This window comes from Schistocerca gregaria, chromosome 6 (assembly GCF_023897955.1).
Source record: "Schistocerca gregaria isolate iqSchGreg1 chromosome 6, iqSchGreg1.2, whole genome shotgun sequence".
NCBI classification, from domain to species: domain Eukaryota; kingdom Metazoa; phylum Arthropoda; class Insecta; order Orthoptera; family Acrididae; genus Schistocerca; species Schistocerca gregaria.
This window is the reverse complement of record NC_064925.1, coordinates 593,706,601-593,778,689: the sequence shown is the minus strand read 5'-3', so window position 1 is coordinate 593,778,689 and position 72,089 is coordinate 593,706,601.

Here is a 72,089-nt window from a genome sequence, read left to right as displayed (position 1 = left end):
CTCCGAAACGCTTGTACTTATCGTCTGCAAAGCTATGTCGCGTGCTGCGGTATCCGGAGACACTGCACTCACCATAGTAGAACACAGTTCAAGCTTCTAAGTTGATGTAATAGCCAGTAAGAAGTAGTACAATTCAAGTTTTAGGTATCGATTATTGACTTTTTAGCTGGCTTTGGTGCCTTGGACATGAGCTAGGACCTTAAGATTCTGCATGAAAGGAGGACTAGCAGCCGAGTTGCAGGGGAGAATGTGAAAAGTGTTCATATGTAGTAAAAACCTTAGAAATCCGTCCATTTTCGTCATTTGATATCGAATCGACTTAAAGCCAGATCGTCAAATTGGCCGCTCTTCTTTCTGAAACGGGTGTACTTATCGTCTGCAAAGCTATGTCGCGTGCTGCGGTATGTGGAGACACTAAAATTACCATAGTAGAACACACATGAAGCATCTAAGTTGATGTAATAGCCAGTAAGAAGTAATCCAATTCAAGTTATAGGTATCGATTATTGACTTTTTAGCTGGCTTTGGTGCCTTGGACATGAGCTAGGACCTTAAGATTCTGCATGAAAGGAGGACTAGCAGCCGAGTTGCAGGGGAGAATGTGAAAAGTGTTCATATGTAGTAAAAACCTGAGAAATCCGTCCGTTTTCGTCATTTGTTATCGAATCGACTTAAAGCCAGATCGTCACATTGAACGCTCTTCTCTCTGAAACGCTTGTACTTATCGTCTGCAAAGCTATGTCGCGTGCTGCGGTATGCGGAGACACTAAAATCACCATAGTAGAACACAGATGAAGCCTTTAAGTTGATGTAATAGCCAGTAAGAAGTAGTAGAATTCAAGTTTTAGGTATCGATTATTGACTTTTTAGCTGGCTTTGGTGCCTTGGACATGAGCTAGGACCTTAACATTCTGCATGAAAGGAGGACTAGCAGCCGAGTTGCACGGGAGAATGTTAAAAGTGTTCATATGTAGTAAAAACCTTAGAAATCCGTCCGTTTTCGTCATTTGTTACCGAAGCGACTTAAAGCCAGATCGTCACATTGGCCGCTCTTCTCTCTGAAACGCTTGTACTTATCGTCTGCAAAGCAATGTCGCGTGCTGCGGTATCCGGAGACACTGCACTCACCATAGTAGAACACAGTTCAAGCTTCTAAGTTGATGTAATAGCCAGTAAGAAGTAGTAAAATTCAAGTTTTAAGTATCGATTATTGACTTTTTAGCTGGCTTTGGTGCCTTGGACATGAGCTAGGACCTTAAGATTCTGCATGAAAGGAGGACTAGCAGCCGAGTTGCAGGGGAGAATGTGAAAAGTGTTCATATGTAGTAAAAACCTGAGAAATCCTTCCGTTTTCGTCATTTGTTATCGAATCGACTTAAAGCCAGATCGTCACATTGGCCGCTCTTCTCTCTGAAACGCTTGTACTTATCGTCTGCAAAGCTATGTCGCGTGCTGCGGTATTCTGAGACACTAAAATCACCATAGTAGAACACAGATGAAGCTTTTAAGTTGATGTAATAGCCAGTAAGAAGTAGTACAATTCATGTTTTAGGTATCGATTATTGACTTTTTAGCTCGCTTTGGTGCCTTGGACATTAGCTGGGTCCTTAAGATTCTGCATGAAAGGAGGCCTAGCAGCCGAGTTGCACGGGAGAATGTTAAAAGTGTTCATATGTAGTAAAAACCTTAGAAATCCGTCCGTTTTCGTCATTTGTTATCGAATCGACTTAAAGCCAGATCGTCACATTGGCCGCTCTTCTCTCTGAAACGCTTGTGCTTATCGTCTGCAAAGCAATGTCGCGTGCTGCGGTATGCGGAGACACTAAAATCACCATAGTAGAACACAGATAAAGCTTTTAAGTTGATGTAAGAGCCAGTAAGAAGTAGTACAATTCATGTTTTAGGTATTGATTATTGACTTTTTAGCTGGCTTTGGTGCCTTGGACATGAGCTAGGACCTTAAGATTCTGCATGAAAGGAGGACTAGCAGCCGAGTAGCACGGGAGAATGTGAAAAGTGTTCATATGTAGTAAAGACCTGAGAAATCCGTCCGTTTTCGTCATTTGTTATCGAATCGACTTAAAGCCAGATCGTCACATTGGCCGCTCTTCTCTCTGAAACGCTTGTACTTATCGTCTGCAAAGCTATGTCGCGTGCTGCGGTATCCGGAGACACTGCACTCACCATAGTAGAACACAGTTCAAGCTTCTAAGTTGATGTAATAGCCAGTAAGAAGTAGTACAATTCAAGTTTTAGGTATCGATTATTGACTTTTTAGCTGGCTTTGGTGCCTTGGACATGAGCTAGGACCTTAAGATTCTGCATGAAAGGAGGACTAGCAGCCGAGTTGCAGGGGAGAATGTGAAAAGTGTTCATATGTAGTAAAAACCTGAGAAATCCGTCCGTTTTCGTCATTTGTTATCGAATCGACTTAAAGCCAGATCGTCACATTGGCCGCTCTGCTCTCGGAAACGGTTGTACTTATCGTCTGCAAAGCTATGTCTCGTGTTGCCGTAGGCGGAAACAGGAAAAGCACCATAGTAGAACACAGATGAAGCTTCTAAGTTGATGTAATAGCCAGTAAGAAGTAGTCCAATTCAAGTTTTAGGTATCGATTATTGACTTTTTAGCTGGCTTTGGTGCCTTGGACATGAGCTAGGACCCTAAGATTCTGCATGAAAGGAGGACTAGCAGCCGAGTTGCAGGGGAGAATGTGAAAAGTGTTCATATGTAGTAAAAACCCGAGAAATCCGTCCGTTTTGGTCATTTGTTATCGAATCGACTTAAAGACAGATCGTCACATTGGCCGCTCTTCTCTCTGAAACGGTTGTACTTATCGTCTGCAAAGCTATGTCGCTTGCCCTAAGTATGCGGAGACACTAAAAGCATCATAGTAGAACACAGAAGAAGCTAATAAGTTGATGTAATAGCCAGTAAGAAGTAGTACAATTCAAGTTTTAGTTGTCGATTATTCACTTTTTAGCCGAATTTTGTGGCTTGGACCTGACCTAGGAACTTACGATTTTGCATGAAAAGAGGACTAGCAGCCGCGTTGCACGGGAGAATGTGAAATGTGTTCATATGTAGTAAAAACCTGAGAAATCCGTCCGTTTTCGTCATTTGTTATCGAATCGACTTAAAGCCAGATGGTCACATTGGCCGCTCTTCTCTCTGAAACGGTTGTACTTATCGTCTGCAAAGCTATGTCGCGTGCTGCGGTATGTGGAGACACTAAAATCACCATAGTAGAACACAGATGAAGCTTCTAAGTTGATGTAATAGCCAGTAAGAAGTAGTACAATTCAAGTGTTAGGTATCGATTATTGACTTTTTAGCTGGCTTTGTTGCCTTGGACATGAGCTAGGACCTTAAATTTCTGCATGAAAGGAGGACTAGCAGCCGCGTTGCACGGGAGAATGTGAAAAGTGTTCATATGTAGTAAAAACCTTAGAAATCCTTCCGTTTTCGTCATTTGTTATCGAATCGACTTAAAGCCAGATCGTCACATTGGCCGCTCTTCTCTCTGAAACGCTTGTACTTATCGTCTGCAAAGCTATGTCGCGTGCTGCGGTATGTGGAGACACTAAAATCACCATAGTAGAACACAGATGAAGCTTTTAAGTTGATGTAAGAGCCAGTAAGAAGTAGTACAATTCATGTTTAAGTATCGATTATTGACTTTTTAGCTGGCTTTGGTGCCTTGGACATGAGCTAGGACCTTAAGATTCTGCATGAAAGGAGGACTAGCAGCCGAGTAGCACTGGAGAATGTGAAAAGTGTTCATATGTAGTAAAAACCTGAGAAATCCGTCCGTTTTCGTCATTTGTTATCGAATCGACTTAAAGCCAGATCGTCACATTGGCCGCTCTTCTCTCTGAAACGCTTGTACTTATCGTCTGCAAAGCTATGTCGCGTGCTGCGGTATGCTGAGACACTAAAATCACCATAGTAGAACACAGATGAAGCTTTTAAGATGATGTAATAGCCAGTAAGAAGTAGTACAATTTATGTTTTAGGTATCGATTATTGACTTTTTAGCTGGCTTTGGTGCCTTGGACATGAGCTAGGACCTTAACATTCTGCATGAAAGGAGGACTAGCAGCCGAGTTGCACGGGAGAATGTAAAAAGTGTTCATATGTAGTAAAAACCTTAGAAATCCGTCCATTTTCGTCATTTGTTATCGAATCGACTTAAAGCCAGATCGTCACATTGGCCGCTCTTCTCTCGGAAACGGTTGTACTTATCGTCTGCAAAGCTATGTCTCGTGTTGCCGTAGGCGGAAACAGGAAAAGCACCATAGTAGAACACAGATGAAGCTTCTAAGTTGATGTAATAGCCAGTAAGAAGTAGTCCAATTCAAGTTTTAGGTATCGATTATTGACTTTTTAGCTGGCTTTGGTGCCTTGGACATGAGCTAGGACCCTAAGATTCTGCATGAAAGGAGGACTAGCAGCCGAGTTGCAGGGGAGAATGTGAAAAGTGTTCATATGTAGTAAAAACCCGAGAAATCCGTCCGTTTTGGTCATTTGTTATCGAATCGACTTAAAGACAGATCGTCACATTGGCCGCTCTTCTCTCTGAAACGGTTGTACTTATCGTCTGCAAAGCTATGTCGCTTGCCCTAAGTATGCGGAGACACTAAAAGCACCATAGTAGAACACAGAAGAAGCTAATAAGTTGATGTAATAGCCAGTAAGAAGTAGTACAATTCAAGTTTTAGTTGTCGATTATTCACTTTTTAGCCGAATTTTGTGGCTTGGACCTGACCTAGGAACTTACGATTTTGCATGAAAAGAGGACTAGCAGCCGCGTTGCACGGGAGAATGTGAAATGTGTTCATATGTAGTAAAAACCTGAGAAATCCGTCCGTTTTCGTCATTTGTTATCGAATCGACTTAAAGCCAGATGGTCACATTGGCCGCTCTTCTCTCTGAAACGGTTGTACTTATCGTCTGCAAAGCTATGTCGCGTGCTGCGGTATGTGGAGACACTAAAATCACCATAGTAGAACACAGATGAAGCTTCTAAGTTGATGTAATAGCCAGTAAGAAGTAGTACAATTCAAGTGTTAGGTATCGATTATTGACTTTTTAGCTGGCTTTGTTGCCTTGGACATGAGCTAGGACCTTAAATTTCTGCATGAAAGGAGGACTAGCAGCCGCGTTGCACGGGAGAATGTGAAAAGTGTTCATATGTAGTAAAAACCTTAGAAATCCTTCCGTTTTCGTCATTTGTTATCGAATCGACTTAGAGCCAGATCGTCACATTGGCCGCTCTTCTCTCTGAAACGCTTGTACTTATCGTCTGCAAAGCTATGTCGCGTGCTGCGGTATGTGGAGACACTAAAATCACCATAGTAGAACACAGATGAAGCTTTTAAGTTGATGTAAGAGCCAGTAAGAAGTAGTACAATTCATGTTTAGGTATCGATTATTGACTTTTTAGCTGGCTTTGGTGCCTTGGACATGAGCTAGGACCTTAAGATTCTGCATGAAAGGAGGACTAGCAGCCGAGTAGCACGGGAGAATGTGAAAAGTGTTCATATGTAGTAAAAACCTGAGAAATCCGTCCGTTTTCGTCATTTGTTATCGAATCGACTTAAAGCCAGATCGTCACATTGGCCGCTCTTCTCTCTGAAACGCTTGTACTTATCGTCTGCAAAGCTATGTCGCGTGCTGCGGTATCCGGAGACACTGCACTCACCATAGTAGAACACAGTTCAAGCTTCTAAGTTGATGTAATAGCCAGTAAGAAGTAGTACAATTCAAGTTTTAGGTATCGATTATTGACTTTTTAGCTGGCTTTGGTGCCTTGGAAATGAGCTAGGACCTTAAGATTCTGCATGAAAGGAGGACTAGCAGCCGAGTTGCAGGGGAGAATGTGAAAAGTGTTCATATGTAGTAAAAACCTGAGAAATCCGTCCGTTTTCGTCATTTGTTATCGAATCGACTTAAAGCCAGATCGTCACATTGGCCGCTCTGCTCTCGGAAACGGTTGTACTTATCGTCTGCAAAGCTATGTCGCGTGTTGCCGTAGGCGGAAACAGGAAAAGCACCATAGTAGAACACAGATGAAGCTTCTAAGTTGATGTAATAGCCAGTAAGAAGTAGTCCAATTCAAGTTTTAGGTATCGATTGTTGACTTTTTAGCTGGCTTTGGTGCCTTGGACATGAGCTAGGACCTTAAGATTCTGCATGAAAGGAGGACTAGCAGCCGAGTTGCAGGGGAGAATGTGAAAAGTGTTCATATGTAGTAAAAAACCGAGAAATCCGTCCGTTTTGGTCATTTGTTATCGAATCGACTTAAAGCCAGATCGTCACATTGGCCGCTCTTCTCTCTGAAACGGTTGTACTTATCGTCTGCAAAGCTATGTCGCTTGCCCTATGTATGCGGAGACACTAAAAGCACCATAGTAGAACACAGAAGAAGCTAATAAGTTGATGTAATAGCCAGTAAGAAGTAGTACAATTCAAGTTTTAGTTGTCGATTAATCACTTTTTAGCCGACTTTTGTGGCTTGGACCTGACCTAGGTACTTACGATTTTGCATGAAAATTGGACTAGCAGCCGCGTTGCACGGGAGAATGTGAAATGTGTTCATATGTAGTAAAAACCCGAGAAATCCGTCCGTTTTCGTCATTTGTTATCGAATCGACTTAAAGCCAGATGGTCACATTGGCCGCTCTTCTCTCTGAAACGGTTGTACTTATCGTCTGCAAAGCTATGTCGCGTGCTGCGGTATGTGGAGACACTAAAATCACCATAGTAGAACACAGATGAAGCTTCTAAGTTGATGTAATAGCCAGTAAGAAGTAGTACAATTCAAGTTTTAGGTATCGATTATTGACTTTTTAGCTGGCTTTGTTGCCTTGGACATGAGCTAAGACCTTAACATTCTGCATGAAAGGAGGACTAGCAGCCGAGTTGCACGGGAGAATGTGAAAAGTGTTCATATGTAGTAAAAACCTAAGAAATCCGTCCATTTTCGTCATTTGTTATCGAATCGACTTAAAGCCAGATCGTCACATTGGCCGCTCTTCTCTCCGAAACGCTTGTACTTATCGTCTGCAAAGCAATGTCGCGTGCTGCGGTATGTGGAGACACTAAAAGCACCATAGTAGAACACAGATGTAGCTTCTAAGTTGATGTAAGAGCCAGTAAGAAGTAGTACAATTCATGTTTAGGTATCGATTATTGACTTTTTAGCTGGCTTTGGTGCCTTGGACATGAGCTAGGACCTTAAGATTCTGCGTGAAAGGAGGACTAGCAGCCGAGTAGCACGGGAGAATGTGAAAAGTGTTCATATGTAGTAAAAACCTGAGAAATCCGTCCGTTTTCGTCATTTGTTATTGAATCGACTTAAAGCCAGATCGTCACATTGGCCGCTCTGCTCTTGGAAACGGTTGTACTTATCGTCTGCAAAGCTATGTCGCGTGTTGCCGTAGGCGGAAACAGGAAAAGCACCATAGTAGAACACAGATGAAGCTTCTAAGTTGATGTAATAGCCAGTAAGAAGTAGTCCAATTCAAGTTTTAGGTATCGATTATTGACTTTTTAGCTGGCTTTGGTGCCTTGGACATGAGCTAGGACCTTAAGATTCTGCATGAAAGGAGGACTAGCAGCCGAGTTGCAGGGGAGAATGTGAAAAGTGTTCATATGTAGTAAAAACCCGAGAAATCCGTCCGTTTTGGTCATTTGTTATCGAATCGACTTAAAGCCAGATCGTCACATTGGCCGCTCTTCTCTCTGAAACGGTTGTACTTATCGTCTGCAAAGCTATGTCGCTTGCCCTATTTATGCGGAGACACTAAAAGCACCATAGTAGAACACAGAAGAAGCTAATAAGTTGATGTAATAGCCAGTAAGAAATAGTACAATTCAAGTTTTAGTTGTCGATTAATCACTTTTTAGCCGACTTTTGTGGCTTGGACCTGACCTAGGAACTTACGATTTTGCATGAAAATTGGACTAGCAGCCGCGTTGCACGGGAGAATGTGAAATGTGTTCATATGTAGTAAAAACCTGAGAAATCCGTCCGTTTTCGTCATTTGTTATCGAATCGACTTAAAGCCAGATGGTCACATTGGCCGCTCTTCTCTCTGAAACGGTTGTACTTATCGTCTGCAAAGCTATGTCGCGTGCTGCGGTATGTGGAGACACTAAAATCACCATAGTAGAACACAGATGAAGCTTCTAAGTTGATGTAATAGCCAGTAAGAAGTAGTACAATTCAAGTTTTAGGTATCGATTATTGACTTTTTAGCTGGCTTTGTTGCCTTGGACATGAGCTAGGACCTTAAATTTCTGCATGAAAGGAGGACTAGCAGCCGCGTTGCACGGGAGAATGTGAAAAGTGTTCATATGTAGTAAAAACCTTAGAAATCCTTCCGTTTTCGTCATTTGTTATCGAATCGACTTAAAGCCAGATCGTCACATTGGCCGCTCTTCTCTCTGAAACGCTTGTACTTATCGTCTGCAAAGCTATGTCGCGTGCTGCGGTATGCGGAGACACTAAAATCAAAATAGTAGAACACAGAAGAAGCTTTTAAGTTGATGTAATAGCCAGTAAGAAGTAGTACAATTCATGTTTTAGGTATCGATTATTGACTTTTTAGCTGGCTTTGTTGCCTTGGACATGAGCTAAGACCTTAACATTCTGCATGAAAGGAGGACTAGCAGCCGAGTTGCACGGGAGAATGTGAAAAGTGTTCATATGTAGTAAAAACCTAAGAAATCCGTCCATTTTCGTCATTTGTTATCGAATCGACTTAAAGCCAGATCGTCACATTGGCCGCTCTTCTCTCCGAAACGCTTGTACTTATCGTCTGCAAAGCTATGTCGCGTGCTGCGGTATCCGGAGACACTGCACTCACCATAGTAGAACACAGTTCAAGCTTCTAAGTTGATGTAATAGCCAGTAAGAAGTAGTACAATTCTAGTTTTAGGTATCGATTATTGACTTTTTAGCTGGCTTTGGTGCCTTGGACATGAGCTAGGACCTTAAGATTCTGCATGAAAGGAGGACTAGCAGCCGAGTTGCAGGGAAGAATGTGAAAAATGCTCATATGTAGTAAAAACCAGAGAAATCCGTCCATTTTCGTCATTTGTTATCGAATCGACTTAAAGCCAGATCGTCACATTGGCCGTTCTGCTCTCGGAAACGCTTGTACTTATCGTCTGCAAAGCTATGTCGCGTGTTGCCGTAGGCGGAAACAGGAAAAGCATCATAGTAGAACACAGATGAAGCTTCTAAGTTGATGTAATAGCCAGTAAGAAGTAGTCCATTTCAAGTTTTAGGTATCGATTATTGACTTTTTAGCTGGCTTTGGTGCCTTGGACATGAGCTAGGACCTTAACATTCTTCATGAAAGGAGGACTAGCTGCCGCGTTGCACGGGAGAATGTGAAAAGTGTTCATATGTAGTAAAAACCTTAGAAATCCGTCCATTTTCGTCATTTGTTATCGAATCGACTTAAAGCCAGATCGTCACATTGGCCGCTCTTCTCTCTGAAACGGGTGTACTTATCGTCTGCAAAGCTATGTCGCGTGCTGCGGTATGTGGAGACACTAAAATTACCATAGTAGAACACACATGAAGCATCTAAGTTGATGTAATAGCCAGTAAGAAGTAATCCAATTCAAGTTTTAGGTATCGATTATTGACTTTTTAGCTGGCTTTGGTGCCTTGGACATGAGCTAGGACCTTAAGATTCTGCATGAAAGGAGGACTAGCAGCCGAGTTGCAGGGGAGAATGTTAAAAGTGTTCATATGTAGTAAAAACCTGAGAAATCCGTCCGTTTTCGTCATTTGTTATCGAATCGACTTAAAGCCAGATCGTCACATTGAACGCTCTTCTCTCTGAAACGCTTGTACTTATCGTCTGCAAAGCTATGTCGCGTGCTGCGGTATGCGGAGACACTAAAATCACCATAGTAGAACACAGATGAAGCCTTTAAGTTGATGTAATAGCCAGTAAGAAGTAGTAGAATTCAAGTTTTAGGTATCGATTATTGACTTTTTAGCTGGCTTTGGTGCCTTGGGCATGAGCTAGGACTTTAACATTCTGCATGAAAGGAGGACTAGCAGCCGAGTTGCACGGGAGAATGTTAAAAGTGTTCATATGTAGTAAAAACCTTAGAAATCCGTCCATTTTCGTCATTTGTTATCGAAGCGACTTAAAGCCAGATCGTCACATTGGCCGCTCTTCTCTCTGAAACGCTTGTACTTATCGTCTGCAAAGCTATGTCGCGTGCTGCGGTATCCGGAGACACTGCACTCACCATAGTAGAACACAGTTCAAGCTTCTAAGTTGATGTAATAGCCAGTAAGAAGTAGTACAATTCAAGTTTTAGGTATCGATTATTGACTTTTTAGCTGGCTTTGGTGCCTTGGACATGAGCTAGGACCTTAAGATTCTGCATGAAAGGAGGACTAGCAGCCGAGTTGCAGGGGAGAATGTGAAAAGTGTTCATATGTAGTAAAAACCTGAGAAATCCGTCCGTTTTCGTCATTTGTTATCGAATCGACTTAAAGCCAGATCGTCACATTGGCCGCTCTTCTCTCTGAAACGCTTGTACTTATCGTCTGCAAAGCTATGTCGCGTGCTGCGGTATGCTGAGACACTAAAATCACCATAGTAGAACACAGATGAAGCTTTTAAGTTGATGTAATAGCCAGTAAGAAGTAGTACAATTCATGTTTTAGGTATCGATTATTGACTTTTTAGCTCGCTTTGGTGCCTTGGACATTAGCTGGGACCTTAAGATTCTGCTTGAAAGGAGGACTAGCAGCCGAGTTGCACGGGAGAATGTTAAAAGTGTTCATATGTAGTAAAAACCTGAGAAATCCGTCCGTTTTCGTCATTTGTTATCGAATCGACTTAAAGCCAGATCGTCACATTGGCCGCTCTGCTCTCGGAAACGGTTGTACTTATCGTCTGCAAAGCTATGTCGCGTGTTGCCGTAGGCGGAAACAGGAAAAGCACCATAGTAGAACACAGATGAAGCTTCTAAGTTGATGTAATAGCCAGTAAGAAGTAGTCCAATTCAAGTTTTAGGTATCGATTATTGACTTTTTAGCTGGCTTTGGTGCCTTGGACATGAGCTAGGACCTTAAGATTCTGCATGAAAGGAGGACTAGCAGCCGAGTTGCACGGGAGAATGTGAAAAGTGTTCATATGTAAAAAAATACCTGAGAAATCCGTCCGTTTTCGTCATTTGTTATCGAATCGACTTAAAGCCAGATCGTCACATTGGTCGCTCTTCTCTCTGAAACGTTTGTACTTAACGTCTGAAAAGCTATGTCGCATGCTGCGGTATGCTGAGACACTACAAGCAGCATAGTAGAACACAGATGAAGCTTCTAAGTTGATGTAATAGCCAGTAAGAAGTAGTACAATTCAAGTTTTGGGTATCGATTATTGACTTTTTAGCTAGCTTTGGTGCCTTGGACATGAGCTAGGACCTTAAGATTCAGCATGAAAGGAGGACTAGTAGCCGAGTAGCACGGGAGAATGTGAAAAGTGTTCATATGTAGTAAAAACCTGAGAAATACGTCCGTTTTCGTCATTTGTTATCGAATCGACTTAAAGCCAGATCGTCACTTTGGCCACTCTTCTCTCTGAAACGCTTGTATTTATCGTCTGCAAAGCTATGTCGCATGCTGCGGTATGCGGAAAACTAAAACCACCGTAGTAGAACACACATGAAGCTTCTAAGTTGATGTAATAGCCAGTAAGAAGTAGTACAATTCAAGTTTTAGGTATCGATTATTGACTTTTTAGCTGGCTTTGGTGCCTTGGACATGAGCTACGGCCTTAAGATTCTGCATGAAAGGAGGACTAGCAGCCGAGTTGCACGGGAGAATGTGAAAAGTGTTCATATGTAAAAAAATACTTGAGAAATCCGTCCGTTTTCGTCATTTGTTATCGAATCGACTTAAAGCCAGATCGTCACATTGGTCGCTCTTCTCTCTGAAAAGGTTGTACTTATCGTCTACAAAGCTACGTCGCGTGCTGCGGTATGCGGAGACACTAAAATCACCATAGTAGAACACAGATGTGGCTTCTAAGCTGATTTAATAGCCAGTAAGAAGTAGTACAATTCAAGTTTTAGGTATCGATTATTGACTTTTTAGCTAGCTTTGGTGCCTTGGACATGAGCTAGGACCTTACGATTCTGCATGAAAGGAGGACTAGCAGCCGAGTAGCACGGGAGAATGTGAAAAGTGTTCATATGTAGTAAAAACCTGAGAAATTCTTCCGTTTTCGTCATTTGTTATCGAATCGACTTAAAGCCAGATCGTCACATTAGCAGCTCTTCTCTCTGAAACGGTTGTACTTATCGATTGCAAAGCTATGTCGCGTGTTGCGGTATGTGGAGACACTAAAAGCACCATAGTAGAACACAGATGAAGCTTCTAAGTTGACGTAATAGCCAGGAAGAAGTAGTACAATTCAAGTTTTAGGTATCGATTATTGACTTTTTAGCTGGCTTTGGTGCCTTGGACACGAGCTAGGACCTTAACATTTTGCATGAAAGGAGGACTAGCAGCCGATTTGCATGGGAGAATGTGAAAAGTGTTCATATGTAGTAAAAACCAGAGAAATCCGTCCACTTTCGTCATTTGTTATCGAATCGACTTAAAGCCAGATCGTCACAATGGCCGCTCTTCTCTCTGAAAAAGTTGTACTTATCGTCTGCAAAGCTATGTCGCGTGCTGCGGTATGCGGAGACACTAAAAGCACCATAGTAGAACACAGATGAAGCTTCTAAGTTGATGTAATAGCCAGTAAGAAGTAGTACAATTAAAGTTTAGCTATCAGTTAATGACTTTTTACCCTTCTTTGGTGCCTTGGACACGAGCTAGGAAATTAAGATTTTGCATGAAGGAGGACTAGCAGCCGAGTTGCACGGGAGAATGTGAAAAGTGTTCATATGTAGTAAAAACCCGAGAAATCCGTCCGTTTTCGTCATTTGTTATGGAATCGACTTAAAGCCAGATCGTCACATTGGCCGCTCTTCTCTCTGAAACGGTTGTACTTATCGTCTACAGAGCTATGTCGCGTGCTGCGGTATGCGGAGACACTAAAAGCACCATAGTAGAACACAGATGATGCTTCGAAGTTGATGTAATAGCCAGTAAGAAGTAGTCCAATTCAAGATTTAGTTATCGATTATTGACTTTTTAGCTGGCTTTGGTGCCTTGGACATGAGCTAGGACTTTAAGATTCTGCATAAAAGGAGGACTAGCAGCCGAGTTGCACGGGAGAATGTGAAAAGTGTTCATATGTAAAAAAATACCTGAGAAATCCGTCCGTTTTCGTCATTTGTTATCGAATCGACTTAAAGCCAGATCGTCACATTGGCCGCTCTTCTCTCTGAAACGTTTGTACTTATCGTCTACAGAGCTATGTCGCGTGCTGCGGTATGCGGAGACACTAAAAGCACCATAGTAGAACACGGATGATGCTTCTAAGTTGATGTAATAGCCAGTAAGAAGTAGTACAATTCAAGTTTTAGGTATCGATTATTGACTTCTTAGCTGGCTTTGGTGCCTTGGACATGAGCTAGGACCTTACGATTCTGCATGAAAGGAGGACTAGCAGCCGAGTAGCACGGGAGAATGTGAAAAGTGTTCATATGTAGTAAAAACCTGAGAAATTCGTCCGTTTTCGTCATTTGTTATCGAATCGACATAAAGCCAGATCGTCACATTGGCCGCTCTTCTCTCTGAAACGCTTGTACTTATCGTCTGCAAAGCTATGTCGCGTGCTGCGGTATGCGGAGACACTAAAATCACCAGAGTAGAACACAGATGAAGCTTCTAAGTTGACGTAATAGCCAGGAAGAAGTAGTACAATTCAAGTTTTAGGTATCGATTATTGAGTTTTTAGCTGGCTTTGGTGCCTTGGACACGAGCTAGGACCTTAACATTTTGCGTGAAAGGAGGACTAGCAGCCGATTTGCATGGGAGAATGTGAAAAGTGTTCATATGTAGTAAACACCTGAGAAATCCGTCCACTTTCGTCATTTGTTATCGAATCGACTTAAAGCCAGATCGTCACATTGGCCGCTCTTCTCTCTGAAAAAGTTGTACTTATCGTCTGCAAAGCTATGTCGCGTGCTGCGGTTTGCGGAGACACTAAAAGCACCATAGTAGAACACAGATGAAGCTTCTATGTTGATGTAATAGCCAGTAAGAAGTAGTACAATTAAAGTTTTAGGTATCAGTTAATGACTTTTTACCCTTCTTTGGTGCCTTGCACACGAGCTAGGAAATTAAGATTTTGCATGAAGGAGGACTAGCAGCCGAGTTGCACGGGAGAATGTGAAAAGTGTTCATATGTAGTAAAAACCCGAGAAATCCGTCCGTTTTCGTCATTTGTTATCGAATAGACTTAAAGCCAGATCGTCACATTGGCCGCTCTTCTCTCTGAAACGGTTGTACTTATCGTCTACAGAGCTATGTCGCGTGCTGCGGTATGCGGAGACACTAAAAGCACCATAGTAGAACACAGAGGATGCTTCTAAGTTGATGTAATAGCCAGTAAGAAGTAGTCCAATTCAAGATTTAGGTATCGATTATTGACCTTTTAGCTGGCTTTGGTGCCTTGGACATGAGCTAGGACTTTATGATTCTGCATAAAAGGAGGACTAGCAGCCCAGTTGCACGGGAGAATGTGAAAAGTGTTCATATGTATTAAAAACCTGAGAAATCCGTCAGTTTTCGTCATTTGTTATCGAATCGACTTAAAGCCAGATAGCCACATTGGCCGCTCTTCTCTCTGAAACGGTTGTACTTATCGTCTGCAAAACTATGTCGCGTGCTGCGGTATGCGGAGACACTAAAATCACCATAGTAGAACACAGATGAAGCTTCTAAGTTGATGTAATAGCCAGTGAGAAGTAGTCCATTTCAAGCTTTAGGTATCGATTATTGACTTTTTAGCTGGCTTTGGTGCCTTGGACATGAGCTAGGACCTTACGATTCTGCATGAAAGGAGGACTGGCAGCCGAGTTGCAGGGGAGAATGTGAAAAGTGTTCATATGTAGTAAAAACCTGAGAAATCCGTCCGTTTTCGTCATTTGTTATCGAATCGACTTAAAGCCAGATCGTCACATTGCCCGCTGTGCTCTCGGAAACGGTTGTACTTATCGTCTGCAAAGCTATCTCGCGTGTTGCCGTAGGCGGAAACAGGAAAAGCACCGTAGTAGAACACAGATGAAGCTTCTAAGTTGATGTAATAGCCAGTAAGAAGTAGTCCAATTCAAGTTTTAGGTATCGATTATTGACTTTTTAGCTGGCTTTGGTGCCTTGGACATGAGCTAGGACCTTACGATTCTGCATGAAAGGAGGACCAGCTGCCGCGTTGCACGGGAGAATGTGAAAAGTGTTCATATGTAGTAAAAACCTTAGAAATCCGTCCATTTTCGTCATTTGTTATGGAATCGACTTAAAGCCAGATCGTCACATTGGCCGCTCTTCTCTCTGAAACGGTTGTACTTATCGTCTGCAATGCTATGTCGCGTGCTTCGGTAAGCGGAGACACTAAAATCACCATAGTAGAACACAGATGAAGCATCTAAGTTGATGTAATAGCCAGTAAGAAGTAATCCAATTCAAGTTTTAGGTATCGATTATTGACTTTTTAGCTGGCTTTGGTGCCTTGGACATGAGCTAGGACCTTAAGATTCTGCATGAAAGGAGGACTAGCAGCCGAGTTGCACGGGAGAATGTGAAAAGTGTTCATATGTAGTAAAATCCTGAGAAATCAGTCCGTTTTCGTCATTTGTTATCGAATCGACTTAAAGCCAGATCGTCACATTGGCCGCTCTTCTCTCAGAAACGGTTGTACTTATCGTCTGCAAAGCTATGTCGCGTGCTGCGGCATGTGGAGACACTAAAAGCACCATAGTAGAACACAGATGAAGCTTCTAAGTTGATGTAATTGCCAGTAAGAAGTAGTACAATTCAAGTTTTTGGTATCGATTATTGACTTTTTAGCTGGCTTTGGTGCCTTGGACATGAGCTAGGACCTTAAATTTCTGCATGAAAGGAGGACTAGCAGCCGCGTTGCACGGGAGAATGTGAAAAGTGTTCATATGTGGTAAAAACCTTAGAAATCCTTCCGTTTTCGTCATTTGTTATCGAATCGACATAAAGCCAGATCGTCACATTGGCCGCTCTTCTCTCTGAAACGCTTGTACTTATCGTCTGCAAAGCTATGTCGCGTGCTGCGGTATGCGGAGACACTAAAATCACCATAGTAGAACACAGATGAAGCTTTTAAGTTGATGTAATAGCCAGTAAGAAGTAGTAGAATTCAAGTTTTAGGTATCGATTATTGACTTTTTAGCTGGCTTTGGTGCCTTGGACATGAGCTAGGACCTTAACATTCTGCATGAAAGGAGGACTAGCAGCCGAGTTGCACGGGAGAATGTTACAAGTGTTCATATGTAGTAAAAACCTTAGAAATCCGTCCGTTTTCGTCATTTGTTATCGAAGCGACTTAAAGCCAGATCGTCACATTGGCCGCTCTTCTCTCCTAAACGCTTGTACTTATCGTCTGCAAAGCATTGTCGCGTGTTGCCGTAGGCGGAAACAGGAAAAGCATCATAGTAGAACACAGATGAAGCTTCTAAGTTGATGTAATAGCCAGTAAGAAGTAGTCCATTTCAAGTTTTGGTATCGATTATTGACTTTTTAGCTGGCTTTGGTGCCTTGGACATGAGCTAGGACCTTACGATTCTGCATGAAAGGAGGACTGGAAGCCGAGTTGCAGGGGAGAATGTGAAAAGTGTTCATATGTAGTAAAAACCTGAGAAATCCGTCCGTTTTCGTCATTTGTTATCGAATCGACTTAAAGCCAGATCGTCACATTGCCCGCTGTGCTCTCGGAAACGGTTGTACTTATCGTCTGCAAAGCTGCGTCGCGTGTTGCCGTAGGCGGAAACAGGAAAAGCACCGTAGTAGAACACAGATGAAGCTTCTAAGTTGATGTAATAGCCAGTAAGAAGTAGTCCAATTCAAGTTTTAGGTATCGATTATTGACTTTTTAGCTGGCTTTGGTGCCTTGGACATGAGCTAGGACCTTAAGATTCTGCATGAAAGGAGGACTAGCAGCCGAGTTGCACGGGAGAATGTTACAAGTGTTCATATGTAGTAAAATCCTGAGAAATCAGTCCGTTTTCGTCATTTGTTATCGAATCGACTTAAAGCCAGATCGTCACATTGGCCGCTCTTCCCTCAGAAACGGTTGTACTTATCGTCTGCAAAGCTATGTCGCGTGCTGCGGCATGTGGAGACACTAAAAGCACCATAGTAGAACACAGATGAAGCTTCTAAGTTGATGTAATTGCCAGTAAGAAGTAGTACAATTCAAGTTTTAGGTATCGATTATTGACTTTTTAGCTGGCTTTGGTGTCTTGGACATGAGCTAGGACCTTAAATTTCTGCATGAAAGGAGGACTAGCAGCCGCGATGCACGGGAGAATGTGAAAAGTGTTCATATGTAGTAAAAACCTTAGAAATCCTTCCGTTTTCGTCATTTGTTATAGAATCGACTTAAAGCCAGATCGTCACATTGGCCGCTCTTCTCTCTGAAACGCTTGTACTTATCGTCTGCAAAGCTATGTCGCGTGCTGCGGTATGCGGAGACACTAAAATCACCATAGTAGAACACAGATGAAGCTTCTAAGTTGATGTAATTGCCAGTAAGAAGTAGTACAATTCAAGTTTTAGGTATCGATTATTGACTTTTTAGCTGGCTTTGGTGTCTTGGACATGAGCTAGGACCTTAATATTCTGCATGAAAGGAGGACTAGCAGCCGAGTTGCACGGGAGAATGTTACAAGTGTTCATATGTAGTAAAAACCTTAGACATCCGTCCGTTTTCGTCATTTGTTATCGAAGCGACTTAAAGCCAGATCGTCACATTGGCCGCTCTTCTCTCTGAAACGCTTGTACTTATCGTCTGCAAAGCTATGTCGCGTGCTGCGGTATGCTGAGACACTAAAAGCACCATAGTAGAACGCAGATGAAGCTTCTAAGTTGATGTAATAGCCAGTAAGAAGTAGTACAATTCAAGTTTTAGGTATCGATTATTGACTTTTTAGCTGGTTTTGGTGCCTTGGACATGAGCTAGGACCTTAAGAATCTGCATGAAAGGAGGACTTGGAGCCGAGTTGCAGGGTAAAATGTGAAAAGTGTTCATATGTAGTAAAAACCCGAGAAACCCGTCCGTTTTGGTCATTTGTTATCGAATCGAGTTAAAGCCAGATCGTCACATTGGCCGCTCTTCTCTCTGAAACGCTTGTACTTATCGTCTGCAAAGCTATGTCGCGTGCTGCGGTATGTGGAGACACTAAAAGCACCATAGTAGAACACAGATGAAGCTTCTAAGTTGATGTAATAGCCAGTAAGAAGTAGTGGAATTCAAGTTTTAGGTATCGATTATTGACTTTTTAGCTGGCTTTGGTGCCTTGGACATGAGCTAGCACCTTAAGATTCTGCATGAAAGGAGGACTAGCAGCCGAGTTGCACGGGAGAATGTTACAAGTGTTCATATGTAGTAAAAACCTGAGAAATCCGTCCGTTTTCGTCATTTGTTATCGAATCGACTTAAAGCCAGATCGTCACATTGGCCGCTCTTCTCTCTGAAACGGTTGTACTTATCGTCTGCAAAGCTATGTCGCGTGCTGCGGTATGCGGAACACTAAAAGCACCATAGTAGAACACAGATGAAGCTTCAAAGTTGATGTAATAGCCAGTAAGAAGTAGTACAATTCAAGTTTTAGGTATGGATTATTGACTTTTTAGCTGGCTTTGGTGCCTTGGACATGAGCTAGGACCTTAACACTCTGCATGAAAGGAGGACTAGCAGCCGAGTTGCACGGGAGAATGTGAAAAGTGTTCATATGTAGTAAAAACCTTAGAAATCTGTCCGTTTTCGTCATTTGTTATCGAATCGACTTAAAGCCAGATCGTCACATTGGCCGCTCTTCTCTCTGAAACGGTTGTACTTATCGTCTGCAAAGCTATGTCGCGTGCTGCGGTATGTGGAGACACTAAAAGCACCATAGTAGAACACAGATGAAGCATCTAAGTTGATGTAATAGCCAGTAAGAAGTAGTAGCATTCAAGTTTTAGGTATCGATTATTGACTTTTTAGCTGGCTTTGGTGCCTTGGACATGAGCTAGGACCCTAATATTCTGCATGAAAGGAGGACTAGCAATCGAGTGGCACGGGAGAATGTGAAAAGTGTTCATATGTAGTAAAAACCTGAGAAATCCGTCCGTTTTCGTCATTTGTTATCGAATCGACTTAAAGCCAGATCGTCACATTGGCCGCTCTTCTCTCTGAAACGCTTGTACTTATCGTCTGCAAAGCTATGTCGCGTGCTGCGGTATGCTGAGACACTAAAATCACCATAGTAGAACACAGATGAAGCTTTTAAGATGATGTAATAGCCAGTAAGAAGTAGTACAATTTATGTTTTAGGTATCGATTATTGACTTTTTAGCTGGCTTTGGTGCCTTGGACATGAGCTAGGACCTTAACATTCTGCATGAAAGGAGGACTAGCAGCCGAGTTGCACGGGAGAATGTAAAAAGTGTTCATATGTAGTAAAAACCTTAGAAATCCGTCCATTTTCGTCATTTGTTATCGAATCGACTCAAAGCCAGATCGTCACATTGGCCGCTCTTCTCTCCGAAACGCTTGTACTTATCGTCTGCAAAGCTATGTCGCGTGCTGCGGTATCCGGAGACACTGCACTCACCATAGTAGAACACAGTTCAAGCATCTAAGTTGATGTAATAGCCAGTAAGAAGTAGTACAATTCAAGTTTTAGGTATCGATTATTGACTTTTTAGCTGGCTTTGTTGCCTTGGACATGAGCTAGGACCTTAACATTCTGCATGAAAGGAGGACTAGCAGCCGAGTTGCACGGGAGAATGTGAAAAGTGTTCATATGTAGTAAAAACTTTAGAAATCCGTCCATTTTCGTCATATGTTATCGAATCGACTTAAAGCCAGATCGTCACATGGGCCGCTCTTCTCTCCGAAACGCTTGTACTTATCGTCTGCAAAGCTATGTCGCGTGCTGCGGTATCCGGAGACACTGCACTCACCATAGTAGAACACAGTTCAAGCATCTAAGTTGATGTAATAGCCAGTAAGAAGTAGTACAATTCAAGTTTTAGGTATCGATTATTGACTTTTTAGCTGGCTTTGGTGCCTTGGACATGAGCTAGGACCTTAAGATTCTGCATGAAAGGAGGACTAGCAGCTGAGTTGCAGGGAAGAATGTGAAAAATGTTCATATGTAGTAAAAACCAGAGAAATCCGTCCATTTTCGTCATTTGTTATCGAATCGACTTAAAGCCAGATCGTCACATTGGCCGTTCTGCTCTCGGAAACGCTTGTACTTATCGTCTGCAAAGCTATGTCGCGTGTTGCCGTAGGCGGAAAAAGGAAAAGCATCATAGTAGAACACAGATGAAGCTTCTAAGTTGATGTAATAGCCAGTAAGAAGTAGTCCATTTCAAGTTTTAGGTATCGATTATTGACTTTTTAGCTGGCTTTGGTGCCTTGGACATGAGCTAGGACCTTACGATTCTGCATGAAAGGAGGACTGGCAGCCGAGTTGCAGGGGAGAATGTGAAAAGTGTTCATATGTAGTAAAAACCTGAGAAATCCGTCCGTTTTCGTCACTTGTTATCGAATCGACTTAAAGCCAGATCGTCACATTTCCCGCTGTGCTCTCGGAAACGGTTGTACGTATCGTCTGCAAAGCTATGTCGCGTGTTGCCTTGGCGGAAACAGGAAAAGCACCGTAGTAGAACACAGATGAAGCTTCTAAGTTGATGTAATAGCCAGTAAGAAGTAGTCCAATTCAAGTTTTAGGTATCGATTATTGACTTTTTAGCTGGCTTTGGTGCCTTGGACATGAGCTAGGACCTTAACATTCTGCATGAAAGGAGGACTAGCTGCCGCGTTGCACGGGAGAATGTGAAAAGTGTTCATATGTAGTAAAAACCTTAGAAATCCGTCCATTTTCGTCATTTGTTATGGAATCGACTTAAAGCCAGATCGTCACATTGGCCGCCCTTCTCTCTGAAACGGTTGTACTTATCGTCTGCAATGCTATGTCGCGTGCTGCGGTAAGCGGAGACACTAAAATCACCATAGTAGAACACAGATGAAGCATCTAAGTTGATGTAATAGCCAGTAAGAACTAATCCAATTCAAGTTTTAGGTATCGATTATTGACTTTTTAGCTGGCTTTGGTGCCTTGGACATGAGCTAGGACCTTAAGATTCTGCATGAAAGGAGGACTAGCAGCCGAGTTGCAGGGGAGAATGTGAAAAGTGTTCATATGTAGTAAAATCCTGAGAAATCAGTCCGTTTTCGTCATTTGTTATCGAATCGACTTAAAGCCAGATCGTCACATTGGCCGCTCTTCTCTCTGAAACGGTTGTACTTATCGTCTGCAAAGCTATATCGCGTGCTGCGGTATGTGGAAACACTAAAAGCACCATAGTAGAACACAGATGAAGCTTCTAAGTTGATGTAATTGCCAGTAAGAAGTAGTACAATTCAAGTTTTAGGTATCGATTATTGACTTTTTAGCTGGCTTTGGTGCCTTGGACATGAGCTAGGACCTTAAATTTCTGCATGAAAGGAGGACTAGCAGCCGCGTTGCACGGGAGAATGTGAAAAGTGTTCATATGTAGTAAAAACCGTAGAAATCCTTCCGTTTTCGTCATTTGTTATCGAATCGACTTAAAGCCAGATCGTCACATTGGCCGCTCTTTTCTCTGAAACGCTTGTACTTATCGTCTGCAAAGCTATGTCGCGTGCTGCGGTATGCGGAGACACTAAAATCACCATAGTAGAACACAGATGAAGCTTTTAAGTTGATGTAATAGCCAGTAAGAAGTAGTACAATTCATGTTTTAGGTATCGATTATTGACTTTTTAGCTGGCTTTGGTGCCTTGGACTTGAGCTAGGACCTTAACATTCTGCATGAAAGGAGGACTAGCAGCCGAGTAACACGGGAGAATGTGAAATGTGTTCATATGTAGTAAAAACCTTAGAAATCCGTCCGTTTTCGTCATTTGTTATCGAAGCGACTTAAAGCCAGATCGTCACATTGGCCGCTCTTCTCTCTGAAACGCTTGTACTTATCGTCTGCAAAGCTATGTCGCGTGCTGCGGTATCCGGAGACACTGCACTCACCATAATAGAACACAGTTCAAGCTTCTAAGTTGATGTAATAGCCAGTAAGAAGTAGTACAATTCAAGTTTTAGGTATCGATTATTGACTTTTTAGCTGGCTTTGGTGCCTTGGACATGAGCTAGGACCTTAAGATTCTGCATGAAAGGAGGACTAGCAGCCGAGTTGCAGGGGAGAATGTGAAAAGTGTTCATATGTAGTAAAAACCCGAGAAACCCGTCCGCTTTGGTCATTTGTTATCGAATCGACTTAAAGCCAGATCGTCACATTGGCCGCTCTTTTTTCTGAAACGCTTGTACTTATCGTCTGCATAGCTATGTCGCGTGCTGCGGTATGTGGAGACACTAAAAGCACCATAGTAGAACACAGATGAAGCTTCTAAGTTGATGTAATAGCCAGTAAGAAGTAGTACAATTCAAGTTTTAGGTATCGATTATTGACTTTTTAGCTGGCTTTGTTGCCTTGGACATGAGCTAGGACCTTAACATTCTGCATGAAAGGTGGACTAGCAGCCGAGTTGCACGGGAGAATGTGAAAAGTGTTCATATGTAGTAAAAACCTTAGAAATCCGTCCATTTTCTTCTTTTGTTATCGAATCGACTTAAAGCCAGATCGTCACATTGGCCGCTCTTCTCTCCGAAACGCTTGTACTTATCGTCTGCAAAGCTATGTCGCGTGCTGCGGTATCCGGAGACACTGCACTCACCATAGTAGAACACAGTTCAAGCATCTAAGTTGATGTAATAGCCAGTAAGAAGTAGTACAATTCAAGTTTTAGGTATCGATTATTGACTTTTTAGCTGGCTTTGGTGCCTTGGACATGAGCTAGGTCCTTAAGATTCTGCATGAAAGGAGGACTAGCAGCCGAGTTGCAGGGAAGAATGTGAAAAATGTTCATATGTAGTAAAAACCAGAGAAATCCGTCCATTTTCGTCATTTGTTATCGAATCGACTTAAAGCCAGATCGTCACATTGGCCGTTCTGCTCTCGGAAACGCTTGTACTTATCGTCTGCAAAGCTATGTCGCGTGTTGCCATAGGCGGAAACAGGAAAAGCATCATAGCAGAACACAGATGAAGCTTCTAAGTTGATGTAATAGCCAGTAAGAAGTAGTCCATTTCAAGTTTTAGGTATCGATTATTGACTTTTTAGCTGGCTTTGGTGCCTTGGACATGAGCTAGGACCTTACGATTCTGCATGAAAGGAGGACTTGCAGCCGAGTTGCAGGGGAGAATGTGAAAAGTGTTCATATGTAGTAAAAACCTGAGAAATCCGTCCGTTTTCGTCATTTGTTATCGAATCGACTTAAAGCCAGATCGTCACATTGCCCGCTGTGCTCTCGGAAACGGTTGTACTTATCGTCTGCAAAGCTATGTCGCGTGCTGCGGTATGTGGAGACACTAAAATCACCATAGTAGAACACAGATGAAGCTTCTAAGTTGATGTAATAGCCAGTAAGAAGTAGTGGAATTCAAGTTTTAGGTATCGATTATTGACTTTTTAGCTGGCTTTGGTGCCTTGGACATGAGCTAGCACCTTAAGATTCTGCATGAAAGGAGGACTAGCAGCCGAGTTGCACGGGAGAATGTGAAAAGTGTTCATATGTAGTAAAAACCTGAGAAATCCGTCCGTTTTCGTCATTTGTTATCGAATCGACTTAAAGCCAGATCGTCACATTGGCCGCTCTTCTCTCTGAAACGCTTGTACTTATCGTCTGCAAAGCTATGTCGCGTGCTGCGGTATCCGGAGACACTGCACTCACCATAGTAGAACACAGTTCAAGCTTCTAAGTTGATGTAATAGCCAGTAAGAAGTAGTACAATTCAAGTTTTAGGTATCGATTATTGACTTTTTAGCTGGCTTTGGTGCCTTGGACATGAGCTAGGACCTTAAGATTCTGCATGAAAGGAGTACTAGCAGCCGAGTTGCACGGGAGAATGTTACAAGTGTTCATATGTAGTAAAAACCTGAGAAATCCGTCCGTTTTCGTCATTTGTTATCGAATCGACTTAAAGCCAGATCGTCACATTGGCCGCTCTGCTCTCGGAAACGGTTGTACTTATCGTCTGCAAAGCTATGTCGAGTGTTGCCGTAGGCGGAAACAGGAAAAGCACCATAGTAGAACACAGATGAAGCTTCTATGTTGATGTAATAGCCAGTAAGAAGTAGTCCAATTCAAGTTTTAGTTATCGATTATTGACTTTTTAGCTGGCTTTGGTACCTTGGACATGAGCTAGGACCTTAAGATCCTGCATGAAAGGAGGACTCGCAGCCGAGTTGCAGGGGAGAATGTGAAAAGTGTTCATATGTAGTAAAAACCTGAGAAATCCGTCCGTTTTCGTCATTTGTTATCGAATCGACTTAAAGCCAGATCGTCACATTGGCCGCCCTTCTCTCTGAAACGGTTGTACTTATCGTCTGCAAAGCTATGTCGCGTGCTGCGGTATGCGGAGACACTAAAATCACCATAGTAGAACACAGATCAAGCTTCTAAGTTGATGTAATAGCCAGCAAGAAGTAGTACAATTCTAGTTTTAGGTATCGATTATTGACTTTTTAGCTGGCTTTGGTGCCTTGGACATGAGCTAGGACCTTAAGATTCTGCTTGGAAGGAGGACTAGCAGCCGAGTTGCAGGGGAGAATGTGAAAAATGTTCATATGTAGTAAAAACCAGACAAATCCGTCCGTTTTCGTCATTTGGTATCGAATCGACTTAAAGCCAGATCGTCACATTGGCCGTTCTGCTCTCGGAAACGCTTGTACTTATCGTCTGCAAAGCTATGTCGCGTGTTGCCGTAGGCGGAAACAGGAAAAGCACCGTAGTAGAACACAGATGAAGCTTCTAAGTTGATGTAATAGCCAGTAAGAAGTAGTCCAATTCAAGTTTTAGGTATCGATTATTGACTTTTTAGCTGGCTTTGGTGCCTTGGACATGAGCTAGGACCTTATCATTCTGCATGAAAGGAGGACTAGCTGCCGCGTTGCACGGGAGAATGTGAAAAGTGTTCATATGTAGTAAAAACCTTAGAAATCCGTCCAATTTCGTCATTTCTTATCGAATCGACTTAAAGCCAGATCGTCACATTGGCCGCTCATCTCTCTGAAACGGTTGTACTTATCGTCTGCAATGCTATGTCGCGTGCTGCGGTAAGCGGAGACACTAAAATCACCATAGTAGAACACAGATGAAGCATCAAAGTTGATGTAATAGCCAGTAAGAAGTAATCCAATTCAAGTTTTAAGGTATCGATTATTGACTTTTTAGCTGGCTTTGGTGCCTTGGACTTGAGCTAGGACCTTAACATTCTGCATGAAAGGAGGACTAGCAGCCGAGTTGCACGGGAGAATGTGAAATGTGTTCATATGTAGTAAAAACCTTAGAAATCCGTCCGTTTTCGTCATTTGTTATCGAAGCGACTTAAAGCCAGATCGTCACATTGGCCGCTCTTCTCTCTGAAACGCTTGTACTTATCGTCTGCAAAGCTATGTCGCGTGCTGCGTTATCCGGAGACACTGCACTCACCATAGTAGAACACAGTTCAAGCTTCTAAGTTGATGTAATAGCCAGTAAGAAGTAGTACAATTCAAGTTTTAGGTATCGATTATTGACTTTTTAGCTGGCTTTGGTGCCTTGGACATGAGCTAGGACCTTAAGATTCTGCATGAAAGGAGGACTAGCAGCCGAGTTGCAGGGGAGAATGTGAAAAGTGTTCATATGTAGTAAAAACCCGAGAAACCCGTCCGTTTTGGTCATTTGTTATCGAATCGACTTAAAGCCAGATCGTCACATTGGCCGCTCTTCTCTCTGTAACGCTTGTACTTATCGTCTGCAAAGCTATGTCGCGTGCTGCGGTATGTGGAGACACTAAAATCACCATAGTAGAACACAGATGAAGCTTCTAAGTTGATGTAATAGCCAGTAAGAAGTAGTGGAATTCAAGTTTTAGGTATCGATTATTGACTTTTTAGCTGGCTTTGGTGCCTTGGACATGAGCTAGCACCTTAAGATTCTGCATGAAAGGAGGACTAGCAGCCGAGTTGCACGGGAGAATGTGAAAAGTGTTCATATGTAGTAAAAACCTGAGAAATCCGTCCGTTTTCGTCATTTGTTATCGAATCGACTTAAAGCCAGATCGTCACATTGGCCGCACTTCTCTCTGAAACGCTTGTACTTATCGTCTGCAAAGCTACGTCGCGTGCTGCGGTATGCGGAGACACTGAAATCGGCATAGTAGAACACAGATGAAGCTTTTAATTTGATGTAATAGCCAGTAAGAAGTAGTACAATTCATGTTTTAGGTATCGATTATTGACTTTTTAGCTGGCTTTGGTGCCTTGGACATGAGCTAGGACCTTAACATTCTGCATGAAAGGAGGACTAGCAGCCGAGTTGCACGGGAGAATGTTAAAAGTGTTCATATGTAGTAAAAACCTTAGAAATCCGTCCGTTTTCGTCATTTGTTATCGAAGCGACTTAAAGCCAGATCGTCACATTGGCCGCTCTTCTCTCTGAAACGCTTGTACTTATCGTCTGCAAAGCTATGTCGCGTGCTGCGGTATCCGGAGACACCGCACTCACCATAGTAGAACACAGTTCAAGCTTCTAAGTTGATGTAATAGCCAGTAAGAAGTAGTACAATTCAAGTTTTAGGTATCGATTATTGACTTTTTAGCTGGCTTTGGTGCCTTGGACATGAGCTAGGACCTTAAGATTCTGCATGAAAGGAGGACTAGCAGCCGAGTTGCAGGGGAGAATGTGAAAAGTGTTCATATGTAGTAAAAACCCGAGAAACCCGTCCGTTTTGGTCATTTGTAATCGAATCGACTTAAAGCCAGATCGTCACCTTGGCCGCTCTTCTCTCTGAAACGCTTGTACTTATCGTCTGCAAAGCTATGTCGCGTGCTGCGGTATGTGGGGACACTAAAAGCACCATAGTAGAACACAGATGAAGCTTCTAAGTTGATGTAATAGCCAGTAAGAAGTAGTGGAATTCAAGTTTTAGGTATCGATTATTGACTTTTTAGCTGGCTTTGGTGCCTTGGACATGAGCTAGCACCTTAAGATTCTGCATGAAAGGAGGACTAGCAGCCGAGTTGCACGGGAGAATGTGAAAGTGTTCATATGTAGTAAAAACCTGAGAAATCCGTCCGTTTTCGTCATTTGATATCGAATCGACTTAAAGCCAGATTGTCACATTGGCCGCTCTTCTCTCTGAAACTGTTGTACTTATCGTCTGCAAAGCTATGTCGCGTGCTGCGGTATGTGGAGACACTAAAATCACCATAGTAGAACACAGATGAAGCTTCTAAGTTGATGTAATAGCAAGTAAGAAGTAGTACAATTCAAGTTTTAGGTATCGATTATTGACTTTTTAGCCGGCTTTGTTGCCTTGGACATGAGCTAGGACCTTAAATTTCTGCATGAAAGGAGGACTAGCAGCCGCGTTGCACGGGAGAATGTGAAAAGTGTTCATATGTAGTAAAAACCTTAGAAATCCTTCCGTTTTCGTCATTTGTTATCGAATCGACATAAAGCCAGATCGTCACATTGGCCGCTCTTCTCTCTGAAACGCTTGTACTTATCGTCTGCAAAGCTATGTCGCGTGCTGCGGTATGTGGAGACACTAAAATCACCATAGTAGAACACAGATGAAGCCTTTAAGTTGATGTAATAGCCAGTAAGAAGTAGTACAATTCATGTTTTAGGTATCGATTATTGACTTTTTAGCTGGCTTTGGTGCCTTGGACATGAGCTAGGACCTTAAGATTCTGCATGAAAGGAGGACTAGCAGCCGAGTTGCACGGGAGAATGTTAAAAGTGTTCATATGTAGTAAAAACCTTAGAAATCCGTCCGTTTTCGTCATTTGTTATCGAATCGACTTAAAGCCAGATCGTCGCATTGGCCGCTCTTCTCTCTGAAACGCTTGTACTTATCGTCTGCAAAGCTATGTCGCGTGCTGCGGTATGTGGAGACACTAAAAGCACCATACTAGAACACAGATGAAGCTTCTAAGTTGATGTAATAGCCAGTAAGAAGTAGTACAATTCAAGTTTTAGGTATCGATTATTGATTTTTTAGCTGGCTTTGTTGCCTTGGACATGAGCTAGGACCTTAACATTCTGCATGAAAGGAGGACTAGCAGCCGAGTTGCACGGGAGAATGTGAAAAGTGTTCATATGTAGTAAAAACCTTAGAAATCCGTCCATTTTCGTCATTTGTTATCGAATCGACTTAAAGCCAGATCGTCACATTGGCCGCACTTCTCTCCGAAACGCTTGTACTTATCGTCTGCAAAGCTATGTCGCGTGCTGCGGTATCCAGAGACACTGCACTCACCATAGTAGAACACAGTTCAAGCTTCTAAGTTGATGTAATAGCCAGTAAGAAGTAGTACAATTCAAGTTTTAGGTATCGATTATTGACTTTTTAGCTGGCTTTGGTGCCTTGGACATGGGCTAGGACCTTAAGATTCTGCATGAAAGGAGGACTAGCAGCCGAGTTGCAGGGAAGAATGTGAAAAATGTTCATATGTAGTAAAAACCAGAGAAATCCGTCCATTTTCGTCATTTGTTATCGAATCGACTTAAAGCCAGATCGTCACATTGGCCGTTCTGCTCTCGGAAACGCTTGTACTTATCGTCTGCAAAGCTATGTCGCGTGCTGCGGTATGTGGAGACACTAAAAGCACCATAGTAGAACACAGATGAAGCTTCTAAGTTGATGTAATAGCCAGTAAGAAGTAGTCCAATTCAAGTTTTAGGTATCGATTATTGACTTTTTAGCTGGCTTTGGTGCCTTGGACATGAGCTAGGACCTTAACATTCTGCATGAAAGGAGGACTAGCTGCCGCGTTGCACGGGAGAATGTGAAAAGTGTTCATATGTAGTAAAAACCTTAGAAATCCGTCCATTTTCGTCATTTGTTATCGAATCGACTTAAAGCCAGATCGTCACATTGGCCGCTCTTCTCTCTGAAACGGTTGTACTTATCGTCTGCAATGCTATGTCGCGTGCTGCGGTAAGCGGAGACACTAAAATCACCATAGTAGAACACAGATGAGGCATCTAAGTTGATGTAATAGCCAGTAAGAAGTAATCCAATTCAAGTTTTAGGTATCGATTATTGACTTTTTAGCTGGCTTTGGTGCCTTGGACATGAGCTAGGACCTTAAGATTCTGCATGAAAGGAGTACTAGCAGCCGAGTTGCAGGGGAGAATGTGAAAAGTGTTCATATGTAGTAAAAACCTGAGAAATCCGTCCGTTTTCGTCATTTGTTATCGAATCGACTTAAAGCCAGATCGTCACATTGGCCGCTCTGCTCTCGGAAACGGTTGTACTTATCGTCTGCAAAGCTATGTCGAGTGTTGCCGTAGGCGGAAACAGGAAAAGCACCATAGTAGAACACAGATGAAGCTTCTATGTTGATGTAATAGCCAGTAAGAAGTAGTCCAATTCAAGTTTTAGTTATCGATTATTGACTTTTTAGCTGGCTTTGGTGCCTTGGACATGTGCTAGGACCTTAAGATTCTGCATGAAAGGAGGACTCGCAGCCGAGTTGCAGGGGAGAATGTGAAAAGTGTTCATATGTAGTAAAAACCTGAGAAATCCGTCCGTTTTGGTCATTTGTTATCGAATCGACTTAAAGCCAGATCGTCACATTGGCCGCCCTTCTCTCTGAAACGGTTGTACTTATCGTCTGCAAAGCTATGTCGCGTGCTGCGGTATGCGGAGACACTAAAATCACCATAGTAGAACACAGATGAAGCTTCTAAGTTGATGTAATAGCCAGTAAGAAGTAGTCCAATTCAAGTTTTAGGTATCGATTATTGATTTTTTAGCTGGCTTTGTTGCCTTGGACATGAGCTAGGACCTTAACATTCTGCATGAAAGGAGGACTAGCAGCCGAGTTGCACGGGAGAATGTGAAAAGTGTTCATATGTAGTAAAAACCTTAGAAATCCGTCCATTTTCGTCATTTGTTATCGAATCGACTTAAAGCCAGATCGTCACATTGGCCGCACTTCTCTCCGAAACGCTTGTACTTATCGTCTGCAAAGCTATGTCGCGTGCTGCGGTATCCAGAGACACTGCACTCACCATAGTAGAACACAGTTCAAGCTTCTAAGTTGATGTAATAGCCAGTAAGAAGTAGTACAATTCAAGTTTTAGGTATCGATTATTGACTTTTTAGCTGGCTTTGGTGCCTTGGACATGGGCTAGGACCTTAAGATTCTGCATGAAAGGAGGACTAGCAGCCGAGTTGCAGGGAAGAATGTGAAAAATGTTCATATGTAGTAAAAACCAGAGAAATCCGTCCATTTTCGTCATTTGTTATCGAATCGACTTAAAGCCAGATCGTCACATTGGCCGTTCTGCTCTCGGAAACGCTTGTACTTATCGTCTGCAAAGCTATGTCGCGTGCTGCGGTATGTGGAGACACTAAAAGCACCATAGTAGAACACAGATGAAGCTTCTAAGTTGATGTAATAGCCAGTAAGAAGTAGTCCAATTCAAGTTTTAGGTATCGATTATTGACTTTTTAGCTGGCTTTGGTGCCTTGGACATGAGCTAGGACCTTAACATTCTGCATGAAAGGAGGACTAGCTGCCGCGTTGCACGGGAGAATGTGAAAAGTGTTCATATGTAGTAAAAACCTTAGAAATCCGTCCATTTTCGTCATTTGTTATCGAATCGACTTAAAGCCAGATCGTCACATTGGCCGCTCTTCTCTCTGAAACGGTTGTACTTATCGTCTGCAATGCTATGTCGCGTGCTGCGGTAAGCGGAGACACTAAAATCACCATAGTAGAACACAGATGAGGCATCTAAGTTGATGTAATAGCCAGTAAGAAGTAATCCAATTCAAGTTTTAGGTATCGATTATTGACTTTTTAGCTGGCTTTGGTGCCTTGGACATGAGCTAGGACCTTAAGATTCTGCATGAAAGGAGTACTAGCAGCCGAGTTGCAGGGGAGAATGTGAAAAGTGTTCATATGTAGTAAAAACCTGAGAAATCCGTCCGTTTTCGTCATTTGTTATCGAATCGACTTAAAGCCAGATCGTCACATTGGCCGCTCTGCTCTCGGAAACGGTTGTACTTATCGTCTGCAAAGCTATGTCGAGTGTTGCCGTAGGCGGAAACAGGAAAAGCACCATAGTAGAACACAGATGAAGCTTCTATGTTGATGTAATAGCCAGTAAGAAGTAGTCCAATTCAAGTTTTAGTTATCGATTATTGACTTTTTAGCTGGCTTTGGTGCCTTGGACATGTGCTAGGACCTTAAGATTCTGCATGAAAGGAGGACTCGCAGCCGAGTTGCAGGGGAGAATGTGAAAAGTGTTCATATGTAGTAAAAACCTGAGAAATCCGTCCGTTTTGGTCATTTGTTATCGAATCGACTTAAAGCCAGATCGTCACATTGGCCGCCCTTCTCTCTGAAACGGTTGTACTTATCGTCTGCAAAGCTATGTCGCGTGCTGCGGTATGCGGAGACACTAAAATCACCATAGTAGAACACAGATGAAGCTTCTAAGTTGATGTAATAGCCAGTAAGAAGTAGTCCAATTCAAGTTTTAGGTATCGATTATTGACTTTTTAGCTGGCTTTGGTGCCTTGGACATGAGCTAGGACCTTATCACTCTGCATGAAAGGAGGACTCGCAGCCGAGTTGCAGGGGAGAATGTGAAAAGTGTTCATATGTAGTAAATACCTTAGAAATCCGTCCAATTTCGTCATTTCTTATCGAATCGACTTAAAGCCAGATCGTCACATTGGCCGCTCATCTCTCTGAAACGGTTGTACTTATCGTCTGCAATGCTATGTCGCGTGCTGCGGTAAGCGGAGACACTAAAATCACCATAGTAGAACACAGATGAAGCATCAAATTCGATGTAATAGCCAGTAAGAAGTAATCCAATTCAAGTTTTAGGTATCGATTATTGACTTTTTAGCTGGCTTTGGTGCCTTGGACATGAGCTAGGACATTAACATTCTGCATGAAAGGAGGACTAGCTGCCGCGTTGCACGGGAGAATGTGAAAAGTGTTCATATGTAGTAAAAACCTTAGAAATCCGTCCATTTTCGTCATTTGTTATCGAATCGACTTAAAGACAGATCGTCACATTGGCCGCTCTGCTCTCGGAAACGGTTGTACTTATCGTCTGCAAAGCTATGTCGAGTGTTGCCGTAGGCGGAAACAGGAAAAGCACCATAGTAGAACACAGATGAAGCTTCTATGTTGATGTAATAGCCAGTAAGAAGTAGTCCAATTCAAGTTTTAGTTATCGATTATTGACTTTTTAGCTGGCTTTGGTGCCTTGGACATGAGCTAGCACCTTAAGATTCTGCATGAAAGGAGGACTAGCAGCCGAGTTGCACGGGAGAATGTGAAAAGTGTTCATATGTAGTAAAAACCTGAGAAATCCGTCCGTTGTCGTCATTTGTTATCGAATCGACTTAAAGCCAGATCGTCACATTGGCCGCTCTTCTCTCTGAAACGGTTGTACTTATCGTCTGCAAAGCTATGTCGCGTGATGCGGTATGTGGAGACACTAAAATCAGAATAGTAGAACACAGATGAAGCTTCTAAGTTGATGTAATAGCCAGTAAGAAGTAGTACAATTCAAGTTTTAGGTATCGATTATTGACTTTTTAGCTGGCTTTGTTGCCTTGGACATGAGCTAGGACCTTAAGATTCTGCTTGGAAGGAGGACTAGCAGCCGAGTTGCAGGGGAGAATGTGAAAAATGTTCATATGTAGTAAAAACCAGACAAATCCGTCCGTTTTCGTCATTTGGTATCGAATCGACTTAAAGCCAGATCGTCACATTGGCCGTTCTGCTCTCGGAAACGCATGTACTTATAGTCTGCAAAGCTATGTCGCGTGTTGCCGTAGGCGGAAACAGGAAAAGCACCGTTGTAGAACACAGATGAAGCTTCTAAGTTGATGTAATAGCCAGTAAGAAGTAGTCCAATTCAAGTTTTAGGTATCGATTATTGACTTTTTAGCTGGCTTTGGTGCCTTGGACATGAGCTAGGACCTTATCATTCTGCATGAAAGGAGGACTAGCTGCCGCGTTGCACGGGAGAGTGTGAAAAGTGTTCATATGTAGTAAAAACCTTAGAAATCCGTCCAATTTCGTCATTTCTTATCGAATCGACTTATAGCCAGATCGTCACATTGGCCGCTCATCTCTCTGAAACGGTTGTACTTATCGTCTGCAATGCTATGTCGCGTGCTGCGGTAAGCGGAGACACTAAAATCACCATAGTAGAACACAGATGAAGCATCTAAGTTGATGTAATAGCCAGTAAGAAGTAATCCAATTCAAGTTTTAGGTATCGATTATTGACTTTTTAGCTGGCTTTGGTGCCTTGGACATGAGCTAGGACCTTAAGATTCTGCATGAAAGGAGGACTAGCAGCCGAGTTGCACGGGAGAATGTGAAAAGTGTTCATATGTAGTAAAAACCTTAGAAATCCTTCCGTTTTCGTCATTTGTTATCGAATCGACTTAAAGCCAGATCGTCACATTGGCCGCTCTTCTCTCTGAAACGCTTGTACTTATCGTCTGCAAAGCTATGTCGCGTGCTGCGGTATGCTGAGACAATAAAATCACCATAGTAGAACACAGATGAAGCTTTTAAGTTGATGTAATAGCCAGTAAGAAGTAGTACAATTCATGTTTTAGGTATCGATTATTGACTTTTTAGCTGGCTTTGGTGCCTTGGACATGAGCTAGGTCCTTAAGATTCTGCATGAAAGGAGGACTAGCAGCCGAGTTGCACGGGAGAATGTTAAAAGTGTTCATATGTAGTAAAAACCTTGGAAATCCGTCCGTTTTGGTCATTTGTTATCGAATCGACTTAAAGCCAGATCGTCACATAGGCCGCTCTTCTCTCTGAAACGCTTGTACTTATCGTCTGCAAAGCTATGTCGCGTGCTGCGGTATGTGGAGACACTAAAAGCACCATAGTAGAACATAGATGAAGCTTCTAAGTTGATGTAATAGCCAGTAAGAAGTAGTACAATTCAAGTTTTAGGTATCGATTATTGACTTTTTAGCTGGCTCTGTTGCCTTGGACATGAGCTAGGACCTTAACATTCTGCATGAAAGGAGGACTAGCAGCCGAGTTGCACGGGAGAATGTGAAAAGTGTTGATATGTAGTAAAAACCTTAGAAATCCGTCCATTTTCGTCATTTGTTATCGAATCGACTTAAAGCCAGATCGTCACATTGGCCGCTCTTCTCTCCGAAACGCTTGTACTTATCGTCTGCAAAGCTATGTCGCGTGCTGCGGTATCCGGAGACACTGCACTCACCATAGTAGAACACAGTTCAAGCATCTAAGTTGATGTAATAGCCAGTAAGAAGTAGTCCATTTCAAGTTTTAGGTATCGATTATTGACTTTTTAGCTGGCTTTGGTGCCTTGGACATGAGCTAGGACCTTACGATTCTGCATGAAAGGAGGACTGGCAGCCGAGTTGCAGGGGAGAATGTGAAAAGTGTTCATATATAGTAAAAACCTGAGAAATCCGTCCGTTTTCGTCATTTGTTATCGAATCGACTTAAAGCCAGATCGTCACATTTCCCGCTGTGCTCTCGGAAATGGTTGTACTTATCGTCTGCAAAGCTATGTCGCGTGTTGCCGTAGGCGGAAACAGGAAAAGCACCGTAGTAGAACACAGATGAAGCTTCTAAGTTGATGTAATAGCCAGTGAGAAGTAGTCCAATTCAAGTTTTAGGTATCGATTATTGACTTTTTAGCTGGCTTTGGTGCTTTGGACATGAGCTAGGACCCTAACATTCTGCATGAAAGGAGGACTAGCTGCCGCGTTGCACGGGAGAATGTGAAAAGTGTTCATATGTAGTAAAAACCTTAGATATCCGTCCATTTTCGTCATTTGTTATCGAATCGACTTAAAGCCAGATCGTCACATTGGCCGCTCTTCTCTCTGAAACGGTTGTACTTATCGTCTGCAAAGCTATGTCGCGTGCTGCGGTATGTGGAGACACTAAGAGCACCAAAGTAGAACACAGATGAAGCTTCTAAGTTGATGTAATAGCCAGTAAGAAGTAGTGGAATTCAAGTTTTACGTATCGATTATTGACTTTTTAGCTGGCTTTGGTGCCTTGGACATGAGCTAGCACCTTAAGATTCTGCATGAAAGGAGGACTAGCAGCCGCGTTGCACGGGAGAATGTGAAAAGTGTTCATATGTAGTAAAAACCTGAGAAATCCGTCCGTTTTCGTCATTTCTTATCGAATCGACTTAAAGCCAGATCGTCTCATTGGCCGCTCTTCTCTCTGAAACGGTTGTACTTATCGTCTGCAAAGCTATGTCGCGTGTTGCCGTAGGCGGAAACAGGAAAAGCATCATAGCAGAACACAGATGAAGCTTCTAAGTTGATGTAATAGCCAGTAAGAAGTAGTCCATTTGAAGTTTTAGGTATCGATTATTGACTTTTTAGCTGGCTTTGGTGCTTTGGACATGAGCTAGGACCTTACGATTCTGCATGAAAGGAGGACTGGCAGCCGAGTTGCAGGGGAGAATGTGAAAAGTGTTCATATGTAGTAAAAACCTGAGAAATCCCTCCATTTTCGTCATTTGTTATCGAATCGACTTAAAGCCAGATCGTCACATTGGCCGCTCTTCTCTCTGAAACAGTTGTACTTATCGTCTGCAATGCTATGTCGCGTGCTGCGGTAAGCGGAGACACTAAAAGCACCATAGTAGAACACAGATGAAGCTTCTAAGTTGATGTAATTGCCAGTAAGAAGTAGTACAATTCAAGTTTTAGGTATCGATTATTGACTTTTTAGCTGGCTTTGGTGCCTTGGACATGAGCTAGGACCTTAAGATTCTGCATGAAAGGAGGACTAGCAGCCGAGTTGCAAGGGAGAATGTGAAAAGTGTTCATATGTAGTAAAAACCTGAGAAATCGGTCTGTTTTCGTCATTTGTTATCGAATCGACTTAAAGCCAGATCGTCACATTGGTCGCTCTTCTCTCTGAAACACTTGTACTTATCGTCTGCAAAGCTATGTCGCGTGCTGCGGTATGCGGAGATACTAAAATCACCATAGTAGAACACAGATCAAGCTTCTAAGTTGATGTAATAGCCAGTAAGAAGTACTACAATTCTAGTTTTAGGTATCTATTATTGACTTTTTAGCTGGCTTTGGTGCCTTGGACATGAGCTAGGACCTTAAGATTCTGCATGGAAGGAGGACTAGCAGCCGAGTTGCAGGGGAGAATGTGAAAAATGTTCATATGTAGTAAAAACCAGAGAAATCCGTCCGTTTTCGTCATTTGTTATCGAATCGACTTAAAGCCAGTTCGTCACATTGGCCGTTCTGCTCTCGGAAACGCTTGTACTTATCGTCTGCAAAGCTATGTCGCGTGTTGCCGTAGGCGGAAACAGGAAAAGCACCGTAGTAGAACACAGATGAAGCTTCTAATTTGATGTAATAGCCAGTAAGAAGTAGTCCAATTCAAGTTTTAGGTATCGATTATTGACTTTTTAGCTGGCTTTGGTGCCTTGGACATGAGGTAGGACCTTATCATTCTGCATGAAAGGAGGACTAGCTGCCGCGTTGCACGGGAGAGTGTGAAAAGTGTTCATATGTAGTAAAAACCTTAGAAATCCGTCCAATTTCGTCATTTCTTATCGAATCGACTTAAAGCCAGATCGTCACATTGGCCGCTCATCTCTCTGAAACGGTTGTACTTATCGTCTGCAATGCTATGTCGCGTGCTGCGGTATGTGGAGACCCTAAAAGCACCAAAGTAGAACACAGATGAAGCTTCTAAGTTGATGTAATAGCCAGTAAGAAGTAGTGGAATTCAAGTTTTACGTATCGATTATTGACTTTTTAGCTGGCTTTGGTGCCTTGGACATGAGCTAGCACCTTAAGATTCTGCATGAAAGGAGGACTAGCAGCCGCGTTGCACGGGAGAATGTGAAAAGTGTTCATATGTAGTAAAAACCTGAGAAATCCGTCCGTTTTCGTCATTTGTTATCGAATCGACTTAAAGCCAGATCGTCACATTGGCCGCTCTTCTCTCTGAAACGGTTGTACTTATCGTCTGCAAAGCTATGTCGCGTGTTGCCGTAGGCGGAAACAGGAAAAGCATCATAGCAGAACACAGATGAAGCTTCTAAGTTGATGTAATAGCCAGTAAGAAGTAGTCCATTTGAAGTTTTAGGTATCGATTATTGACTTTTTAGCTGGCTTTGGTGCCTTGGACATGAGCTAGGACCTTACGATTCTGCATGAAAGGAGGACTGGCAGCCGAGTTGCAGGGGAGAATGTGAAAAGTGTTCATATGTAGTAAAAACCTGAGAAATCCGTCCGTTTTCGTCATTTGTTATCGAATCGACTTAAAGCCAGATCGTCACATTGCCCGCTGTGCTCTCTGAAACGGTTGTACTTATCGTCTGCAAAGCTATGTCGCGTGTTGCCGTAGGCGGAAACAGGGAAAGCACCGTAGTAGAACACAGATGAAGCTTCTAAGTTGATGTAATAGCCAGTAAGAAGTAGTCCAATTCAAGTTTTAGGTATCGATTATTGACTTTTTAGCTGGCTTTGGTGCCTTGGACATGAGCTAGGACCTTAACATTCTGCATGAAAGGAGGACTAGCTGCCGCGTTGCACGGGAGAATGTGAAAAGTGTTCATATGTAGTAAAAACCTTAGAAATCCGTCCATTTTCGTCATTTGTTATCGAATCGACTTAAAGCCAGATCGTCACATTGGCCGCTCTTCTCTCTGAAACAGTTGTACTTATCGTCTGCAATGCTATGTCGCGTGCTGCGGTAAGCGGAGACACTAAAAGCACCATAGTAGAACACAGATGAAGCTTCTAAGTTGATGTAATTGCCAGTAAGAAGTAGTACAATTCAAGTTTTAGGTATCGATTATTGACTTTTTAGCTGGCTTTGGTGCCTTGGACATGAGCTAGGACCTTAAGATTCTGCATGAAAGGAGGACTAGCAGCCGAGTTGCAAGGGAGAATGTGAAAAGTGTTCATATGTAGTAAAAACCTGAGAAATCGGTCTGTTTTCGTCATTTGTTATCGAATCGACTTAAAGCCAGATCGTCACATTGGCCGCTCTTCTCTCTGAAACACTTGTACTTATCGTCTGCAAAGCTATGTCGCGTGCTGCGGTATGCGGAGACACTAAAATCACCATAGTAGAACACAGATCAAGCTTCTAAGTTGATGTAATAGCCAGTAAGAAGTACTACAATTCTAGTTTTAGGTATCTATTATTGACTTTTTAGCTGGCTTTGGTGCCTTGGACATGAGCTAGGACCTTAAGATTCTGCATGGAAGGAGGACTAGCAGCCGAGTTGCAGGGGAGAATGTGAAAAATGTTCATATGTAGTAAAAACCAGAGAAATCCGTCCGTTTTCGTCATTTGTTATCGAATCGACTTAAAGCCAGATCGTCACATTGGCCGCTCTTCTCTCTGAAATGGTTGTACTTGTCGTCTGCAAAGCTATGACGCATGCTGCGGTATGCGGAGACACTAAAAGCACCATAGTAGAACACAGATGAAGCTTCTAAGTTTGTTGTAATAGCCAGTCAGAAGTAGTACAATTCAAGTTTTAGGTATTGAATATTGACCTTTTAGCTGGCTTTGATGCCTTGGACTTGTGCTAGGACCTTAACATTCTTCATGAAAGGAGGTCTAGCAGCAGATTTGCATGGGAGAATGTGAAAAGTGTTCATATGTAGTAAAAACCCGAGAAATCCGTCCGTTTTCGTCATTTGTTATCGAATCGACTTAAAGCCAGATCGTCACATTGGCCGCTCTTCTCTCTGAAACGGTTGTACTTGTCGTTTGCAAAGCTATGTCGCGTGCTGCGGTATGCTGAGACACTAGAAGCACCATAGTAGAACACAGATGAAGCTTCTAAGTTTGTTGTAATAGCCAGTCAGAAGTAGTACAATTCAAGTTTTAGGTATCGATTATTGACTTTTTAGCTGGCTTTGGTACCTTGGAAATGAGCTAGGACCTTAAGATTCTGCATGAAAGGAGGACTAGCAGCCGAGTTGCATGGGAGAATGTGAAAAGTGTTCATATGTAGTAAAAACCTGAGAAATCCGTCAGTTTTCGTCATTTGTTATCGAATCGACTTAAAGCCAGATCGTTAGATTGGCCGCTCTTCTCTCTGAAACGGTTGTACTTATCGTCTGCAAAGCTATGTCGCGTGCTGCGGTATGCGGAGACACTAAAATCACCATAGTAGAACACAGATCAAGCTTCAAAGTTGATGTAATAGCCAGTAAGAAGTAGTACAATTCTAGTTTTAGGTATCGATTATTGACTTTTTAGCTGGCTTTGGTGCCTTGGACATGAGCTAGGACCTTAAGATTCCGCATGGAAGGAGGACTAGCAGCCGAGTAGCAGGGGAGAATGTGAAAAATGTTCATATGTAGTAAAAACCAGAGAAATCCGTCCGTTTTCGTCATTTGTAATCGAATCGACTTAAAGCCAGATCGTCACATTGGCCGTTCTGCTCTCGGAAACGCTTGTACTTATCGTCTGCAAAGCTATGTCGCATGTTGCCGTAGGCGGAAACAGGAAAAGCACCGTAGTAGAACACAGATGAAGCTTCGAAGTTGATGTAATAGCCAGTAAGAAGTAGTGGAATTCAAGTTTTAGGTATCGATTATTGACTTTTTAGCTGGCTTTGGTGCCTTGGACATGAGCTAGGACCCTAATATTCTGCATGAAAGGAGGACTAGCAATCGAGTGGCACGGGAGAATGTGAAAAGTGTTCATATGTAGTAAAAACCTGAGAAATCCGTCCGTTTTCGTCATTTGTTATCGAATCGACTTAAAGCCAGATCGTCAGATTGGCCGCTCTTCTCTCTGAAACGGTTGTACTTATCGTCTGCAAAGCTATGTCGCGTGCTGCGGTATGCGGAGACACTAAAAGCACCATAGTAGAACACAGATGAAGCTTCTAAGTTGATGTAATAGCCAGTAAGAAGTAGTCCAATTCAAGTTTTAGGTATCGATTATTGACTTTTTAGCTGGCTTTGGTGCTTTGGACATGAGCTAGGACCTTAATATTCTGCATGAAAGGAGGACTAGCTATCGAGTTGCACGGGAGAATGTGAAAAGTGTTCATATGTAGTAAAAACCTGAGACGTCCGTCCGTTTTCGTCATTTGTTATCGAATCGACTTAAAGCCAGATCGTCACATTGGCCGCTCTTCTCTCTGAAATGGTTGTACTTGTCGTCTGCAAAGCTATGACGCATGCTGCGGTATGCGGAGACACTAAAAGCACCATAGTAGAACACAGATGAAGCTTCTAAGTTTGTTGTAATAGCCAGTCAGAAGTAGTACAATTCAAGTTTTAGGTATTGAATATTGACCTTTTAGCTGGCTTTGATGCCTTGGACTTGTGCTAGGACCTTAACATTCTTCATGAAAGGAGGACTAGCAGCAGATTTGCATGGGAGAATGTGAAAAGTGTTCATATGTAGTAAAAACCCGAGAAATCCGTCCGTTTTCGTCATTTGTTATCGAATCGACTTAAAGCCAGATCGTCACATTGGCCGCTCTTCTCTCTGAAACGGTTGTACTTGTCGTTTGCAAAGCTATGTCGCGTGCTGCGGTATGCTGAGACACTAGAAGCACCATAGTAGAACACAGATGAAGCTTCTAAGTTTGTTGTAATAGCCAGTCAGAAGTAGTACAATTCAAGTTTTAGGTATCGATTATTGACTTTTTAGCTGGATTTGGTACCTTGGACATGCGCTAGGACCTTAAGATTCTGCATGAAAGGAGGACTAGCAGCCGAGTTGCATGGGAGAATGTGAAAAGTGTTCATATGTAGTAAAAACCTGAGAAATCCGTCCGTTTTCGTCATTTGTTATCGAATCGACTTAAAGCCAGATCGTCACATTGGCCGCTCTTCTCTCTGAAACGGTTGTACTTATCGTCTGCAAAGCTATGTCGCGTGCTGCGGTATGCGGAGACACTAAAAGCACCATAGTAGAACACAGATGAAGCTTCAAAGTTGATGTAATAGCCAGTAAGAAGTAGTACAATTCAAGTTTTAGGTATGGATTATTGACTTTTTAGCTGGCTTTGGTGCCTTGGACATGAGCTAGGACCTTAACATTCTGCATGAAAGGAGGACTAGCAGCCGAGTTGCACGGGAGAATGTGAAAAGTGTTCATATGTAGTAAAAACCTTAGAAATCTGTCCGTTTTCGTCATTTGTTAACGAATCTACTTAAAGCCAGATCGTCACATTGGCCGCTCTTCTCTCTGAAACGGTTGTACTTATCGTCTGCAAAGCTATGTCGCGTGCTGCGGTATGTGGAGACACTAGAAGCACCATAGTAGAACACAGATGAAGCATCGAAGTTGATGTAATAGCCAGTAAGAAGTAGTAGCATTCAAGTTTTAGGTATCGATTATTGACTTTTTAGCTGGCTTTGGTGCCTTGGACATGAGCTAGGACCTTAAGATTCTGCATGAAAGGAGGACTAGCAGCCGAGTTGCACGGGAGAATGTGAAAAGTTTTCATATGTAGTAAAAACCTGAGAAATCCGTCCGTTTTCGTCATTTGTTATCGAATCGACTTAAAGCCAGATCGACACATTGGCCGCTCTTCTCTCTGAAACGATTGTACTTATCGTCTGCAAAACTATGTCGCGTGCTGCGGTATGCGGAGAAACTAAAACCACCGTAGTAGAACACACATGAAGCTTCTAAGTTGATGTAATAGCCAGTAAGAAGTAGTACAATTCTAGTTTTAGGTATCGATTATTGACTTTTTAGCTGGCTTTGGTGCCTTGGACATGAGCTAGGACCTTAACATTCTGCATGAAAGGAGGACTAGCAGCCGAGTTGCACGGGAGAATGTGAAAAGTGTTCATATGTAGTAAAAACCTGAGAAATCTGTCCGTTTTCGTCATTTGTTATCGAATCGACTTAAAGCCAGATCGTCACATTGGCCGCTCTTCTCTCTGAAACGGTTGTACTTATCGTCTGCAAAGCTATGTTGCGTGCTGCGGTATGTGGAGACACTAAAAGCACCATAGTAGGAAACAGATGAAGCATCTAAGTTGATGTAATAGCCAGTAAGAAGTAATCCAATTCAAGTTTTGGGTATCGATTATTGACTTTTTAGCTGGCTTTGGTGCCTTGGACATGAGCTAGGACCATAAGATTCTGCATGAAAGGAGGACTAGCAGCCGAGTTGCAGGGGAGAATGTGAAAAGTTTTCATATGTAGTAAAAACCTGAGAAATCCGTCCGTTTCCGTCATTTGTTATCGAATCGACTTAAAGCCAGATCGACACATTGGCCGCTCTTCTCTCTGAAACGGTTGTACTTACCGTCTGCAAGGCTATGTCGCGTGCTGCGGTATGCTGAGACACTACAAGCACCATAGTAGAACACAGATGAAGCTTCTAAGTTGATGTAATAGCCAGTAAGAAGTAGTCTAATTCAAGATTTAGGTATCGATTATTGACTTTTTAGCTGGCTTTGGTGCCTTGGACATGAGCTAGGACCTTAAGATTCTGCATGAAAGGAGGACTAGCAGCCGAGTTGCACGGGAGAATGTGAAAAGTGTTCATATGTAGTAAAAACCTGAGACATCCGTCCGTTTTCGTCATTTGTTATCGAATCGACTTAAAGCCAGATCGTCACATTGGCCGCTCTTCTCTCTGAAACGATTGTACTTATCGTCTGCAAAACTATGTCGCGTGCTGCGGTATGCGGAGAAACTAAAACCACCGTAGTAGAACACACATGAAGCTTCTAAGTTGATGTAATAGCCAGTTAGAGGTAGTACAATTCTAGTTTTAGGTATCGATTATTGACTTTTTAGCTGGCTTTGGTGCCTTGGACATGAGCTAGGACCTTAAGATTCTGCATGAAAGGAGGACTAGCAGCCGAGTTGCAGGGGAGAATGTGAAAAGTGTTCATATGTATTAAAAACCAGAGAAATCCGTCCGTTTTCGTCATTTGTTATCGAATCGACTTAAAGCCAGATCGTCACATTGGCCGTTCTCCTCTCGGAAACGCTTGTACTTATCGTCTGCAAAGCTATGTCGCGTGTTGCCGTAGGCGGAAACAGGAAAAGCATCATAGTAGAACACAGATGAAGCTTCTAAGTAGATGTAATAGCCAGTAAGAAGTAGTCCATTTCAAGTTTTAGGTATCGATTATTGACTTTTTAGCTGGCTTTGGTGCCTTGGACATGAGCTAGGACCCTACGATTCTGCATGAAAGGAGGACTGGCAGCCGAGTTGCAGGGGAGAATGTGAAAAGTGTTCATATGCAGTAAAAACCTGAGAAATCCGTCCGTTTTCGTCATTTGTTATCGAATCGACTTAAAGCCAGATCGTCACATTGCCCGCGCTGCTCTCGGAAACGGTTGTACTTATCGTCTGCAGAGCTATGTCGCGTGCTGCGGTATGCGGAGACACTAAAAGCACCATAGTAGAACACAGATCAAGCTTCTAAGTTGATGTAATAGCCAGTAAGAAGTAGTACAATTCAAGTTTTAGGTATCGATTATTGACTTTTTAGCTGGCTTTGGTGCCTTGGACAAGAGCTAGGACCTTAAGATTCTGCATGAAAGGAGGACTAGCAGCCGAGTTGCACGGGAGAATGTGAAAAGTGTTCATATGTAGTAAAAAACTGAGACATCCGTCCGTTTTCGTCATTTGTTATCGAATCGACTTAAAGCCAGATCGTCACATTGGCCGCTCTTCTCTCTGAAACGATTGTACTTATCGTCTGCAAAACTATGTCGCGTGCTGCGGTATGCGGAGAAACTAAAACCACCGTAGTAGAACGCACATGAAGCTTCTAAGTTGATGTAATAGCCAGTAAGAAGTAGTACAATTCTAGTTTTAGGTATCGATTATTGACTTTTTAGCTGGCTTTGGTGCCTTGGACATGAGCTAGGACCTTACGATTCTGCATGAAAGGAGGACTGGCAGCCGAGTTGCAGGGGAGAATGTGAAAAGTGTTCATATGCAGTAAAAACCTGAGAAATCCGTCCGTTTTCGTCATTTGTTATCGAATCGACTTAAAGTTAGATCGTCACATTGCCCGCTCTGCTCTCGGAAACGGTTGTACTTATCGTCTGCAAAGCTATGTCGCGTGCTGCGGTATGCGGAGACACTAAAAGCACCATAGTAGAACACAGATCAAGCTTCTAAGTTGATGTAATAGCCAGTAAGAAGTAGTACAATTCAAGTTTTAGGTATCGATTATTGACTTTTTAGCTGGCTTTGGTGCCTTGGACATGAGCTAGGACCTTAATATTCTGCATGAAAGGAGGACTAGCAATCGAGTTGCACGGGAGAATGTGAAAAGTGTTCATATGTAGTAAAAACCTGAGAAATCCGTCCGTTTTCGTCATTTGTTATCGAATCGACATAAAGCTAGATCGTTATATTGGCCGCTCTTCTCTCTGAAACGGTTGTACTTATCGTCTGCAAAGCTATGTCGCGTGCTGCTGTATGCGGAGACACTAAAATCACCATAGTAGAACACAGATGAAGCTTCTAAGTTCATGTAATAGCAGTTATGAAGTAGTACAATTCAAGTTTTAGGTATCGATTATTGACTTTTTAGCTGGCTTTGGTGCCTTGGACATGAGCTAGGACCTAAACATTCTGCATGAAAGGAGGAGTAGCAGCCGAGTTGCACGGGAGAATGTGAAAAGTGTTCATATGTAGTAAAAACCAGAGAAATCCGTCCGTTTTCGTCATTTGTTATCGAATCGACTTAAAGCCAGATCGTCACATTGGCCGCTGTTCTCTCTGAAACGGTTGTACTTATCGTCTGCAAAGCTATGTTGCGTGCTGCGGTATGTGGAGACACTAAAAGCACCATAGTAGGAAACAGATGAAGCATCTAAGTTGATGTAATAGCCAGTAAGAAGTAATCCAATTCAAGTTTTGGGTATCGATTATTGACTTTTTAGCTGGCTTTGGTGCCTTGGACATGAGCTAGGACCTTAAGATTCTGCATGAAAGGAGGACTAGCAGCCGTGTTGCACGGGAGAATGTGAAAAGTTTTCATATGTAGTAAAAACCTGAGAAATCCGTCCGTTTTCGTCATTTGTTATCGAATCGACTTAAAGCCAGATCGACACATTGGCCGCTCTTCTCTCTGAAACGGTTGTACTTATCGTCTGCAAAGCTATGTCGCGTGCTGCGGTATCCTGAGACACTACAAGCACCATAGTAGAACACAGATGAAGCTTCTAAGTTGATGTACTAGCCAGTAAGAGGTAGTACAATTCAAGTTTTAGGTACTGAATATTGACCTTTTAGCTGGCTTTGGTGCCTTGGACATGAGCTAGGACCTTAAGATTTTGCATGAAAGGAGGACTAGCAGCCGAGTTGCACGGGAGAATGTGAAAAGTGTACATATGTAGTAAAAACCTGAGACATCCATCCGTTTTCGTCATTTGTTATCGTATCGACTTAAAGCCAGATCGTCACATTGGCCGCTCTTCTCTCTGAAACGGTTGTACTTATTGTCTGCAAAACTATGTCGCGTGCTGCGGTATGCGGAGAAACTAAAACCACCGTAGTAGAACACACATGAAGCTTCTACGTTGATGTAATAGCCAGTAAGAAGTAGTACAATTCAAGTTTTGGGTATCGATTATTGACTTTTTAGCTTGCTTTGGTGCCTTGGACATGAGCTAGGACCTTAAGATTCTGCATGAAAGGAGGACTAGCAGCCGAGTTGCACGGGAGAATGTGAAAAGTTTTCATATGTAGTAAAAACCTGAGAAATCCGTCCGTTTTCGTCATTTGTTATCGAATCGACTTAAAGCCATATCGTCACATTGGCCGTTCTGCTCTCGGAAACGCTTGTACTTATCGTCTGCAAAACTATGTCGCGTGCTGCGGTATGCGGAGAAACTAAAACCACCGTAGTAGAACACACATGAAGCTTCTAAGTTGATGTATTAGCCAGTAAGAAGTAGTACAATTCAAGTTTTAGGTATTGGTTATTGACGTTTTAGCTGGCTTTGGTGCCTTGGACATGAGCTAGGACCTTAAGATTCTGCATGAAAGGAGGACTAGCAGCCAAGTTGCACGGGAGAATGTGAAAAGTGTTCATATGTAGTAAAAACCTTAGAAATCCGTCCGTTTTCGTCATTTGTTATCGAATCGACTTAAAGCCAGATCGTCAGATTGGCCGCTCTTCTCTCTGAAACGGTTGTACTTATCGTCTGCAAAACCATGTCGCGTGCTGCGGTATGCGGAGAAACTAAAAGCACCGTAGTAGAACACAGATGAAGCTTCTAAGTTGATGTAATAGCCAGTAAGAAGTAGTAGAATTCAAGTTTTAGGTACCGATTATTGACTTTTTAGCTGGCTTTGGTGCCGTGGACATGAGCTAGGACCTTAAGATTCTGCATGAAAGGAGGACTAGCAGCCGAGTTGCACGGGAGGATGTGAAAAGTGTTCATATGTAGTACAAACCTGAGAAATCCGTCCGTTTTGGTCATTTGTTATGGAATTGACTTAAAGCCAGATCGTCACATTGGCCGATCTTCTCTCTGAAACGGATGTACTTATCGTCTGCAAAGCTATGTCGCGTGCTGCGGTATGCTGAGACACTAAAAGCACCATAGTAGAACACAGATCAAGCTTCTAAGTTGATGTAATAGCCAGTAAGAAGTAGTACAATTCAAGTTTTAGGTATTGAATATTGACCTTTTAGCTGGCTTTGGTGCTTTGGACATGAGCTAGGACCTTAAGATTCTGCATGAAAGGAGGACTAGCAGCCGAGTAGCACGGGAGAATGTGAAAAGTGTTCATATGTAGTAAAAACCTGAGAAATCCGTCCGTTTTCGTCATTTGTTATCGAATCGACTTAAAGCCAGATCGTCACATTGGCCGATCTTCTCTCTGAAACGGATGTACTTATCGTCTGCAAAGCTATGTCGCGTGCTGCGGTATGCTTAGACACTAAAAGCACCATAGTAGAACACAGATCAAGCTTCTAAGTTGATGTAATAGCCAGTAAGAAGTAGTACAATTCAAGTTTTAGGTATTGAATATTGACCTTTTAGCTGGCTTTGGTGCTTTGGACATGAGCTAGGACCTTAAGATTCTGCATGAAAGGTGGACTAGCAGCCGAGTTCCACGGGAGAATGTGAAAAGTGTTCATATGTAGTAAAAACCTGAGAAATCCTTCCGTTTTGGTCATTTGTTATCGAATCGACTTAAAGCCAGATCGTCACATTGGCCGATCTTCTCTCTGAAACACTTGTACTTATCGTCTGCAAAGCTATGTCGCGTGCTGCGGTATGTGGAGACACTAAAAGCACCATAGTAGAACACAGATGAAGCTTCTATGTTGATGTAATAGCCAGTAAGAAGTAGTGGAATTCAAGTTTTAGGTATCGATTATTGACTTTTTAGCTGGCTTTGGTGCCTTGGACATGAGCTAGGACCTTAAGATTCTGCATGAAAGGAGGACTAGCAGCCGAGTTGCAGGGGAGAATGTGAAAAGTGTTCATATGTAGTAAAAACCTGAGAAATCCGTCCGTTTTGGTCATTTGTTATCGAATCGACTTAAAGCCAGATCGTCACATTGGCTGCTCTTCTCTCTGAAACGGTTGTACTTATCGTCTGCAAAACTATGTTTCGTGCTGCGGTATGCTGAGACACTACAAGCACCATAGTAGAACACAGATGAAGCTTCTAAGTTGAGGTAATAGCCAGTAAGAGGTAGTACAATTCAAATTTTAGGTATTGAATATTGACCTTTTAGCTGGCTTTGGTGCCTTGGACATGAGATAGGACCTTAAGATTCTGCATGAAAGGAGGACTAGCAGCCGAGTTGCACGGGAGAATGTAAAAAGTGTTCATATGTAATAAAAACATGAGACATCCGTCCGTTTTCGTCATTTGCTATCGAATCGACGTAAAGCCACATCGTCACATTGGCCGCTCTGCTCTCTGAAATGGTTGTATTATCGTCTGCAAAGCTATGTCGCGTACTGCGGTATTCGGAGACACTAAAAGCACCACAGCAGAACACAGATGAAGCTTCTAAGTTGATGTAATATCCAGTAAGAAGTAGTACAATTCTAGTTTTAGGTATCGATTATTGACTTTTTAGCTGGCTTTGACGGCTTGGACATGAGCTAGGACCTTAAGATTCTGCATGAAAGGAGGACTAGCAGCCGAGTTTCACGGGAGAATGTGAAAAGTGTTCATATGTAGTAAAAACCTGAGAAATCCGTCCGTTTTCGTCATTTGTTATCGAATCGACTTAAAGCCAGATCGTCACATTGGCCGCTCTTCTCTCTGAAACGGTTGTACTTATCGTCTGCAAAGCTATGTCGCGTGCTGCGGTATGCGGAGACACTAAAAGCACCATAGTAGAACACAGATCAAGCTTCTAAGTTGATGTAATAGCCAGTAAGAAGTAGTACAATTCAAGTTTTAGGTATAGAATATTGACCTTTTAGCTGGCTTTGGTGCTTTGGACATGAGCTAGGACCTTAAGATTCTGCATGAAAGGAGGACTAGCAGCCGAGTTGCACGGGAGAATGTGAAAAGTGTTCATATGTAGTAAAAACCTGAGAAATCCGTCCGTTTTGGTCATTTGTTATCGAATCGAATTAAAGCCAGATCGTCACATTGGCCGCTCTTCTCTCTGAAACGCTTGTACTTATCGTCTGCAAAGCTATGTCGCATGCTGCGGTATGTGGAGACACTAAAAGCACCATAGTAGAACACAGATGAAGCTTCTAAGTTGATGTAATAGCCAGTAAGAAGTAGTGGAATTCAAGTTTTAGGTATCGATTATTGACTTTTTAGCTGGCTTTGGTGCCTTGGACATGAGCTAGGACCTTAAGATTCTGCATGAAAGGAGGACTAGCAGCCGAGTTGCAGCGTAGAATGTGAAAAGTGTTCATATGTAGTAAAAACCTGAGAAATCTGTCCGTTTTGGTCATTTGTTATCGAACGACTTAAAGCCAGATCGTCACTTTGGCCGCTCTTCTCTCTGAAACGCTTGTACTTATCGTCTGCAAAGCTATGTCGCGTGCTGCGGTATGTGGAGACACTAAAAGCACCATAGTAGAACACAGATGAAGCTTCTAAGTTGATGTAATAGCCAGTAAGAAATAGTGGAATTCAAGTTTTAGGTATCGATTATTGACTTTTTAGCTGGCTTTGGTGCCTTGGACATGAGCTAGGACCTTAAGATTCTGCATGAAAGGAGGACTAGCAGCCGAGTGGCACGGGAGAATGTGAAAAGTGTTCATATGTAGTAAAAACCTGAGAAATCCGTCCGTTTTCGTCATTTGTTATCGAATCGACTTAAAGCCATATCGTCACATTGGCCGATCTTCTCTCTGAAACGGATGTACTTATCGTCTGCAAAGCTATGTCACGTGCTGCGGTATGCTGAGACACTAAAAGCACCATAGTAGAACACAGATGATGCTTCTAAGTTGATGTATTAGCCAGTAAGAAGTAGTACAATTCAAGTTTTAGGTATTGATTATTGACTTTTTAGCGGGCTTTGGTGCCTTGGACATGAGCTAGGACCTTAAGATTCTGCATGGAAGGAGGACTAGCAGCCAAGTTGCACGGGAGAATGTGAAAAGTGTTCATATGTAGTAAAAACCTGAGAAATCCGTCCGTTTTGGTCATTTGTTATCGAATCGACTTAAAGCCAGATCGTCACATTGGCCGCTCTTCTCTCTGAAACGGTTGTACTTATCGTCTGCAAAACTATGTCGCGTGCTGCGGTATGCGGAGAAACTAAAAGCAACGTAGTAGAACACAGATGAAGCTTCTAAGTTGATGTAATAGCTAGTAAGAAGCAGTACATTTCAAGTTTTAGGTATTGATTATTGACTTTTTAGCTGGCTTTGGTGCTTTGGACATGAGCTAGGACCTTAAAATTCTGCATGAAAGGACGACTAGCAGCCGAGTTGCAGGGGAGAATGTGAAAAGTGTTCATATGTAGTACAAACCTGAGAAATCCGTCCGTTTTGGTCATTTGTTATGGAATCGACTTAAAGCCAGATCGTCACATTGGCCGATCTTCTCTCTGAAACGGATGTACTTATCGTCTGCAAAGCTATGTCGCGTGCTGCGGTATGCTGAGACACTAAAAGCACCATAGTAGAACACAGATCAAGCTTCTAAGTTGATGTAATAGCCAGTAAGAAGTAGTACAATTCAAGTTTTAGGTATTGAATATTGACCTTTTAGTTGGCTTTGGTGCTTTGGACATGAGCTAGGACCTTAAGATTCTGCATGAAAGGAGGACTAGCAGCCGAGTTGCAGGGGAGAATGTGAAAAGTGTTCATATGTAGTAAAAACCTGAGAAATCCGTCCGTTTTGGTAATTTGTTATCGAATCGACTTAAAGCCAGATCGTCACATTGGCCGCTCTTCTCTCTGAAACGCTTGTACTTATCGTCTGCAAAGCTATGTCGCGTGCTGCGGTATGTGGAGACACTAAAAGCACCATAGTAGAACACAGATGAAGCTTCTAAGTTGATGTAATAGCCAGTAAGAAATAGTGGAATTCAAGTTTTAGGTATCCATTATTGACTTTTTAGCTGGCTTTGGTGCCTTGGACAGAGCTAGGACCTTAAGATTCTGCATGAAAGGAGGACTAGCAGCCGAGTTGCACGGGAGAATGTGAAAAGTGTTCATATGTAGTAAAAATCTGAGAAATCCGTCCGTTTTGGTCATTTGTTATCGAATCGACTTAAAGCCAGATCGTCACATTGGCCGATCTTCTCTCTGAAACGGATGTACTTATCGTCTGCAAAGCTATGTCGCGTGCTGCGGTATGCTGAGACACTAAAAGCACCATAGTAGAACACAGATCAAGCTTCTAAGTTGATGTAATAGCCAGTAAGATGTAGTACAATTCAAGTTTTAGGTATTGAATATTGACCTTTTAGCTGGCTTGGGTGATTTGGACATGAGCTAGGACCTTAAGATTCTGCATGAAAGGAGGACTAGCAGCCGAGTTGCAGGGGAGAATGTGAAAAGTGTTCATATGTAGTAAAAACCTGAGAAATCCGTCCGTTTTGGTCATTTGTTATCGAATCGACTTAAAGCCAGATCGTCACATTGGCCGCTCTTCTCTCTGAAACGCTTGTACTTATCGTCTGCAAAGCTATGTCGCGTGCTGCGGTATGTGGAGACACTAAAAGCACCATAGTAGAATACAGATGAAGCTTCTAAGTTGATGTAATAGCCAGTAAGAAATAGTGGAATTCAAGTTTTAGGTATCGATTATTGACTTTTTAGCTGGCTTTGGTGCCTTGGACATGAGCTAGGACCTTCAGATTCTGCATGAAAGGAGGACTAGCAGCCGAGTTGCACGGGAGAATGTGAAAAGTGTTCATATGTAGTAAAAACCTGAGAAATCCGTCCGTTTTCGTCATTTGTTATCGAATCGACTTAAAGCCAGATCGTCACATTGGCCGATCTTCTCTCTGAAACGGATGTACTTATCGTCTGCAAAGCTATGTCGCGTGCTGCGGTATGCTGAGACACTAAAAGCACCATAGTAGAACACAGATCAAGCTTCTAAGTTGATGTAATAGCCAGTAAGCAGTAGTACAATTCAAGTTTTAGGTATTGAATATTGACCTTTTAGCTGGCTTTGGTGCCTTGGACATGAGCTAGGACCTTAAGATTCTGCATGAAAGGAGGACTAGCAGCCGAGTAGCACGGGAGAATGTGAGAAGTTGTTCATATGTAGTAAAAACCTGAGACATCCGTCCGTTTTCGTCATTCGTTATCGAATCGACTTAAAGCCACATCGTCACATTGGCCGCTCTTCTCTCTGAAACGGTTGTACTTATCGTCTACAAAACTATGTCGCGTGCTGCGGTATGCGGAGAAACTAAAAGCACCGTAGTAGAACACAGATGAAGCTTCTAAGTTGATGTATTAGCCAGTAAGAAGTAGTACAATTCAAATTTTAGGTATTGATTATTGACTTTTTAGCTGGCTTTGGTGCCTTGGACATGAGCTAGGACCTTACGATTCTGCATGAAAGGAGGACTAGCAGCCAAGTTGCACGGGAGAATGTAAAAAGTGTTCATATGTAGTAAAAACCTGAGAAATCCGTCCGTTTTCGTCATTTGTTACCGAATCGACTTAAAGCCAGATCGTCACATTGGCCGATCTTCTCTCTGAAACGGTTGTACTTATCGTCTGCAAAGCTATGTCGCGTGTTGCCGTAGGCGGAAACAGGAAAAGCACCATAATAGAACACAGATGAAGCTTCTAAGTTGATGTAATAGCCAGTAAGAAGTAGTCCAATTCAAGTTTTAGGTATCGGTTATTGACTTTTTAGCTGGCTTTGGTGCCTTGACCATGAGCTAGGACCTTAAGATTCTGCATGAAAGGAGGACTAGCAGCCGAGTAGCACGGGAGAATGTGAAAAGAGTTCATATGTAGTAAAAACCTGAGAAATCCGTCCGTTTTCGTCATTTGTTATCGAATCGACTTAAAGCCAGATCGTCACATTGGCCGCTCTTCTCTCTGAAACGGTTGTACTTATCGTCTGCAAAGCTATGTCGCGTGCTGCGGTATGCGGAGACACTAAAAGCACCATAGTAGAACACAGATCAAGCTTCTAAGTTGATGTAATAGCCAGTAAGAAGTAGTACAATTCAAGTTTTAGGTATAGAATATTGACCTTTTAGCTGGCTTTGGTGCTTTGGACATGAGCTAGGACCTTAAGATTCTGCATGAAAGGAGGACTAGCAGCCGAGTTGCACGGGAGAATGTGAAAAATGTTCATATGTAGTAAAAACCTGAGAAATCCGTCCGTTTTGGTCATTTGTTATCGAATCGAATTAAAGCCAGATCGTCACATTGGCCGCTCTTCTCTCTGAAACGCTTGTACTTATCGTCTGCAAAGCTATGTCGCGTGCTGCGGTATGTGGAGACACTAAAAGCACCATTGTAGAACACAGATGAAGCTTCTAAGTTGATGTAATAGCCAGTAAGAAGTAGTGGAATTCAAGTTTTAGGTATCGATTATTGACTTTTTAGCTGGCTTTGGTGCCTTGGACATGAGCTAGGACCTTAAGATTCTGCATGAAAGGAGGACTAGCAGCCGAGTTGCAGCGTAGAATGTGAAAAGTGTTCATATGTAGTAAAAACCTGAGAAATCTGTCCGTTTTGGTCATTTGTTATCGAATCGACTTAAAGCCAGATCGTCACATTGGCCGCTCTTCTCTCTGAAACGCTTGTACTTATCGTCTGCAAAGCTATGTCGCGTGCTGCGGTATGTGGAGACACTACAAGCACCATAGTAGAACACAGATGATGCTTCTAAGTTGATGTATTAGCCAGTAAGAAGTAGTACAATTCAAGTTTTAGGTATTGATTATTGACTTTATAGCGGGCTTTGGTGCCTTGGACATGAGCTAGGACCTTAAGATTCTGCATGGAAGGAGGACTAGCAGCCAAGTTGCACGGGAGAATGTGAAAAGTGTTCATATGTAGTAAAAACCTGAGAAATCCGTCCGTTTTGGTCATTTGTTATCGAATCGACTTAAAGCCAGATCGTCACATTGGCCGCTCTTCTCTCTGAAACGGTTGTACTTATCGTCTGCAAAACTATGTCGCGTGCTGCGGTATGCGGAGAAACTAAAAGCAACGTAGTAGAACACAGATGAAGCTTCTAAGTTGATGTAATAGCTAGTAAGAAGCAGTACATTTCAAGTTTTAGGTATTGATTATTGACTTTTTAGCTGGCTTTGGTGCTTTGGACATGAGCTAGGACCTTAAAATTCTGCATGAAAGGAGGACTAGCAGCCGAGTTGCAGGGGAGAATGTGAAAAGTGTTCATATGTAGTACAAACCTGAGAAATCCGTCCGTTTTGGTCATTTGTTATGGAATTGACTTAAAGCCAGATCGTCACATTGGCCGATCTTCTCTCTGAAACGGATGTACTTATCGTCTGCAAAGCTATGTCGCGTGCTGCGGTATGCGGAGACACTAAAAGCACCATAGTAGAACACAGATCAAGCTTCTAAGTTGATGTAATAGCCAGTAAGAAGTAGTACAATTCAAGTTTTAGGTATTGAATATTGACCTTTTAGCTGGCTTTGGTGCTTTGGACATGAGCTAGGACCTTAAGATTCTGCATGAAAGGAGGACTAGCAGCCGAGTTGCAGGGGAGAATGTGAAAAGTGTTCATATGTAGTAAAAACCTGAGAAATCCGTCCATTTTGGTCATTTGTTATCGAATCGACTTAAAGCCAGATCGTCACATTGGCCGCTCTTCTCTCTGAAACGCTTGTACTTGTCGTCTGCAAAGCTATGTCGCGTGCTGCGGTATGTGGAGACACTAAAAGCACCATAGTAGAACACAGATGAAGCTTCTAAGTTGATGTAATAGCCAGTAAGAAATAGTGGAATTCAAGTTTTAGGTATCCATTATTGACTTTTTAGCTGGCTTTGGTGCCTTGGACAGAGCTAGGACCTTAAGATTCTGCATGAAAGGAGGACTAGCAGCCGAGTTGCACGGGAGAATGTGAAAAGTGTTCATATGTAGTAAAAATCTGAGAAATCCGTCCGTTTTGGTCATTTGTTATCGAATCGACTTAAAGCCAGATCGTCACATTGGCCGATCTTCTCTCTGAAACGGATGTACTTATCGCCTGCAAAGCTATGTCGCGTGCTGCGGTATGCTGAGACACTAAAAGCACCATAGTAGAACACAGATCAAGCTTCTAAGTTGATGTAATAGCCAGTAAGATGTAGTACAATTCAAGTTTTAGGTATTGAATATTGAGCTTTTAGCTGGCTTGGGTGATTTGGACATGAGCTAGGACCTTAAGATTCTGCATGAAAGGAGGACTAGCAGCCGAGTTGCAGGGGAGAATGTGAAAAGTGTTCATATGTAGTAAAAACCTGAGAAATCCGTCCGTTTTGGTCATTTGTTATCGAATCGACTTAAAGCCAGATCGTCACATTGGCCGCTCTTCTCTCTGAAACGCTTGTACTTATCGTCTGCAAAGCTATGTCGCGTGCTGCGGTAAGTGGAGACACTAAAAGCACCATAGTAGAACACAGATGAAGCTTCTAAGTTGATGTAATAGCCAGTAAGAAATAGTGGAATTCAAGTTTTAGGTATCGATTATTGACTTTTTAGCTGGCTTTGGTGCCTTGGACATGAGCTAGGACCTTCAGATTCTGCATGAAAGGAGGACTAGCAGCCGAGTTGCACGGGAGAATGTGAAAAGTGTTCATAAGTAGTAAAAACCTGAGAAATCCGTCCGTTTTCGTCATTTGTTATCGAATCGACTTAAAGCCAGATCGTCACATTGGCCGATCTTCTCTCTGAAACGGATGTACTTATCGTCTGCAAAGCTATGTCGCGTGCTGCGGTATGCTGAGACACTAAAAGCACCATAGTAGAACACAGATCAAGCTTCTAAGTTGATGTAATAGCCAGTAAGAAGTAGTACAATTCAAGTTTTAGGTATTGAATATTGACCTTTTAGCTGGCTTTGGTGCCTTGGACATGAGCTAGGACCTTAAGATTCTGCATGAAAGGAGGACTAGCAGCCGAGTAGCACGGGAGAATGTGAGAAGTTGTTCATATGTAGTAAAAACCTGAGACATCCGTCCGTTTTCGTCATTCGTTATCGAATCGACTTAAAGCCACATCGTCACATTGGCCGCTCTTCTCTCTGAAACGGTTGTACTTATCGTCTACAAAACTATGTCGCGTGCTGCGGTATGCGGAGAAACTAAAAGCACCGTAGTAGAACACAGATGAAGCTTCTAAGTTGATGTATTAGCCAGTAAGAAGTAGTACAATTCAAATTTTAGGTATTGATTATTGACTTTTTAGCTGGCTTTGGTGCCTTGGACATGAGCTAGGACCTTACGATTCTGCATGAAAGGAGGACTAGCAGCCAAGTTGCACGGGAGAATGTAAAAAGGGTTTTCATATGTAGTAAAAACCTGAGAAATCCGTCCGTTTTCGTCATTTGTTATCGAATCGACTTAAAGCCAGATCGTCACATTGGCCGCTCTTCTCTCTGAAACGGTTGTACTTATCGTCTGCAAAACTATGTCGCGTGCTGCGGTATGCGGAGAAACTAAAAGCAACGTAGTAGAACACAGATGAAGCTTCTAAGTTGATGTAATAGCCAGTAAGAAGCAGTACATTTCAAGTTTTAGGTATTGATTATTGACTTTTTAGCTGGCTTTGGTGCCTTGGACATGAGCTAGGACCTTAAGATTCTGCATGAAAGGAGGACTAGCAGCCGAGTTGCACGGGAGAATGTGAAAAGTGTTCATATGTAGTAAAAACCTGAGAAATCCGTCCGTTTTCGTCATTTGTTATCGAATCGACTTAAAGCCAGATCGTCACATTGGCCGCTCTTCTCTCTGAAACGGTTGTACTTATCGTCTGCAAAGCTATGTCGCGTGCTGCGGTATGCTGAGACACTAAAAGCACCATAGTAGAACACAGATCACGCTTCTAAGTTGATGTAATAGCCAGTAAGAAGTAGTACAATTCAAGTTTTAGGTATTGAATATTGACCTTTTAGCTGGCTTTGGTGCCTTGGACATGAGCTAGGACCTTAACATTCTGCATGAAAGGAGGACTAGCAGCCGAGTTGCACGGGAGAATGTGAAAAGTGTTCATATGTAGTAAAAACCTGAGAAATCCGTCCGTTTTGGTAATTTGTTATCGAATCGACTTAAAGCCAGATCGTCACATTGGCCGCTCTTCTCTCTGAAACGCTTGTACTTATCGTCTGCAAAGCTATGTCGCGTGCTGCGGTATGTGGAGACACTAAAAGCACCATAGTAGAACACAGATGAAGCTTCTAAGTTGATGTAATAGCCAGTAAGAAGTAGTGGAATTAAAGTTTTAGGTATCGATTATTGACTTTTTAGCTGGCTTTGGTGCCTTGGACATGAGCTAGGACCTTAAGATTCTGCATGAAAGTAGGACTAGCAGCCGAGTTGCAGGGGAGAATGTGAAAAGTGTTCATATGTAGTAAAAACCTGAGAAATCCGTCCGTTTTGGTCATTTGTTATCGAATCGACTTAAAGCCAGATCGTCACATTGGCCGCTCTTCTCTCTGAAACGCATGTACTTATCGTCTGCAAAGCTATGTCGCGTGCTGCGGTATGTGGAGACACTAAAAGCACCATAGTAGAACATAGATGACGCTTCTAAGTTGATGTAATAGCCAGTAAGAAATAGTGGAATTCAAGTTTTAGGTATCGATTATTGACTTTTTAGCTGGCTTTGGTGCCTTGGACATGGGCTAGGACCTTAAGATTCTGCATGAAAGGAGGACTAGCAGCCGAGTAGCACGGGAGAATGTGAAAAGTGTTCATATGTAGTAAAAACCTGAGAAATCCGTCCGTTTTCGTCATTTGTTATCGAATCGACTTAAAGCCAGATCGTCACATTGGCCGATCTTCTCTCTGAAACGGATGTACTTATCGTCTGCAAAGCTATGTCGCGTGCTGCGGTATGCTGAGACACTAAAAGCACCATAGTAGAACACAGATGAAGCTTCTAAGTTGATGTAATAGCCAGTAAGAAGTAGTACAATTCAAGTTTTAGGTATTGAATATTGACCTTTCAGCTGGCTTTGGTGCCTTGGACATGAGCTAGGACCTTAAGATTCTGCATGAAAGGAGGACTAGCAGCCGAGTAGCACGGGAGAATGTGAAAAGTGTTCACATGTAGTAAAAACCTGAGAAATCCGTCCGTGTTCGTCATTTGTTACCGAATCGACTTAAAGCCAGATCGTCACATTGGCTGCTCTTCTCTCTGAAACGGTTGTACTTATCGTCTGCAAAACTATGTCGCGTGCTGCGGTATGCGGAGAAACTAAAACCATCGTAGGAGAACACACATGAAGCTTCTAAGTTGATGTAATAGCCAGTAAGAAGTAGTACAATTCAAGTTTTAGGTATTGATTATTGACTTTTTAGCTGGCTTTGGTGCATTGGACATGAGCTAGGACCTTAAGATTCTGCATGAAAGGAGGACTAGGTGCCGAGTTGCACGGGAGAATGTGAAAAGTGTTCATATGTAGTACAAACCTGAGAAATCCGTCCGTTTTCGTCATTTGTTATCGAATCGACTTAAAGCCAGATCGTCACATTGGCCGCTCTTCTCTCTGAAACGGTTGTACTTATCGTCTGCAAAGCTATGTCGCGTGCTGCGGTATGCTGAGACACTAAAAGCACCATAGTAGAACACAGATCACGCTTCTAAGTTGATGTAATAGCCAGTAAGAAGTAGTACAATTCAAGTTTTAGGTATTGAATATTGACCTTTTAGCTGGCTTTGGTGCCTTGGACATGAGCTAGGACCTTAAGGTTCTGCATAAAAGGAGGACTAGCAGCCGAGTTGCACGGGAGAATGTGAAAAGTGTTCATATGTAGTAAAAAAATGAGACATCCGTCCGTTTTCGTCATTTGTTATCGAATCGACTTAAAGCCACAGCGTCACATTGGCCGCTCTTCTCTCTGAAACGGTTGTAATTATCGTCTACAAAGCTATGTCGCATGCTGCGGTATGCGGAGACACTAAAAGCACCATAGTAGAACACAGATGAAGCTTCTAAGTTAATGTAATAGCCAGTAAGAAGTAGTACAATTCAAGTTTTAGGTATTGAATATTAAATTTTTAGCTGGCTTTGGTGCCTTGGACATGAGCTAGGACCTTAATATTCTGCATGAAAGGAGGACTAGCAGCCGAGTAGCATGAGAGAATGTGAAAAGTGTTCAAATGTAGTAAAAACCTGAGAAATACGTCTGTTTTCGTCATTTGTTATCGAATCGACTTAAAGCCAGATCGTCACATTGGCCGCTCTTCTCTCTGAAACGGTTGTACTTATCGTCTGCAAAGCTATGTCGCGTACTGCGGTATTCGGAGACACTAAAAGCAACATAGTAGAACACAGATGAAGCTTCTAAAATGATGTAATAGCCAGTAAGAAGTAGTACAATTCAAGTTTTAGGTATCGGTTATTGACTTTTTAGCTGGCTTTGGTGCCTTGGACATGAGCTAGGACCTTAAGATTCTGCATGAAAGGAGGACTAGCAGCCGAGTTCACGGGAGAATGTGAAAAGTGTTCATATGTAGTAAAAACCTGAGAAATCCGTCCGTTTTCGTCATTTGTTACCGAATCGACTTAAAGCCAGATCGTCACATTGGCCGATCTTCTCTCTGAAACGGTTGTACTTATCGTCTGCAAAGCTATGTCGCGTGTTGCCGTAGGCGGAAACAGGAAAAGCACCATAATAGAACACAGATGAAGCTTCTAAGTTGATGTAATAGCCAGTAAGAAGTAGTTCAATTCAAGTTTTAGGTATCGGTTATTGACTTTTTAGCTGGCTTTGGTGCCTTGACCATGAGCTAGGACCTTAAGATTCTGCATGAAAGGAGGACTAGCAGCCGAGTAGCACGGGAGAATGTGAAAAGTGTTCATATGTAGTAAAAACCTGAGAAATCCGTCCGTTTTCGTCATTTGTAATCGAATCGACTTAAAGCCAGATCGTCACTTGGCCGCTCTTCTTTCGAAACGGTTGTACTTATCGTCTGCAAAACTATGTCGCGTGCTGCGGTATGCGGAGAAACTAAAACCATCGTAGGAGAACACACATGAAGCTTCTAAGTTGATGTAATAGCCAGTAAGAAGTAGTACAATTCAAGTTTTAGGTATCGATTATTGACTTTTTAGCTGGCTTTGATGCCTTGGACATGAGCTAGGACCTTAACATTCTGCATGAAAGGAGGACTAGCAGCCGAGTTGCACGGGAGAATGTGAAAAGTGTTCATATGTACTAAAAACCTGAGAAATCCGTCCGTTTTCGTCATTTGTTATCGAATCGACTTAAAGCCAGATCGTCACATTGGCCGCTCTTCTCTCTGAAACGGTTGTACTTATCGTCTGCAAAGCTATGTCGCGTGCTGCGGTATGCTGAGACACTAAAAGCACCATAGTAGAACACAGATCACGCTTCTAAGTTGATGTAATAGCCAGTAAGAAGTAGTACAATTCAAGTTTTAGGTATTGAATATTGACCTTTTAGCTGGCTTTGGTGCCTTGGACATGAGCTAGGACCTTAACATTCTGCATGAAAGGAGGACTAGCAGCCGAGTTGCACGGGAGTATGTGAAAAGTGTTCATATGTAGTAAAAACCTGAGAAATCCGTCCGTTTTGGTAATTTGTTATCGAATCGACTTAAAGCCAGATCGTCACATTGGCCGCTCTTCTCTCTGAAACGCTTGTACTTATCGTCTGCAAAGCTATGTCGCGTGCTGCGGTATGTGGAGACACTAAAAGCACCATAGTAGAACACAGATGAAGCTTCTAAGTTGATGTAATAGCCAGTAAGAAGTAGTGGAATTAAAGTTTTAGGTATCGATTATTGACTTTTTAGCTGGCTTTGGTGCCTTGGACATGAGCTAGGACCTTAAGATTCTGCATGAAAGTAGGACTAGCAGCCGAGTTGCAGGGGAGAATGTGAAAAGTGTTCATATGTAGTAAAAACCTGAGAAATCCGTCCGTTTTGGTCATTTGTTATCGAATCGACTTAAAGCCAGATCGTCACATTGGCCGCTCTTCTCTCTGAAACGCATGTACTTATCGTCTGCAAAGCTATGTCGCGTGCTGCGGTATTTGGAGACACTAAAAGCACCATAGTAGAACATAGATGACGCTTCTAAGTTGATGTAATAGCCAGTAAGAAATAGTGGAATTCAAGTTTTAGGTATCGATTATTGACTTTTTAGCTGGCTTTGGTGCCTTGGACATGGGCTAGGACCTTAAGATTCTGCATGAAAGGAGGACTAGCAGCCGAGTAGCACGGGAGAATGTGAAAAGTGTTCATATGTAGTAAAAACCTGAGAAATCCGTCCGTTTTCGTCATTTGTTATCGAATCGACTTAAAGCCAGATCGTCACATTGGCCGATCTTCTCTCTGAAACGGATGTACTTATCGTCTGCAAAGCTATGTCGCGTGCTGCGGTATGCTGAGACACTAAAAGAACCATAGTAGAACACAGATGAAGCTTCTAAGTTGATGTAATAGCCAGTAAGAAGTAGTACAATTCAAGTTTTAGGTATTGAATATTGACCTTTCAGCTGGCTTTGGTGCCTTGGACATGAGCTAGGACCTTAAGATTCTGCATGAAAGGAGGACTAGCAGCCGAGTAGCACGGGAGAATGTGAAAAGTGTTCATATGTAGTAAAAACCTGAGAAATCCGTCCGTTTTCGTCATTTGTTATGGAATCGACTTAAAGCCAGATCGTCAAATTGGCTGCTCTTCTCTCTGAAACGGTTGTACTTATCGTCTGCAAAACTATGTCGCGTGCTGCGGTATGCGGAGAAACTAAAACCATCGTAGGAGAACACACATGAAGCTTCTAAGTTGATGTAATAGCCAGTAAGAAGTAGTACAATTCAAGTTTTAGGTATTGATTATTGACTTTTTAGCTGGCTTTGGTGCCTTGGACATGAGCTAGGACCTTAAGATTCTGCATGAAAGGAGGACTAGCAGCCGAGTTGCACGGGAGAATGTGAAAAGTGTTCATATGTAGTAAAAACCTGAGAAATCCGTCCGTTTTCGTCATTTGTTATCGAATCGACTTAAAGCCAGATCGTCACATTGGCCGCTCTTCTCTCTGAAACGGTTGTACTTATCGTCTACAAAGCTATGTCGCATGCTGCGGTATGCGGAGACACTAAAAGCACCATAGTAGAACACAGATGAAGCTTCTAAGTTAATGTAATAGCCAGTAAGAAGTAGTACAATTCAAGTTTTAGGTATTGAATATTAAATTTTTAGCTGGCTTTGGTGCCTTGGACATGAGCTAGGACCTTAATATTCTGCATGAAAGGAGGACTAGCAGCCGAGTAGCATGAGAGAATGTGAAAAGTGTTCAAATGTAGTAAAAACCTGAGAAATACGTCTGTTTTCGTCATTTGTTATCGAATCGACTTGAAGCCAGAGCGTCACATTGGCCGCTCTTCTCTCTGAAACGGTTGTACTTATCGTCTGCAAAGCTATGTCGCGTGCTGCTGTATGCGGAGACACTAAAATCACCATAGTAGAACACAGATGAAGCTTCTAAGTTCATGTAATAGCAGGTATGAAGTAGTACAATTCAAGTTTTAGGTATCGATTATTGACTTTTTAGCTGGCTTTGGTGCCTTGGACATGAGCTAGGACCTTAAGATTCTGCATGAAAGGAGGACTAGCAGCCGAGTTGCACGGGAGAATGTGAAAGGTGTTCATATGCAGTAAAAACCTGAGACATCCGTCCGTTTTCGTTTTTTGTTATCGAATCGACTTAAAGCCACATCGTCACATTGGCCGCTCTTCTCTCTGAAACGGTTGTACTTATCGTCTGCAAAGCTATGTCGCGTGCTGCGGTATGCTGAGACACTAAAAGCACCATAGTAGAACACAGATCACGCTTCTAAGTTGATGTAATAGCCAGTAAGAAGTAGTACAATTCAAGTTTTAGGTATTGAATATTGACCTTTTAGCTGGCTTTGGTGCCTTGGACATGAGCTAGGACCTTAAGGTTCTGCATGAAAGGAGGACTAGCAGCCGAGTTGCACGGGAGAATGTGAAAAGTGTTCATATGTAGTAAAAACGTGAGACATCCGTCCGTTTTCGTCATTTGTTATCGAATCGACTTAAAGCCAGATCGTCACATTGGCCGCTCTTCTCTCTGAAACGGTTGTACTTATCGTCTACAAAGCTATGTCGCGTGCTGCGGTATGCGGAGACACTAAAAGCACCATAGTAGAACACAGATGAAGCTTCTAAGTTAATGTAATAGCCAGTAAGAAGTAGTACAAATCAAGTTTTAGGTATTGAATATTGAATTTTTAGCTGGCTTTGGTGCCTTGGACATGAGCTAGGACTTTAATATTCTGCATGAAAGGAGGACTAGCAGCCGAGTTGCATGAGAGAATGTGAAAAGTGTTCAAATGTAGTAAAAACCTGAGAAATACGTCTGTTTTCGTCATTTGTTATCGAATCGACTTAAAGCCAGATCGTCACATTGGCCGCTCTTCTCTCTGAAACGGTTGTACTTATCGTCTGCAAAGCTATGTCGCGTGCTGCGGTAAGCGGAGACACTAAAAGCACCATAGTAGAACACAGATGAAGTTTCTAAGTTGATGTAATACCCAGTAAGAATTACGACAATTCAAGTTTTAGGTATTGATTATTGACTTTTTAGCTGGCTTTGGTGCCTTGGACATGAGCTAGGACCTTAAGATTCTGCATGAAAGGAGGACTAGCAGCCGAGTTGCACGGGAGAATGTGAAAAGTGTTCATATGTAGTAAAAACCTGAGAAATCCGTCCGTTTTCGTCATTGGTTATCGAATCGACTTAAAGCCAGATCGTCACATTGAACGCTCTGCTCTCTGAAACGGTTGTACTTATCGTCTGCAAAGCTATGTCGTGTACTGCGGTATTCGGAGACACTAAAAGCTCCATAGTAGAACACAGATGAAGCTTCTAAAATGATGTAATAGCCAGTAAGAAGTAGTACAATTCAAGTTTTAGGTATCAATTATTGACTTTTTAGCTGGCTTTGGTGCCTTGGACATGAGCTAGGACCTTAAGATTCTGCATGAAAGGAGGACTAGCAGCCGAGTTGCACGGGAGAATGTGAAAAGTGTTCACATGTAGTAAAAACCTGAGAAATCCGTCCGTTTTCATCATTTGTTATCGAATCGACTTAAAGCCAGATCGTCACATTGGCCGATCTTCTCTCTGAAACGGATATACTTATCGTCTGCAAAGCTATGTCGCGTGCTGCGGTATGCTGACACACTAAAAGCACCATAGTAGAACACAGATCAAGGTTCTAAGTTGATGTAATAGCCAGTAAGAAGTAGTACAATTCAAGTTTTAGGTATTGAATATTGAACTTTTAGCTGGCTTTGGTGCTTTGGACATGTGCTAGGACCTTAAGATTCTGCATGAAAGGAGGACTAGCAGCCGAGTTGCAGGGGAGAATGTGAAAAGTGTTCATATGTAGTAAAAACCTGAGAAATCCGTCCGTTTTGGTCATTTGTTATCGAATCGACTTAAAGCCAGATCGTCACATTGGCCGCTCTTCTCTCTGAAACGCTTGTACTTATCGTCTGCAAAGCTATGTCGCGTGCTGCGGTATGTGGAGACACTAAAAGCACCATAGTAGAACACAGATGAAGCTTCTAAGTTGATGTAATAGCCAGTAAGTAGTAGTGGAATTCAAGTTTTAGGTATCGCTTATTGACTTTTTAGCTGGCTTTGGTGCCTTGGACATGAGCTAGGACCTTAAGATTCTGCATGAAAGGAGGACTAGCAGCCGAGTTGCACGGGAGAATGTGAAAAGTGTTCATATGTAGTAAAAACCTGAGAAATCCGTCCGTATTCGTCATTTGTTATCGAATCGACTTAAAGCCAGATCGTCACATTGGCCGATCTTCTCTCTGAAACGGATGTACTTATCGTCTGCAAAGCTATGTCGCGTGCTGCGGTATGCTGAGACACTAAAAGCACCATAGTAGAACACAGATCAAGCTTCTAAGTTGATGTAATAGCCAATAAGAAGTAGTACAATTCAAGTTTTAGGTATTGAATATTGACCTTTTAGCTGGCTTTGGTGGCTTGGACATGAGCTAGGACCTTAAGATTCTGCATGAAAGGAGGACTAGCAGCCGAGTAGCACGGGAGAATGTGAAAAGTGTTCATAAGTAGTAAAAACCTGAGACATCCGTCCGTTTTCGTCATTTGTTATCGAATCGACTTAAAGCCAGATCGTCACATTGGCCGCTCTTCTCTCTGAAACGGTTGTACTTATCGTCTGCAAAACTATGTCGCGTGCTGCGGTATGCGGAGAAACTAAAAGCAACGTAGTAGAACACAGATGAAGCTTCTAAGTTGATGTAATAGCCAGTAAGAAGCAGTACATTTCAAGTTTTAGGTATTGATTATTGACTTTTTAGCTGGTTTTGGTGCCTTGGACATGAGCTAGGACCTTAAGATTCTGCATGAAAGGAGGACTACCAGCCGAGTTGCACGGGAGATTGTGAAAAGTGTTCATATGTAGTAAAAACCTGAGAAATCCGTCCGTTTTCGTCATTTGTTATCGAATCGACTTAAAGCCAGATCGTCACATTGGCCGCTCTTCTCTCTGAAACGGTTGTACTTATCGTCTGCAAAGCTATGTCGCGTACTGCGGTGTTCGGAGACACTAAAAGCAACATAGTAGAACACAGATGAAGCTTCTAAAATGATGTAATAGCCAGTAAGAAGTAGTACAATTCAAGTTTTAGGTATCGGTTATTGACTTTTTAGCTGGCTTTGGTGCCTTGGACATGAGCTAGGACCTTAAGATTCTGCATGAAAGGAGGACTAGCAGCCGAGTTGCACGGGAGAATGTGAAAAGTGTTCATATGTAGTAAAAACCTGAGAAATCCGTCCGTTTTCGTCATTTGTTACCGAATCGACTTAAAGCCAGATCGTCACATTGGCCGATCTTCTCTCTGAAACGGTTGTACTTATCGTCTGCAAAGCTATGTCGGGTGTTGCTGTAGGCGGAAACAGGAAAAGCACCATAGTAGAACACAGATGAAGCTTCTAAGTTGATGTAATAGCCAGTAAGAAGTAGTCCTATTCAAGTTTTAGGTACCGGTTATTGACTTTTTAGCTGGCTTTGGTGCCTTGGACATGAGCTAGGACCTTAAGATTCTGCATGAAAGGAGGACTAGCAGCCAAGTTGCACGGGAGAATGTGAAAAGTGTTCATATGTAGTAAAAACCTGAGAAATCCGTACGTTTTCGTCATTTGTTATCGAATCGACTTAAAGCCAGATCGTCACATTGGCCGCTCTTCTCCCTGAAACGGTTGTACTTATCGTCTGCAAAACTATGTCGCGTGCTGCGGTATGCGGAGAAACTAAAAGCAACGTAGTAGAACACAGATGAAGCTTCTAAGTTGATGTAATAGCCAGTAAGAAGCAGTACATTTCAAGTTTTAGGTATTGATTATTGACTTTTTAGCTGGCTTTGGTGCCTTGGACATGAGCTAGGACCTTAAGATTCTGCATGAAAGGAGGACTAGGAGCCGAGTTGCACGGGAGAATGTGAAAAGTGTTCATATGTAATAAAAACCTGAGACATCCGACCGTTTTCGTCATTTGTTATCGAATCGACGTAAAGCCAGATCGTCACATTGGCCGCTCTTCTCTCTGAAACGGTTGTACTTATCGTCTGCAATGCTATGTCGCGTGCTGCGGTATGCGGAGACACAAAAATCACCACAGTAGAACACAGATGAAGCTTCTAAGTTGAAGTAACAGCCAGTAAGAAGTAGTACAATTCCAGTTTTAGGTATTGAATATTGACCTTTTTGCTGGCTTTGGTGCCTTGGACATGTGATAGGACCTTAAGATTCTGCATGAAAGGAGGACTAGCTGCCGAGTTGCACGGGAGAATGTGAAAAGTGTTCATATGTAGTAAAAACCTGAGAAATCCGTCCGGTTTCGTCATTTGTTATCGAATAGACTCAAAGCCAGATCGTCACATTGGCCGCTCTTCTCTCTGAAACGGTTGTACTTATCGTCTGCAAAGCTATGTCGCGAGCTGTGGTATACGGAGACACTAAAATCACCATAGTAGGAACAGATGAAGCATCTAAGTTGATGTAATAGCCAGTAAGAAGTAGTCCAATTCAAGTTTTATGTATCGGTTATTGACTTTTTAGCTGGCTTTGGTGCCTTGGACATGAGCTAGGACCTTAAGATTCTGCATGAAAGGAGGACTAGCAGCCGAGTTGCACGGGAGAATATGAAAAGTGTTCATATGTTATAAAAACCTGAGAAATCCGTCCGTTTTCGTCATTTGTTATCGAATTGACTTAAAGCCAGATCGTCACATTGGCCGCTCTTCTCTCTGAAACGGTTGTACTTATCGTCTACAAAGCTATGTCGCGTGCTGCGGTATGCGGAGACACTAAAAGCACCATAGTAGAACACAGATGAAGCTTCTAAGTTAATGTAATAGCCAGTAAGAAGTAGTACAATTCAAGTTTTAGGTATCGATTATTGACTTTTTAGCTGGCTTTGGTGCCTTGGACATGAGCTAAGACCTTAAGATTCTGCATGAAAGGAGGACTAGCAGCCGAGTTGCACGGGAGAATGTGAAAAGTGTTCATACGCAGTAAAAACCTGAGACATCCGTCCGTTTTCGTCATTTTTTATCGAATCGACTTAAAGCCAGATCGTCACATTGGCCGCTCTTCTCTCTGAAACGGTTGTACTTATCGTCTGCAAAGTAATGTCGCGTGCTGCGGTATGCTGAGACACTAAAAGCACCATAGTAGAACACAGATGAAGCTTCTAAGTTGATGTAATAGCCAGTAAGAAGTAGTACAATTCAAGTTTTAGGTATTGAATATTGAATTTTTAGTTCGCTTTGGTGCCTTGGACATGAGCTAGGACCTTAATATTCTGCATGAAAGGAGGACTAGCAGCCGAGTTGCACGGGAGAATGTGAAAAGTGTTCATATGTAGTAAATACCTGAGAAATCCGTCCGTTTTCGTCATTTGTTATCGAATCGACTTAAAGCCAGATCGTCACATTGGCCGCTCTTCTCTCTGAAACGGTTGTACTTATCGTCTGCAAAGCTATGTCGCGTGCTGCGGTATGCTGAGACACTAAAAGCACCGTAGTAGAACACAGATGAAGCTTCTAAGTTGATGTATTAGCCAGTAAGAAGCAGTACAATTCAAGTTTTAGGTATTGATTATTGACTTTTTAGCTGGCTTTGGTGCCTTGGACATGAGCTAGGACCTTAAGATTCTGCATGAAAAGAGGACTAGCAGCCGAGTTGCACGGGAGAATGTGAAAACTGTTCATATGTAGTAAAAACCTGAGAAATCCGTCCGTTTTCGTCATTTGTTATGGAATCGACTTAAAAGCCAGATCGTCACATTGGCCGATCTTCTCTCTGAAACGGTTGTACTTATCGTCTGCAAAGCTATGTCGCGTGTTGCCGTAGGCGGAAACAGGAAAAGCACCATAACAGAACACAGATGAAGCTTCTAAGTTGATGTAATTGCCAGTAAGAAGTAGTACAATTCAAGTTTTATGTATCGGTTATTGACTTTTTAGCTGGTTTTGGTGCCTTGGACATGAGCTAGGACCTTAATATTCTGCATGAAAGGAGGACTAGCAGCCGAGTTGCACGGGAGAATGTGAAAAGTGTTCATATGTAGTAAAAACCTTAGAAATCCGTCCGTTTTCGTCATTTGTTATCGAATCGACTTAAAGCCAGATCTTCACATTGGCTGCTCTTCTCTCTGAAACGGTTGTACTTGTCGTCTGCAAAGCTATGTCACGTGCTGCGGTATGCGGAGACACTAAAATCACCACAGTAGAACACAGATGAAGCTTCTAAGTTGATGTAATAGCCAGTAAGAATTAGTACAATTCAAGTTATACGTATTGAAGATTGACCTTTTTGCTGGCTTTGGTGCCTTGGACATGTGCTAATACCTTAAGATTCTGCATGAAAGGAGGACTAGCAGCCGAGTTGCACGGGAGAATGTGAAAAGTGTTCATATGTAGTACAAACCTGAGAAATCCGTCCGTTTTCTTCATTTGTTATCGAATCGACTTAAAGCCAGATCGTCACATTGGCCGCTCTTCTCTCTGAAACGGTTGTACTTATCGTCTGCAAAGCTATGTCGCGTGTTGCCGTAGGCGGAAACAGGAAAAGCACCATAATAGAACACAGATGAAGCTTCTAAGTTGATGTAATAGCCAGTAAGAAGTAGTCCAATTCAAGTTTTAGGTATCGATTATTAACTTTTTAGATGGCTTTGGTGCCTTGGACACAAGCTAGGAACTTAAGATTTTGCATGAAGGAGGACTAGCAGCCGAGTTGCACGGGAGAATGTGAAAAGTGTTCATATGTAGTAAAACCTGAGAAATACGTCCGTTTTCGTCATTTGTTATCGAATCGACTTAAAGCCAGATCGTCACATTGGCCTCTCTTCTCTCGGAAACGGTTGTATTTATCGTCTGCAAAGCTATGTCGCGTGCTGCGGTATGCTGAGACACTAAAAGCACCATAGTAGAACACAGATGAAGCTTCGAAGTTGATGTAATAGCCAGTAAGAAGTAGTACAATTCAAGTTTTAGGTATTGAATATTGACCTTTTAGCTGGCTTTGGTGCCTTGGACATGAGCTAGGACCTTAAGATTCTGCATGAAAGGAGGACTAGCAGCCGAGTTGCACGGGAGGATGTGAAAATTGTTCATATGTAGTAAAATCCTGAGAAATCCGTCCGTTTTCGTCATTTGTTATCGAATTGACTTAAAGCCAGATCGTCACATTGGCCGCTCTTCTCACTGAAACGGTTGTACTTATCGTCTGCAAAGCTATGTCGCGTGCTGCGGTATGCGGAGAAACTAAAAGCAACGTAGTAGAACACAGATGAAGCTTCTAAGTTGATGTAATACCCAATAAGAAGTAGTACAATTCAAGTTTTAGGTATTGAATATGGAACTTTTAGCTGGCTTTGGTGCCTTGGACATGAGCTAGGACCTTATGATTCTGCATGAAAGTAGGTCTAGCAGCCGAGTTGCACGGGAGAATGTGAAAAGTGTTCATATGTAGTAATAACCTGAGAAATCCGTCCTTTTTCGTCATTTGTTAGCGAATCGACTTAAAGCCAGATCGTCACATTGGCCGCTCTTCTCTCTGAAACGGTTGTACTTATCGTCTGCAAAGCTATGTCACGTTCTGCGGTATGCGGAGACACTAAAATCACCACAGTAGAACACAGATGAAGCTTCTAAGTTGATGTAATAGCCAGTAAGAAGTAGTCCAATTCAAGTTTTATGTATCGGTTATTGACTTTTTAGCTGGCTTTGGTGCCTTGGACATGAGCTAGGACCTTAAGATTCTGCATGAAAGGAGGACTAGCAGCCGAGTTGCACGGGAGAATGTGAAAAGTGTTCATATGTAGTAAAAACCAGAGAAATACGTCCGTTTTCGTCATTTGTTATCGAATCGACTTAAAGCCAGATCGTCACATTGGCCGCTCTTCTCTCTGAAACGGTTGTACTTGTCGTCTGCAAAGCTATGTCACGTGCTGCGGTATGCGGAGACACTAAAATCACCACAGTAGAACACAGATGAAGCTTCTAAGTTGATGTAATAGCCAGTAAGAATTAGTACAATTCAAGATTTACGTATTGAATATTGACCTTTTTGCTGGCTTTGGTGCCTTGGACATGTGCTAATACCTTAAGATTCTGCATGAAAGGAGGACTAGCAGCCGAGTTGCACGTGAGAATGTGAAAAGTGTTCATATGTAGTAAAAACCTGAGAAATCCGTCCGTTTTCGTCATTTGTTATCGAATCGACTTTACAGCCAGATCGTCACATTGGCCGATCTTCTCTCTGAAACGGTTGTACTTATCGTCTGCAAAGCTATGTCGCGTGTTGCCGTAGGCGGAAACAGGAAAAGCACCATAATAGAACACAGATGAAGCTTCTAAGTTGATGTAATAGCCAGTAAGAAGTAGTCCAATTCAAGTTTTATGTATCGGTTATTGACTTTTTAGCTGGCTTTGGTGCCTTGGACATGTGCTAGGACCTTAAGATTCTGCATGAAAGGAGGACTAGCAGCCGAATTGCACGGGAGACTGTGAAAAGTTTTCATATGTAGTAAAAACCTGAGAAATCCGTCCGTTTTCGTCATTTGTTATCGAATCGACTTAAAGCCAAATCGTCACATTGGCTACTCTTCTCTCTGAAACGGTTGTACTTATCGTCTGCAAAGCTATGTCGCGTGTTGCCGTAGGCGGAAACAGGAAAAGCACCATAATAGAACACAGATGAAGCTTCTAAGTTGATGTAATAGCCAGTAAGAAGTAGTACAATTCAAGTTTTAGGTATTGATTATTGACTTTTTAGCTGGTTTTGGTGCCTTGGACATGAGCTAGGACCTTAATATTCTGCATGAAAGGAGGACTAGCAGCCGAGTTGCACGGGAGAATGTGAAAAATGTTCATATGTAGTAAAAACCTTAGAAATCCGTCCGTTTTCGTCATTTGTTATCGAATCGACTTAAAGCCAGATCGTCACATTGGCCGCTCTTCTCTCTGAAACGGTTGTACTTGTCGTCTGCAAAGCTATGTCACGTGCTGCGGTATGCGGAGACACTAAAATCACCACAGTAGAACACAGATGAAGCTTCTAAGTTGATATGATAGCCAGTAAGAAGTAGTACAATTCAAGTTTTACGTATTGAATATTGATCTTTTTGCTGGCTTTGGTGCCTTGGACATGTGCTAATACCTTAAGATTCTGCATGAAAGGAGGACTAGCAGCCGAGTTGCACGGGAGAATGTGAAAAGTGTTCATATGTAGTACAAACCTGAGAAATCCGTCCGTTTTCTTCATTTGTTATCGAATCGACTTAAAGCCAGATCGTCACATTGGCCGCTCTTCTCTCTGAAACGGTTGTACTTATCGTCTGCAAAGCTATGTCGCGTGTTGCCGTAGGCGGAAACAGGAAAAGCACCATAATAGAACACAGATGAAGCTTGTAAGTTGATGTAATAGCCAGTAAGAAGTAGTCCAATACAAGTTTTAGGTATCGATTATTGACTTTTTAGATGGCTTTGGTGCCTTGGACATGAGCTAGGACTTTAAGATTCTGCATAAAAGGAGGACTAGCAGCCCAGTTGCAAGGGAGAATGTGAAAAGTGTTCATATGTAGTAAAAACCTGAGAC